This window comes from Xenopus laevis, chromosome 1L (assembly GCF_017654675.1).
Source record: "Xenopus laevis strain J_2021 chromosome 1L, Xenopus_laevis_v10.1, whole genome shotgun sequence".
Classification (NCBI taxonomy): domain Eukaryota; kingdom Metazoa; phylum Chordata; class Amphibia; order Anura; family Pipidae; genus Xenopus; species Xenopus laevis.
In genome coordinates this window covers 34,618,049-34,690,137 of record NC_054371.1, presented here as the reverse complement: position 1 = coordinate 34,690,137, position 72,089 = coordinate 34,618,049, and the positions used below count along the sequence as shown (strand labels likewise).

The 72,089-nt window shown below is 36.4% G+C and overlaps 1 long non-coding RNA gene across 1 annotated transcript; it reads right to left on the bottom strand.

Moving 5' to 3' along the window:
- Positions 1-14,133: 14,133 nt before the first annotated feature.
- Positions 14,134-26,377, bottom strand: LOC108696386. Its single transcript, XR_001932254.2, has 3 exons — positions 26,318-26,377; positions 22,150-22,232; positions 14,134-14,428 (listed from the first exon to the last, which is right to left on the bottom strand). It is a non-coding gene; the product is annotated as an uncharacterized LOC108696386 (long non-coding RNA).
- Between the last annotated feature and the right edge of the window lie 45,712 nt (positions 26,378-72,089).

Here is a 72,089-nt window from a genome sequence, read left to right as displayed (position 1 = left end):
TTTTTAAAGCTCAGCTTGAAGGTAAGATATTTGTTTGGGTGCAAAGTAACTAGTGATGAGCAAAATTGTTTGCCAGCTATTTGTTATCAACTTATACTTTCATGAAACTAGCATAACATTTTACTGAGAAAGCACTCATAGACCCCTAAACTATTTTGTGCAAAAGAAAGACACCACAAAAATGCTCATCAAATGATATGCTTATCACACATTTTTCACGACACAGGACAGATTGCTTCATTGCTAAATTGAATTTATTTTTTCTATAAGACATTTTATTACTTACACTGTACACAGGCACAAATGACTAATTGTCCAATCATTTTTCCATTGGTGGTTCAGTTGCTTTGTTTATGAAAATATATACTTACTTACTTACTTTCATGGGTTTGCAAAAGCTATATTCAATTCTCAGAATAGAGTCATCTTTCACATTGCACACGTTTCCCCTTTTTTATTTATTACCTTCCCTCAACAGTTTCAGTTATGAATAACAGTGCCAAAGCAGCAAAAGAACAATAAAAAAGTCATGGCAACAACAATTGTTATGATACAAACCTTCCAATTGTCACTTCACCTTGCTTTTCACACTTAGAAAAGATTGACGTGGTAACTTTTCACAAATAAAAGTCTACTTGAACTGAATATGGTAAGACACAAGAAGTAACTCTTCTTATGTTGCAAGTCCCCTACATTTAATGCGATCAACCATTTTTAAAGTTTTATTGTGAGTTAGATTCTAGTTCTGACTGTCATTGAGCTCATTTAGCTGTAATTGTTCTTAAGAGAGTAATACAAGTGTCTTTCAGTTGAGGACCTTTGGTTGGTAATTCATCTGGTGTTAGATAATAAATTAAGGCCTAAATGGCAGTGTGTAGGGAGTTTCCTTAAATGAGAAGGATCTAGGGGTCTTTGTAGATAACAAGTTGTCTAATTCTGGCCAGTGTCATTTTGTGGCTACTAAAGCAAATAAAGTTCTGTCTTGCATAAAAAAGGGCATTAACTCAAGGGATGAAAACATAATTATGCCTCTTTATAGGTCCCTGGTGAGGCCTCATCTGGAGTATGGGGGGCAGTTTTGGACTCCAGTCCTTAAGAGGGATATAAATGAGCCGGAGAGAGTGCAGAGACTAAGTGCAACTAAATTGGTTAGAGGGATGGAAGACTTAAATTATGAGGGTAGACTGTCAAGGTTGGGGTTGATTTCTCTGGAAAAAATATGCTCGCAAGTGGACATGATTACACTTTTCCCATAAAGAGAATCAGCACACCAGAGGTCACCCCTTCAGACTAGAAGAAAAGAACTTTCATTTGAAGCAACGTAGGTGTTTCTTCACAGTGAGGGCAGTAAGGATGTGAACACCTGACGAAGGGTCATCCTGATCCGAAACATGTAGTGCAATTCAATAAAGGATCATGTGTTTGAAAAGCATTGGTTCTCCAGAGTGATATATTGTGATAGGTTGTGGAATGCACTGCCAGATGATGTTGAATACAGAGTGTGGTTATTTATAAAGTCCTTGCTGCACATATTTATTTGCATATCGTTGGTTTGTGCATGTTCTCCCCTAAACAGCTGAATTTTGCACTGCTTTGCCCTTCTTTTCTTTGAAACACAGTAAAATGTGTATTGCACACAAATATGTGCAAATATTATGGGTGTTTGCGTGGGAATGGTCACTGTTAGCAATAAGAGATTTATTCACCAAGTATGGATTCGCAGCAAAATTTCACATTTTGCTATCTGCAAATTTTTTCACAAACTATTGCTTGTCAAAAGCTGCTCAGAGCCCACTGAGCATGTGAGTGTCACAGACACTTTCCAAGATGGTGACCCCCTGTGACAAGTTTGAACTCCTGGATCATTGCTGCTATTGAGATGCTGAAACTTTAAACTTTAGGCTGGTGCAATTAGTTCAGTATATTAAATATGTCATATTTAGCCATATTCATTTTTAGGGTTTAGTTCTCCTTTAATGCATTTGGAGTGAGAGAAAAAGTTGTGAGCGCAAAAAAATTTTGTGCATCGCCTATTAAGTCAAGGCCAAATGGGGCAGATTTCCACATAGTCACTGTGAGTGTCTGTTGTGCGTGAATATAGTGTTAATGGAAATTTTGCGAATATGAATTTGCAATTTGTGAAATCTATTTAGTTGCGATTATGCTTGCACATTAATGGGATTCTGTCATGATTTTTATGGTGTAGTTTTTATTTCTAAATTACACTGTTTGCACTGCAAACAATTCACTCTACAATGCAAAATGTAATTCCTAATCCAACTTGTATATTACTTTTTAGTTGTAATATTGGTGTGTAGGCTGCCATTTCAGGTAATTTTGCCTGGTCATGTGCTTTTAGAAAGAGCCAGAGATGCACTATCGCACCACTTTCTGACAGATTATGGTTTCTTCTACTTAGGGGCAGATTTATCAAGGGTCGAATTTTGAAGTACAAAAATACTACGAAATTTTACCATCGCATAGAATAATCCAACATTCGAAGTCGGAGGATTTTATTCATCCGATCATACTTCGATGATCGTACGATTTTCCTTCGATAATGAAAAACTTAGAAAATTGCTCTGGATGGTCCCCATATGCTAACATAGCACTTCGGCAGGTTTAAGTTGGTGAAGTATTGAAGTCGAAGTTTTTTTAAAGAGACAGTACTTCAATTAGTCAAACGATTTTTACATTGAAGTCAAAGTAAATTCAAAGTCATAGTATCCTATTCGATGATCAAAGTATTCAAAAAATTACTTTGAAATTCAAACTTTTTTTACTTCAAAAATTCACTTCAACCTTAGTAAATTTGCCACTTAATGTAACTGAAGGAGTTGCAGTGAGACATGGATTTTTATTATTGAATGCTGTTCTTGTATGTACCAGGGAGCTGGTATGTAGTTACCTTCCCATTGTTCTGCTGATGGGCCGCAGGGGGGGAGGGGGTGACACAGGCCCGGCAAATGTTAGAGGGGCTGCTATAAGGTCCCATAGAAAGTCCGTATTTAGTGGGCTGGTGGGAGCTGTTTGGGCCTCTATGTGGGCAGATTGGGCCTCTGTGTACCTGAAATGCCAGGGCCTATTTTAATTCTCAGTCCGGACCTGGTGACATAACTCCAGCAGTAAAGAGTGACTGAAGTTTATCAGAGCACAAGTCACATGATTGGGGGCAGCTGGGAAACTGACAATGTGTCTAGCCTCATGTCAGATTTCAAAACTAAATATAAAAAAAATCTGTTTGTTCTTTTGAGCAATGAATTCCAGTGCAGAATAATTACAGTCCAATTAAGGGGATTAGGTAGAGGCACTGGCCTAGCCACTCGCCAGCAATGTGCAATCAGAAAAACGAACACCAATGCCTTGCCTGCTACAAATGGGTATTCCCAAACTTTATTCCATGGTGCTCAAAACACTTTGCAACGATCAAACGTTCCGGGACCACGTGGCCCTTCTTCATGCGGTCCAGAAACGTTTGATCATTGCAAAGTGTTTTTAGCACCATGGAATAAAGTTTGGGAATCACCCATTTGTAGCAGACAAGGTATTGGCATTCATTTTTTTGATTTCAGTGCAGAAGTCTGCTGGAGCAGCACTATTAACTAATGCATGTTGAAAATAAACATGTTTTTCCATGGCAGTATCCCTTTAAATACACCAATCTTGCCCAGCTTCATACATATAAACATAGGCAGTGCTAATTTGTTTTCTGTGCCAATGATTTAGCCCTGCACTATGTTTATAAATTACCCACTTTGAGAGCAAATTAGAAGGCCACACTCCATGTACTGCTGTATGGAAATAAAACAATTTTTTATTTAATGTACAGTTAAATCTTGCCGGCCTAGCACCACTGCCAGAATTGCTTTCGTCTGTGGTTTGGTATGCAGTAACATAGTTCATTTTTATGTCCACAGTTTGTTAAGTCTAAAATCCAGGCAGTTATTGTAGAAGATTCTCATGTGAATGTTTTTTTTTTTTCTTTTACCCAGGAGACATTGTTTAGCTTATACACAAGATCCATCTCTCTGGCTGAATTCGATTTAAAGGATTGAAACAGTGAGCCTGGTGTAAGGTGTAATGGGTCCAGGGAAATGGCCAGCAATAGTTCTACAATTCTGTTACATTAATAGGATTATAGATAGAAGAAGGTGGCAAATTTACTAACCTCTGAAAATTCGCCAGAGACGGCTTCGTTCACAGCGCAACACTTCGCCAGCCATAGATTCGCCTGGACAACGCTAATTCACTAAAATTCAAAGTTGCATCCAGGGTGCCGAATGTTGGCGAAGTTGTGCTAGTGTTACTGCGCCAAGCAAAGCGAAATTGCGCTAGTGTTGCCTAATTTGCATACGCGGGAAGTTAAAGTTCAATGGACGTATATGTTGCAGCAAATACATTACACTACACAAGCCCGGGAAACCTTAATTAAAGAAAATAGAGTTGTTATATTGCCCAGTGTATAGTTTATGTGCCATATGTTAGGAAATGTAGGGGGGAAGCAGGTTACCCCAAAAAAGCTTTACATTCTTTTGCAGCCTATCAGCCTGAAAAAAGAAAAAGACAACAGCATTTTTTGGGACAGAAAATTTTTCAACTAAATTTTGAGGAAGTCCTATCTACTCTATTGCACTTCGCCTGGTCTGAGGTGGTGAAGGCAAGTCTGGCGCAAGAGGTAACTTTCAGTAAAATCTGCATCTTAGTGAATTTGCATAGTTACGTCCATTTGCCAAGCGTTAGGGAGCAAAGTACCGCTAGTGTCTATCTCCTTCGCTAGCAAAGTTACGCCAGTGATCGTTAGTAAATCGGCAAAGTACAGAAATGACGAAGTACCGAATTTTCGCGAGTATTAGTCACTTCAGCCTTTAGTAATTTGCCCCAAGGAGCATCACACACACTAAAGAGTGATATTTGGGTTAGTGTCTCCACCAATACAGATACCCAAAGGGTCCAGACTCCAGGGCTTATGGTTGAAAGTTTTTCACCTGGGAGTGAGTTGGCCAAGAGCTAAATACAATAAAACCCCACTTTTACATTGTCCTGGGGACCTCAGAAAATCAACATAAATTCTGCTAAAACATAAAATGCATGAAAAAATGGTGTAGTTTACAGGCAAACCTAATGTCTAGGCAAGTAAAAGTGGGGTTCTACTGTATGGTATATAGTGCATCATTGATCTGGGCTAAATGTGTTATATGCTATGAAGCTATTGATTCTACTTTGTCCTCAAATGTTCTTAATACACTTCTTTCAAAGAAATGCATACACCTATGTATAACAGATACCTACGATATGTTGTGAGTAGCTTTAATGTAGCACTGAAGCTAGAACCTCTACAGTTGTTTTTGCACAGATCTCTTTACAGTCAGTTGCGCATAGAACCCCTTTCATTGAAAGTACTTGGGTCAAAAAGCCCTCCTTACACTTCCGTATTTGTTCTTGCAGTAGCTGTCAGCCTCCTGTTCCAAATCAAGTGCTGCTGCTTATTGAATCAGAGAAATCCTGGGGCGAAATTACTGAGCGTGTGTCTGGGGGGCTGCTCTGCCTGCACCCGGACCCCGGAGGTGATTGCTCTATTGCTGGCTACTGTAAAGTCTTCACCCACACACACACAAAGAAGGCTTTGGTTGTAGAATGTATTTAACAAGCTATAAAGCTGCAAATGTTTGGAGTATGTGCTGCTGTTCAATTTTTGAGAAGTACTATACTGGATGTATGCATTTTGGGAAATCGTAGTTTGTCCCTTATACTATTTTTAGTGGTAACATAATTTTTATAAACATATTATGTTATCATGAGCAATATCATTTTACTTATATGATAATTAGATAATTTACTATATATATATAATTATTTTTACACTTTTCAGATAACCTTTAAAATAACATTCTTACAAAGAATAGAGCTTTGAGTTGCAGTTATATGATATTTTCAGCAACCCAATTCATTACACTACATTCAACAGTGAAACCTTGCATCAATTATAGGAAATAATTGTTTCAATTAATTAATTTATGTTGGGCAAGTACCTATGGTATTTACAGTACACGTGGCGCCATTGAAGCATACACTCTGTTAATGGCTGACATGTTTATCAAGGTGCTAACACAGTGTAAATATTTTTAGTGCATACCAGTCTAACATAATTGCTATTTTCGTTGGTTGTTGTTGTTTTCCCCCCCCAACATTTATAAATGCCTGCTTAAAAATAACTAAATTCTAATAGAAGGGAAATTACAAAAACATAATTAATCATGCTTGTTAACAATCACTGTGTATGAAAACAACTTTGTTCAACTGCATATTTAATCTTTGAGACTCAATAGAAACGTATTTTCAGTTGTGAAACAAATAAATATTTTTCTTCCATGCACAAGAAACTTAGATAGAATCTTCAGCCTAAAGTTATTAGCTCAAAATAATTCTCCCATGATTAATGTTTTTTGTAGCTTCCAGACTTAAAATTGAATACAAACTGCTAGGCTTGCACTTTTCCAACCTAGTTTATTGTGTTTTGAATCCACAATGCATTATGTATGAATCTACCAAATTCGTGTTATAACTTTAAAGGAAAACTAACACTGAAATATGTTACTATTCTATGCAAAAGTCACAAATGCATTATATTTACAAATTAAGCATGCACAGAATACTATTTTTGAAATGTAACTGAATATTGTATTCTCGTGAAAAGATGCCGCTGAATACTGAACCAAATTCAACTCTCCTATATATCAAAGTTGCATGACTTTGGTTTGGATTCAGCTAGGCTAAGTGCTAAAGATTCAGCCAAATCCTACAAATGGGATGTAATATCATGGCTTTATGCATAGTGGATCATGTATAATGGTATTAAGCAGGACAAATCTGAGGCAGTAACTATGACATGTTGTGGTGCAATTTTCCCCAGTAAAAGCACTTTGCAGTCATAGTTACTGCCTCGGATTTGACCTGCTTTCTACCATTATACATGATCGACTAATCGTGTCATTTTGGGGTGTGGACACAGGACACCCCTGCAGGAGAATCCACCTAGAATCGATAATGGTCAGCTACAGTATACTCTAATTTATGCATAGTGGATCCTGACAGGCTAAAGTAATTACCTTGTTGTGGTGTTTATACAAATGGCCTGTAGATGTCCCCGTGCTCAAGACTTACACTCTGCATACTTTCTATACAGCTTGTGGTGTTAGAGTTGATTATTGCTGATGGCTGCTAATAAAGCACTGTTTATACTCAAACATAACACTTGAATGAGCATGTAAGCAGAAATCTATAGATCGGGGTAGCAGTGAATGTGATCTAAAGCATTGTACCGACTCTATTTTTGCTGATGATGATACTAAATTGTGCAAGTCCCATGCAAAATATTGCCACTTTGCAGAGAGATTTGGAAAATTGAATCAATTGAACCAAATACCCCTTACTTGCTTAAAAATTTAACCAAATACCCTTTACTTGCTTAAAAGGGCACTAACTCAAAGGGATGAAAACACAATTTTGCTTATGTTTAAATGGTAAGACCCAGTGCAGTCTTACCATTTAAACACAGTCCCAGCCCTTAAAAAGGATAAGAATGAGCTGGTAACAGTGCAGAAACATGCAGCTACTCTGGTAAAAGGAATGGAAGAATTTAACTATGAGGAAATACTATTACGACTGGGGTTGTATCCCCTGGAGAAAAGGTGCTTTTGAGGGAACATGATTCCTCTTTACAAGAACATTAGAAGATTTTTTTAGATAGCAAATAGAAAAAACAATAGGCTACACTTTTAGACGCAAGGAACTGAAATGTTATTTGAAGCAAAAAAAAATGGTTCCTTAAGTCAAGGGCAGTGAGGATATGGAATACATCACCAGATGGTATGAAGACATATTCTATTATTGCATTTAGCATTGGCTTAACTGACTTCCTGGACGAGCATAACAACCAATATTTACAGTTAGTTTAGTATTGGTATGTGTATATATTTTATTTGTGTATAGTATGTCATTTGAGTGTATCAATAGGACTGTATGGGTATCAGCAAATATACAGTATGTTGGTCATTTGATGTTGAACTTGGACTATTATAATTTTTCATAAATAACTGTTACTAAGTAAAGAGTCAGTATACCCCTTTCAAGTTTAGGGATTTTGCACAGATTAGAGGGACCACTGAATCGAGAAATATATAATGAATCTGCTTTTTTGCATCAAAGCCCAATAGAATTTATTTTGTTGACAGGTTACATTTGTTGAGTAATTTTTATTCTCACATTCTCACAAACATCAGTCCGAACATATCACATATATGTATTTTATGTGAATTCAATATAATATATGCAGTTGTGCACAATATGAAAATATTAGAAGAACAAGTTGTAACTTGATATTACTTACCTGAGACACTTTTTTACATTCCAATTGCAGCTTTATCTGTGCTTCTGGAACTCACTGGAGAGATGAAGTCCACTGGTCCCCAGTATGCTGGTAATGACCATACGATCTAGTGAAAATTCCAGCCCACTTACTGCTGAACACTTAATTCTGACAGCCAATCATGGAAACATGTTTAAGATGAAATTCTCTAGAGTTTGAAATAGTTGGATAAAAAAAATCATGTTGATTCAAATACACTTCACATTTTTATAATGTAATAGTTTAATGTATACATGTTCTTAAACAGAGGCTTGTCTCTAGGGGGCAGATTTATCAAGGGTTGAAGTGAATTCGAGGAAATTTTAGAAGTAAAAAAATTCTAAATTCGAAGTAATTTTTTGGATATCGAATAGGATACTACGACTTCGAATTTACTTCGAATTCGATTCAAAGTAAAAATATTCTGAATATTCGACCATTCGAAAATCGAAGACCTGTCTCTTTAAAAAAAATTGACTTCAATATTTTGCCAAATTCTAGACCATTTTTCTAAGTCTTTACACATTGAAGTAAAATCGTTCGATCATACGCTAAAATCGTTTGATCGAATGCTTTTACTTCGATCGTTCAATGGCCAAATTCGGTGAAAAATCCTTTGACTTTGATATTCAAAGTCCAAGTATTTTAATTCGACCCTTGATAAATCTGCCCCTATGTGTAGTGTGCAATAATAACTTCTCAATTTGAAATTCAATAATATTCCAAGTTTACTTCTGGTGCACACAGCAACACAACTTACATGAGTACATAATGGTTTTATTACATTATATAGATTGGGAAGCACACACAGAAGCAGAATTACTGTGAATTAAGCTTTTCTTGTGCGTCCACACAACATGTTTTTGGCATCAAGGGCCCTTTTTCAAGTGTGTCATAACACACATAGGCACATTGCATGGATGCCTTACCACTGGAATAATACAAAAAAAGCTACTACTTTGTTCTCTACTCTACCATTTAAAAATTTTGACTGGAAAGTTGAATGCTTTAAGATGGGCAGACAATTAAGACGTATGGAATATTTTAATTAATTAATACTTAAATGGAAAACTAAAATTACATTTTATCCTTTCTCCACAAATCCTATTGTAAAAGCATTTTTGCAAACTGTGACACGGGATAAATGCACTGTGGAATCTGTTTTATTCTCACCTTAACATTTGAAGAGAGATCAACATTAAGGGGCACATTTACTTAGTTCGAGTGAAGGAATAGAATAAAAAAAACTTTGAATTTCAAATGATTTTTTTGTCTACTTCAACCATTGAATTGGCTACTTCGACCTTCGTCTTCGAATCGAACGATTCAAACTAAAAATCATTCGACTATTCGACCATTTGATGGTCGAAGTACTGTCTCTTTAAAAAAAACATCGACCCCCTACTTTGGCAAGTAAAACCTACCGAGGTGCAATGTTGGCCTATGGGGAAGGTCCCCATAGGCTTCCTAACAATTTTCTGATCGAAGGAGAATCCTTCGATCGATGGATTAAAATCCTTCGATCGATGGATTAAAATCCTTCGAATCGTTCGATCGTAGCAAATGCTGTAAATCCTTCGACTTTGATATTCGAAGTCGAAGGATTTTGCTTTGACGGTCGAATATCGAGGGTTAATTAACCCTCGATATTCGACCCTAAGTAAATGTGCCCCTGAGGGGCAGATTTATAAAACTATACCTTCCCTGTTATATTGAAAAGTTAATAAAAATAGTACCTGTTTAAGAAAAAAAAAAGTATGAAATACAATAATAGAAGTGCCTATATTTAGCATTTCTTTAAAAATGTAAAGTATCCACTTGTTTATCATTGCTGCAACAGAAAATGTAGATTAGGAATGAATCCCTTGTTACATGTAATATTTGAATTCAACCAATGGAATAAAATATGCATGGTATGATTTCACAAGTCTCACGTTTTCTCCCTTATGGTCGTTTTAAGGTGAGTATCGTTTTGTTTTCAATAATGAACGATCAGCTCTTTTCCTAACATGTACTGCTATTTTAACTGATGGAACTTCAATCCGCTTATGGGTCTGCGATCAGCAGTTTTGAAGTCAGTGAATGGGACTGCTACAGCTGGCTGGGATTGAGTTTATCTCTTCTGTAAATTCCCTTCTTTGCTGTGAAGACGTAAACTGGTGAATGCTGGGTTGGTAAATTGCTGCAGAGAAGTGCTTGGAGCTTAAAGATTTGGAAGTTTAATGATGTGGGAGAACATATTAATGCTGATACTGAATTTCACTGAAAAGGATATTTATCTTTAGTAATTTATTTCTGTAAAAAAAAAAGATATGAATCAGCTTACATAAACCTCAATTTTTGTTATACCTAAAACTCATTTGAATCTACTGGCTGCTGCATTTGTTAACCGCAAATACAATTTAAAAAAAAAACCCATATTAGGTTAGAATTGAAATGAGGCAGCAAAGAGTAAAAGGTGTGTTTTTATAATGAAGGCTAGATTGCATTTTTGGATGATCAGCTTTTGCTTGGCTGGGCGGAATTTGTCAAAGCAATATTATTATTATGATGATTACTTACTAGGTCTCTTAGCTGCACCAATTAAACCTGGTATAAAAAGTGTCCAATGTATGCATTCTCAGATAGCAACAACAGGACAACAGCTTTTTTAAATACAGATAAAGCAAGGCTTGACTTAAATGCTGTTTGTCAGTAATAATGGGAGCTAACTAATGTCTACAAAAGTATTACCAATTGTAGTGATGGAAATGCCAAACCAAGACAGGGGGTTTGGGGCAGCAACAACTGAATCCGGCAGAAATATTTAATTTGGATTTACAACCTAGGATGAATATTGATAGAGCACAAGGCTTTGGACATATACATATGGACCATGAGTATGTGAGTTCCAACAATAGAAAATGTTATCTAGATATGGAGACACACTTAGGGGCCATTTAGGTCTGCAAGCATAGGTCTTGTTCAACGTCAGTCGTGCATAAAACCCCTTTCTTTAAAAGTATTTGCATCACAGGGTGCTCTTCATGCTTCCAAATAAGCAGATTCAGTTGTTAGCTGCCTATAATGCATTAGTAGATAGCTTTTGCTAGAACAAATGGATGAACTTAATAGGTGTCTTGGATTTTTTTCAGCCATACGGTACAAACCCCCCAAATCATTTTACTGAAGAGCACAACCCTGCAAATGCTGGGGACCCAGGGACTATAGAGTGCCAGTGTTTCCATATTTATGGAAAATGACTTATTCTGAAAAGGGCACGATGATCTTGCTGTGGGACACTGGTGTAACTATAGAGGAAGCAACAACATCACCAAAAGTAGACCTCACATTAGAAAAGTATGGCCACTCCTGCCCTACACTCCTGTCTGCTCCTGTCATGTTGCTTTGCAATGTCATGTGGAAGTTTCTAAGTTAGTTATTTCATTAGGGAATCAGTGGATTTTTTTAAATTTATTGGGGGGGGGTGAGCGGAGTTTGCCCTAACTGTAAATTGTACTCTCTTGCCTGCCCCTTTCATACTGCTCAGGTGATATATTGGCAGGTCATTGAAGTCTAAAGTTAGTACAATTGCATTTGTACAATTTATGTTACTTTCACTATGCAGCAGGGGATTTCTTCCAACCAGAATATGACTGGGCTCAGGACAACAGTCCCCCCTCTTCCCCCGCCCTGTGATTGCGGCCCTGCTGGTAGGAGCTGCAGTTGCTGATGTATTATATATATATATATATATATAGGAAACTATAAACATAATTTCACACTCATAATGTTAATGCACAGGTGCTATATTACAGAAAAAAAAATCTGTGGAAAAACAACAATTCCTTAGATAAATACACCTTCTCTCTGTTCTGGACAGGTAGATTAATGAGTATAGGATGCAGGGCAAAATATTTTCATAAGTCTAGGTATGTTTCTATGGTGAAGACTTCTGTCAGCTCTTCTTAGTAATGGGATGCCTTTATTTGGCATGTGTAGCACTTGGGTGTCTTTTCCAACTGCTCTCAAGGGTAAAACACAGCTACAGGTACATGTGATTCCTTACCTCAATTGGGCTCGTGCAGAAGTATTGGTGGTAGAGTCTCCATACTGCACTTAAAATGTCACCACATTCGGCGGTAGAGGTTCTTAATCAGGAACAGTAGTTTTATGGCAGATGTCTTCTGGGGAATCACCCTAAACTATCACTTTGGTAGAGCTATTACCAGTTCCCACTATTGCTGTCTCTCTCCTTATACAGAGTAAGGATTTCAGGAACTGTGTAGGTTTTTAGAGTTATGGGACCTGTTATACAGAATGTTCGGGACCTGGGGTTTTCCGTATAAGTGATCTTTCCATAACTTGGACCTCCATACCTAAAGCCAGCCAGAAAATCAATTAAACATTAATAAAAACCAAAAAGCTGGTTTTGCCTCCTATAAGGATTAATTATATCCTTGTTGGGAATATTAATTATTACAGAGAACAAAGAAATCATTTTTGAATTTTTAATAATTTTATCGAAATAGTGTCAAAGGGGCAGGTTTACTAAAAGGTCGAAGTGGCTAACGCTATTGACAATTCAATGCGTTACCGCCCGCAGGGAGATCGCTGATTTACTAACGGGTGCAGGTGCCAATTCCCTAGTGAAAGAGATTGGCGCTAGCAATCATTTGCAATCTATCACTGGGCGACATTTCGATTTGTAACAGTCGTTACGCTGGATTTTACTGAACGTTACCTCTTTCGCCAGAGTTGCCTTCGCCACCTCAGACCTGGTGAAGTACATTAAAGCAGCTAGATCTTCCTCAATCTTCTGTCACTTTCATTATATTCTGTGAGTCGAAAATGCATCAAAGTCCAAAAAACACTGGCATCTTTTCCTTTTTTTCCTGCAAAAGACTTAACTTGAACTTTTTTTGGGTAACCGGTTTTCCCCATACATTTGCAAACATATGGAACATTAATTTTACAGTGGGCTCACGTGTAGGGCATTAGAATAACTCTGTTGTCTTTATTAAGGTTCCCTGGACATGTGTTTTAAAAAGTGTACTTTGTAAGTATATGCACCAACATTTAACATAAAGACGTCCAACTTTAAATTTCCCGCCCTATGCAAATTGACCTGAGCGTAAGATCACTAGCGAAGTAGGCAGAAATGAACGCTAGCGCATCTTCACTATCAAATGCTTGCATTGCCAAGTAACGATAGCGAAAAGTCACCAGCGTTCGGCGCCCATGACGAAACTCCGCATTTTAGTGATTAACGTAGTCTGAGCGCATTTGCCCCTGGCAAAGTATAGCGATGGGTGCGAAGTGGTCGCTGGCGACAATTCGCCCGTTAATAAATCTGCCCCTATGTGAGATGGCCTTCCTATAGTTTGGAGCTTTCTGGCTAATGGCATTACTTGTACTAAAATAAAACAGTAGAGCTGCTTATTTTAGATTATAAAAATGGCTGTATATATCTCAAATGGATCCTGTGTTAAATAAAATATCATTACAAGTTGTTTTTTGCTTTTTTGTTGTAAAATAAGGGGACAAGCCTCATTAGTGCGTGTGCCAATATGCCCAATTTTCATTGATTGTTCGTACTATTTGATCTTCACTCTTGACCTGTGAAATTCCACTAGATATTTCAAAAGTTGTTTTGCATTCCCGTGTTTACTTTCAGAGAGTTTTATTGCAGGTATTTTATCTTTATATGTCAGTTGCACAAAAGTAGCCAAAAAAAAAAATCAGGTCGAAGTCATATACCAGTTTAACTTATATTCTGAAATCCACCTTGCATAAGGCTTGTGGGAGAAAAAAACAATTTTATTCACTGTCCAGTATATTGCACTTAAGATATATGGTCCAATTTTGAGTCCTGCAGATGCTTGAACAGTTTCTAGAACCTTATCCACACATTCAGTCTGGTTTTCATTACTGATTGACTGACAGCCTTCTCTGATTGAATCATGCATCACATTTTGACATTTCTCCAGATAGGGCAGACTTGTTTCCAATGCTTGTACAGCGTGTTCCTCATTTTTGTCAAGACTAAAAAAAAAAATTCAATAGAATAGTTCTATCATCTATAAGATATGCTGTAAAACTACCACCAAGTATTCTCAGAAACAGTGTGACTGATTTGCTTTCAGATACAGAGGAATGTTTTTTTACATTTGAGATGTTCACATACTGTAAATGCAGATTTTCAGTTAAAGAACTTGAAACTTTTCCAGCGTTATAAATGCAAACAATATTGTATAGCAGATCACTGCATGAGGACTACTTGCACCTACCTCTTTCCTACATTTACACAAATACATGGACTATTAATATAATTGGAATGATAATTACTAAGAACACTTAAATAGATATAAGTGAAATGTGTTGGAATCGAGGGGGCATGTTTTAATTTTTTATTGAAAAAAATGCATTGCTGTCAATAGTGGTTTATTCTAGAGTATATTCTCACATCTTTTGTTTCTTACTCTTATATGAAAAAAAAAACCCTTTTTTTTCCTGGTGAAAAAGCAAATCTGTATCAGGTGAAAAAATGTGCTCAACCAATAAATTAAGTTTGTCCACTTTAAAAAAAGAAAAAATAATTAGGCACCCAAAAGCCAAACCACTTGCTACAAAAATAATAGCATATCACATGTGATGCAGTCAGTTTGAAAGACCAATAAGGTAAACAAAGTAAGCAGAAACACATGGGAAAATGTTTGTTAGATGCATTATCTAGTATCGAATATTGGAGAATTCATTTTAAACTTTTGGGGGAAGTTTTGACTGCCAAATGTTAGTGACAAGTGTCCTGGTTGGTGCATACAAAGCTGTTACAGGTGGACCTCAATGCCCAAAAGCAGGTGTATTTACTTTTTTGACGCCCATTTACTTCAATTCGTTTTTGCAAATTTTTTGCAGTTTCATGACATTTTTTGGCGAATCGAAATGCCTCAGATTCGCCCATCAATACAAACGACTCATCTTCGTAGTACAAATTATGTACATCTTCTCTTTCCTTAAAGTGTAGATTGTTTTGTCCATGTTGAGTATTTTTTTTACTGACGTCAAACCATTTATTGCTAGAGTAAATATAGATGTCCCACAGTACCAGTTATTCCAGTAGATTGTCTACTATAAATAATCCAGAATAGTAAATAAATCCATTTAAAAAGCACTCTGTCAACAGTCCATCATCATCCTCAATTATATATCTAAAATAAAAGGCAAAATATCAGTCATGAAGCACTGTCACCAGATAAGTGTCTGGTGCTGAGACATTTATACTCAATTGGCCTTCATTTTTATTTTTATGATTTTTAGCCTTCATATTCTGCCTCTTTACAGTCTGCAAATAAAAATGTTAGCTGATCTTTAGAATCAATAATGCCAGCCAACAAAAACTGACTTTTTAATGATTTATTTTATTATTAATCTTATTTAATATATTTCTTTTCAGGACTTCTCCTTTACACCTTTCATTCTTACTACCAATGTACTGCCTGGTTGAACTGGGAAAGACCTACCATTGTAGTAACCAGACAGATAATTGCAGATACATTCTATACCAGGGCTCCCCAACCATATTAAAATGTTTCAAAAAAGTTGGGGAGAAACACAAACATAAAAAAGTTCCTAGGGGTGCTCAATATGCACTGTAAATGTTTATTTGTAGCACATATGGGGACTGGAAAAATACAGGTCTGTTTGGCAGTACACATGGTCATTATGCCTCAAAAATGAGCACCTTCTTTGAGGACACTGGGAGCCTTGGTGAGCAACATGTTGCTTGTGAGACACTGGGTGGAGATCACTGGCCTATACTATACTTAAAGGTCATTTTGAGCTGATCCCCCCTTTAAAAACCTGGAATTATGGTAAGATTGTAATAAATTAAGGGGATCTGTTTGGGAAAATTATGGTTTGCTACAACTGGTATGTGGTTGTAAAAAATAATGGTTTGCTACACTACAAATAGTAGCATAAGCTGCAAAATATGAACTAGGGACTCAAGAGCTTACTACTCTCAAGATCACCTTTACTGTATCAAAACAAATCAATGGTCAATTAATTGACTATTTAGAAGAATCAAATATAAATCTTTCCTATAGGCCATGTCCTATAGATTTGAAACATGCCTAAAAAACAATGAGCATTATGTGAAGTGCAGGTAAAATAAATCTTCCTTGGCACTATTAGTTTTTAATAATGCAGAAATGGTTTTTTACCTATTCAAAAATGATTTTTATCAGGAATAGTATAACTTGTAAAAAAATAACAAAGAGCAGAAGTTCATAAATATTTTAACACTTGGGGGCCGATTCATCAAGGGTCGAATATCGAGGGTTAATTAACCCTCGATATTCGACTAGGAACTAAAATCCTTCGACTTCGAATATCGAAGTCGAAGGATTTAGCGCAGATAGTACGATCGTACGATCGAAGGATAATTCCTTCGATCGAACGATTAAATCCTTCTAATCGAACGATTCGAAGGATTTAAATCCAACGATCGAAGGAATATCCTTCGATCAAAAAAATTTAGGAAAGCCTATGGGGACCTTCCCCATAGGCTAACATTGACTTCGGTAGCTTTTAGCTGCCGAACTAGGGGGTCGAATTTTTTTTTAAAGAGACAGTACTTCGACTATCGAATGGTCGAATAGTCGAACGATTTTTACTTCGAATCCTTCGATAGTCGTAGTCGAAGGTCGAAGTAGCCCATTCGATGGTCGAAGTAGCCCAAAAAAACTTCGAAATTCGAAGCTTTTTACCTTCGAATCCTTCACTCGAAGTTAATGAATCGGCCCCTTGATATTTATTTTGAGAGAGTTGAAATTGTAAGTGGCAGATTTATCAAGTGTCGATGTGAAATCGAGGAAATTTTCAACGTTAAAAAATTTTAAATAATTTTTGGATACTTCGACCATCAAATAGGCTACTACTACTTCGACCTTCGATTTGAAGTAAAATCGTTCAACTATTCGAACATTTGATAATCGAAGTACTGTCGCTTTAAAAAAACTTCGACTTCAATACTTTGCCAACTTAAACCTGCCGAAGTGCTATGTAAGCCTATGGGGACCTTCCAGAGCATAATTTTAAGTTTTTTGTATTCAAAGGAAAATCTTATGATCGTACGATAAAAAAATCCTACGAATTCGACTTTGAATTTCGTAGTATTCAATTAGATGGTCGAAATTAGAAGTATTTTCCACTTTGAAATTCGACCCTTGATAAATCTGCCCCAAAAGTTATTTCATTACTGGAACGTGTTACTGATTTTAACATGTGGATGCCTATTTATGAGAATTTCAATTTGTGAAATTTAGAGTTCTAAAGAATGCACTCTTATTTATTAAAAAACTTGAATCTCTAAAACTCGAATTGCCGAGTTTTTACATTTGAGTTTTTTGCGCATAATAAATCTTGAAACCCTAATTTGAATTGTGAGTTTTGGCTAAAAAAAATTTGAATACTGGAAAAAAATCATTGAATGATATAAATCAGGCCCACAATGCATAGTTAATCAAACTATACATACTGTGGTAATTATTGCTTTTAGTAGCTGTTTCCTATTGTTTTTGTATAATATTAGTTACTGAATCAAAACTATTACATTGAAAGTATATCAATATGTTGTGTGCATTGAAACCCAACATCTACCATATGCCTATAAATCAATGCTTTTGGCCATTGTTTTCCATCCTGAGCTCTACAAACTTTGGACAAAAATATGTTACCTCCAAAGCATCCTTGTAAATGTATACTTATGTAAACATTATTCTTACTCAACTACACAACTAGAGTGCAAAATATTAGGATTCATTTACAATGCAGTGAGCAAAGTGCAAAAAAAAGCTACAATCTTCCTTTCTTTGCACTTTGGCCACTGCATGGAGCATTATGTAAATAGTCAAAGGCCTATGAGCTTTATAATCAATTGCTCGCTAGATTCAAAATGGGGGTTTAGCATGAAGGTTTTCTTCTTGTGCCCCTTAGTGCTCTTGCACTTTATTATTTGATAGGCCAACAATTAAGCAAAATACATTTGTACAGGTATGGCATCTTATCCAGAATCGATTGCTCCAGAAAGCTTTGAATTAGGGATTGTCCCATAGACTCCATTTTATTAAATTAATTCAATTGTTTAAAAATGATTTATTTCTGTAACAATAAACCAGTACCTGGTACTTGATCCAAACTAAGATATAATTAATCCTTATTGGAAGCAGAACCAGCCTATTGGGATTATTTAATGTTTAAATGATTGTTAGTACAGTTAAGGTATAGATTCAAATTATGGAAATATTCGTTATCCAGAAAACCCCAGGTCCCTGGATTACAGCTCCCATACCTGTATATTTAATTATTAGGGTAATGGAATGGGTTTTTGTTTCTCTTCAAAGCTCAATATCTAATATTTAATTATTATGCCAGGGGCCACCTCTATCAGGACCATGCTGTGATACTAATTTCATATCCTACAAAGCAAACTAAAGATATGATATGCAATTTCCTTACATAATCTTAGCTTTTAAAAGAAAATATTAAAAATGTAAAAATATACATAATATACGCCTCAAACACTCCCTTGCCCAGACCATATCATTCCCCCGTGTACTCTCTAAAGATTGCTTCTGGAAACTGAGCTGGCATTTATGCATGCAAGATTTTTTATATGCATTTTTTTTCTTGAAAGGAAGATTCTTTCCATTTTATTATTATCAAAGCACTCCAGGTTACCATCCTAATCATTTAAATTTTCATAGCTACATGCTTGTGCACTGCAATATCCACTTTTTTTTTATATCTGTCTAAAAAGAGTAGCCGGCACACTGTGTGATTTCCCCCTCCACTTGTCAAGTTCAGAACAATTACCATAAAATAATAATACTCTGGGTGATCAATTGTTTGCATCTTAATATATAAAAGAATGTAGCATATCAAACAAAATAAAGAATGTCCCAATTCCCTCAAGAATCATGCACCCATACCAAAACTATAATACAGGCATGGGATCCATTATCCAGAAAGCTGTTATCCAGAAAGCTCCAAATTACAGGAAAGCAATCTCCCATGGGCTCCTGTAACTCAGGGTATCCCAAAACTCAGAACAAGCTCCAAGGACGTAGTCACGGCTCACCCTTTTGCCTATAACAGCCTCCTTTGGCTTTGGGACAAGCCCTCCGCTACTTGGATGCCGCCAGGTCTTAATATGAGAGGCCCAAGGAGAGAGTTCTGAGTGAGTTAGGTAACCATGCGTGAATTAGTAGAACAAGAAGCGTAGTCAAAAGCCAGGCCAGGTCGGTACTGGTCAGACAATGTGGTACAAATTCAGGAGCCGTGAGGCTGTACAGGAGCCGCAATACAGGAACAGATTGCAAAAGAATAGTCGGATAACAGGCAAAGGTCAGGACAGGCAGCTTACAGGACAAGATCAGGGACAGGCAGAATCAATGATCAGTGAAACAGACTTGGAAAATGCCCAAAGGAACTATAAATAGACCTTTACGTTGAGCAAGGTACAAATGACGCCTGTGCCCTTAAATATTTGAATTTCACGCCAGCGAAGGCGCCAAATAAAGCCGAAGACCACTGCGCGATGTACAAACCCGGTGCACACAAAGAAGGAGCAGAGGTGAGCGACCAGCGTCCCCTCAAACAAGATGTCGGGCGTCCCCGCTGCCTAGGTGACCTTACAGCTCAATTGTAATCAAATCATTCAGATCTTTAGAAATGATTTTCCTTTTTCTCTGCAATAATAAAACAGTACCTTGTACTTAATCCCGACTAAGATATACATCATCTATATTTGTGCCAAAACAATATTGTTGGGTTTCAATAATTTTTTAGTAGGTTTAAGGTATTGAGATTCAAATTGCGGAAAAGAACCCTTATCCAGAAACCAGCCAGTCCTGAGCATTCTGAATAATGTATCTGTCCCATATCTGTACTGCCATTTGTGTTTTTTCCTGTGCAAAATTTTTGCATCTGCGAAAATGCAAATCCAAAAAATTGATCAGGTGAAACATTTGCCCACCCCTATTGTCTACATACTGTTTTTTTCTGCTCAGTGCTGTACAGGTATAGGATCTATTTTCCAGAATGCTGAGGACCTGGAGGTTTCTGGAAAAGGTACTTTCTGTAATTTGGATCACCACACCTGAAGTCTTCTAAAAATGATATAAACATGAAATAGGATTGCTTTGCCACCAATATGGATTCATGTAGCTTAGCTACCATGAAGTTTAAGGTACTGTTTTATTATTACAGAGAAAACAGAAATATTTTTTAAAAATTCAAATTATTTGTTTCAAATGTGGGAAATGACCTTCCTATAATTTACAGCTCTCTGGAGAACAGGTCATCCAGTTATGGATCCCATACCTGTACTATCTTGTTTGGCTAATGGCTAAAGGGTCCCTTCTCTTTGGACAGGTACTATAGAAAGCCATTCAAGGGGGAGGAAAGAACCTTTAGCAGCTACAAAATAAATAGTTGAGAATGAAGATTTTGTAATATCTTTAATGCAGTTGGTTTGTGAATATTAAATTGCAAATGCTAAAAAGCAAGGCTGTTTAAATTACATATGTAGTGCAACTTTAATGACTTCATACCATGATAATTCTTCATTGGATTTGGTGCATCTCTTATTCCTGTTAAAGGTGAACTCAGTCATTGTTAAAGACAAGTTCAATTTTTAATACAGATCTTTCTTACATCCCATCTTACATTCCATCTAACATTCCATCCCTTACACTGCAGTGACCTTTATAGAAAACATCCTGAAAAGAATAGATATGAAATCCTATATTGTGAAATGTTCCCGGCAAGCTTCGTTGCTTTCCTTTTATTTTCTCATCAAACTTTTAAATACGCAGAGAAAAATTGGAATTAAAGCTCCAGCTCTCAATGTAAATAGCAAAGAGCAATGTCAACAAGTTTACCAATTGAAAACAAACCTATTGAAGGCAATAATGCTAAAACTCGGTTTACTTTATTACTCAAAAACCTGATTCATAGCTCTTATACGAGATTTAGTAAACATTTTAGAAATATCACATATTGTAACTATAGAGCAGGTACATTCACTAAATGAAGCTGTTCTTTTGTGGTTTATGAAAGAAACCTTATCAAGGGATCATGGAGTTTCATATTTTACCATTCATCTTTTTTAGAAAGTTTGTGAAATTACTTTAGAAAGGGAGACAGGTCAAAAAATGGAAACAAATATGTCAATATTAGAATTCTCTTCTAGAAGTATTTTGATTGGCTTAAAGTTGTTTGTCATATGGGAATAAGTTCACATAAGTTCTGATCCAAAGATGTATCAGTAGAATGGTATTAGACTTGTAAGGGAGTGATCAGGTAATTGCAGTTTATGTCCAAACTTTTAAACTCATTCCCCGCAAAGACTTGTTTTGTGTGAACAAAAACTTTATAACTCACTGGAGGTGCTCCACTTAGGCCCTGCTGCAAACAAAAAGACTTCTTAGATTCCAAACAAAATAGAACATGGGCACACTCCACATACTGCTTCTGCAAACATTCTTTTGAAAAAAGCTTCTTTTATTAATGAGATCCCAGCAAACGTTTCGGGGACGTGCCCCTTCATCCAGTACTACTTACAAACTGTGCAAACAAAGACTTTTAAAGGGAGGTGAACTACAAGCCCCCCCTTCCTTAACCACACAATTGACATCATCAAGTTAATTAACATAGTGAATTTTTTTTTAAAAAACATTATAAAAAAGGATCCATAATACCTTAATAAGGTGATTTCTCAATACTATTGATAGTCCCTTGGTGCTCATAGTCCATATAATCACGTGATCCCTTTGTGTTAAGACTGTAGATAAGAATATACAAAATTTTAAAAGTCAAAAATGCAATAAAATCTCTATTTTACAAAATAAGGCACAACACATATTCCCCCATTAATAGAAACAGGAATAACTTAAATCCTCATTTAGTCCCATGGGAGCTAGTGTATTCAGTTTCTCTATCCACAGAACCCTTTGGCTGTAGCAATATTTTGTCTTGGTTACCGCCCCTCATGGGGAATTTAACTACCTGGAGTACGAACCATCTTAGTTGTTTACTATTATGTCCATGGGTTTTAAAGTGTCTACTAACTGGCGTGACATATTTCATTCTATATATAAATAAATTGCAGTTTATGTCACTGTAAACTCAATGTGTGAACTTGTTGTGGTGTGAACATGCTAATTTTACATATGTTGGGTAAAATAAGTTATGGGGAATATGCAGTGCAGCTTTGGACACCAGTCCTTAAGAGGGATATAAATGAGCTGGAGAGAGAGCAGAGACTAAGTGCAACTAAATTGGTTAGAGGGACGGAAGACTTAAATTATGAGGGTAGACTGTCAAGGTTGGGGTTGTTTTCTCTGGAAAAATGGCGCTTGCGAGGGGACATGATTACACTTTACAAGTACATTAGAGGACATTATAGACAAATAGCAGGGGACCTTTTTACCCATAAAGTGGATCACCGTACCAGAGGCCACCCCTTCAGACTAGAAGAAAAGAACTTTCATTTGAAGCAATGTAGGTGGTTCTTCACAGTGAGGACAGTGAGGTTGTGGAATGCACTGCCGGGTGATGTTGTGATGCTGATTTAGTTATTTCCTTTAAGAATGGCTTGGATGATTTCTTGGACAGACATAATATCAAAGGCTATTGTGATACTAAACTCTATAGTTAGTATAGGTATGGGTATATAGAATTTAAGTAGGGAGGGGTATGTGTATGGATGCTGGTTTTTCATTTGGAGGGGTAGAACTTGATGTACTTTGTCTTTTTTCAAACCAATTTAACTATGTAACTATGAATAGGTGTTATGTTGTAGGTTGGCCACTAGATGATGATAAAGTTATGTAAGTGTAGCTGTAGTTTAGACCTCAGCCACTAGAAGGGGATAGTGTTCACAGAGTATTTAACGGAAGGACACACCCAGGGTGGGGTTCTTCTTCTTCCTGACATCGGTTGGACAGAATCAGGTAGAAAGAGGGTCTCCTAGTAAAAAGTACTTCAATTAGACAGGGTACTAGTTAGTATGTGTTGGTCAGACCCCAAGAAGGAGGTTGTGGCCTAGAAAATTCCTACCTGTAGTAGGGCAAAGGGCTGTATTTTTGCTAGTGGAATGTTTTGCCTGTCAGTAAGTTTGCCTGAACCGTGGATGTGTATCAAAACTGTGTATGACAACGATAATGGAAGACTGTCTGGATGTGAGTACAAATTTGCCCTGCTAAAAAAATGCATGTTTCATTTACTGGTGTCAGAATCCTATTATTTTAAGTGTAAGCTCTTAGGGCTATGTCTTATACACTTCTTAACAATGTGATTTTTCATATGGAATTTTCCGAGAGACAATTATGCAGAAGGTAAAGATGTATTTTTGTAGCTATTTTTTTTTAAATTAGACCGGTGTAAATACCATATAGCGGACCCCACGAACTCAGGGAGGCCCAAGGGAGAAGGGTCTTGGACAGTTGCGTGGTCTGCCTTATGAGTTAGCCCATCCCTATGCAGTCTACAGCAACCCACAGGTGGGCTAACAGTGAGCATGCATGGGGGATACATCATTGTTGCGGCTGAGGACAAGCAGTTGGAAAAGCAGGTAAGACCTTGGGGTGGGGCCTATTAATTTTAAAAATTAAAAAAAATATAATGCATTACCTGAGCATTATTAAAGAAATTAAGGGATGTATTATTATTATTAGGATTTGCAATGCGTATGGTATTTTATACATTAAGCAAACATTCTTATTGGTTTATGTATTTATTGAGATAAGCTTTTTAGGTAAGATTTAAATTCTCTCTATTTAACAAAAATATTATGTATAGGAAGATTATTAACCTTCTTCTCCTGTACTAAACTGGAGGGAATATATCAATAAATTATTTAAAGTTATGTAACAACCTGGTCAAATTTACCCTACTGCAGTGACTCACAGAGATGGGTCAGCAGTTATCTTTAATTGGTCTGTAGCAGTTAGAATAATGAAAGCATATATCCCCTGTGCTAATGGAGAAGGAGTTGACCACCATGGGGCCTTGATTTTTGCAATGTATGTATAAAAAATTATTGTTTATATGATTTTTCCCCTGCTGTACTCTTTCTGCTGTCCATATACTATTAGTAAGTTGCTTCTGGTCCTACTTCTTTTGTTTTCTCCCATTAATAACAGTTATATTTTATGTTAGCTGCTTGATCCCTGTCTATATGACCTTTCATTCCCGATAGGGCTCAGTTATTAATACAGGTGCTAAACTGGTGCTACTCTTCCAGTTTCCTACAGCAGCCAATCAATGTAATATCTACAGTCAGTAGATTACTCTACTGCAGTTTAGAAAGTAAAAACAATTAATCCAAATAAGCCCCAGGAAGAGCATTTGTTTTGTATATCTAAGCCTTTTACTAGGATGTAGACATTTTGAAGGGGTGGTTCACCTTTAAGTTAACTTTTAGAAATTGGCCAATTCTAAACAACTTTTCAATTGGTCATCATTTATTTTATATCATTTTTATTTTATTTGCCTTTCAAATGGGGGTCACTGACCCCCTCTCTAAAAACAAATGCTCTGTAAGGCTACACATTTATTGTTATTGCTACTTACTGTATTACTCATCTTTCTATTTAGGCCTCTCCTATTCATATTCTAGTCTCTTGTTCAAATCAATGCATGGTTGCTATTGGTTGCTATGGTAATTTGGACCCTAGCAACCAGATAGTTACATAGTTAAATCGGGTTAAAAAAAGCCAAGTCCATCAAGTTCATCAGATGGCGGAAATTCTGTAACTAACTAAAGAGTTGCTGAATAAAAAGCTAAATAACGCAAAAAACATAAATAATAAAAAATGAAACCCAATTGCAAATTATCGAAGACTATCACTCTCTATATCATACTAAAAGTTAACACAAAATCTAACAACCTTTAATTAAATAATTTTGGAAATTGGTCTTTGTCTTTTAATTAATATGAGGGGTGGGTGAGTTGTTAGAAGGAATTGTGACTCCAATTGTTTTAAAGTAATATAATATCATGTAGAGTTGCCATGCACTGGTGAAAATGATCTGTCTGCTTCATAAACACTAGTGATGGGCAAATTTGTCCCGTTTTTTTTTTGCGAATTTCCTGCAACATTTGCAAAACAGTGAAAAATTGAAACGCATTGATGTCAATGGACGTCAACATTATTTTGATGCAGCGGATTTTCCCCCGACAGATTTTCTCCGCAGTTTCGCAAATTTATTCACCGTCGGCAAAATGCGGAAATTCACAGCGAATTCGCGCATGGCAATTTTATTCGCCCATCATTAATAAACACTACTAAAGTTTATATAAACAAGCTGCTGTGTAGATATGGCGGAAATTGTAATGAGGCTAAATAGCACATGTTAAATAGTGGATAACAAAAAAGCTCTTCAGAACACCATTAGATTTACAGAGATGATCTGCTATCTGCTATGTAACCTGAGCCATACCTCCTTTGAATGTCTGCCCCCCACAGCACAGTAGCTTATTTATATACTATAGGTATAGGACCTGTTATCCTGAATGCTTGGGACCTGTTTCATTGTTTCATTTTAAAAAAAAATGTAATTATTAGGATAAAATGGAGTTTATGGGAGACGGCCTTCCCATAACTCGAAGCTTTCTGGATAATAGTTTTTCAAATAACGGATCCTATACCTGAACTATAGTGTTTCTGAACCAAAGACACCATCACACCAGTGCAGGGCAACACTACATTATATTTTAATTACACTTTTCCGTCTTATTGTTCATTTACGTTTTCATTCTGCAGCTGTCCATATTGATATTAAAATATATGCTAGCATGCCAACTAACAGACTATAAAGTGTATATGGGGTCTAAATAGATAGTAGATAATAAAAACAAATTACCTCGCAGTTAAAATGTTTCCTGGTTGCCAAATGTATCCGATCCCAGCATTCAATATTCTGTTTAGAGAGAGAGAGACTGAAATTCAGGCAATTTCTGTACGGTTATTGGCATTGGATTTTTGATGGAATAAACAGATGGTACTACTTCTTTGCAAGAACTTTAAATGAAGAGACAGTCACCTCGAGAACATCTGGTTGATTACTGCAGGCCTTTTTAAATGATAACTGGAGTATATTTGGCTGTTTTTGTAGACCAGTGTACCCTGAAACAACCATACCTACAAACACAATAAGTGAGAAATGTTTTTATTTTATTGATATCAAAATCCAAGTTTTTTATTATGCTACAATCGTCCACTTTTTCAGGTTTTCTCTGACTGACTACAAGGGTTCAGTGGCATGGCTGAGGGTGAAGGGTCAATTGAGGAGTAACCTTAAAATCCTGAAATAGATCTTTCTATTTCATGATTTTAAGGGGACTCCTCAATTGACACTTCACCCTCAGCCATGCCACTGAACCCCATTGTTACATACTAGTGATGGGTGAATTTATCCCGTTAAATTCGCAAAACAGGAGAAAAATTTGTAAAACACAGATTTTGTCGCCGGCGATAATTCGGCAGCAAATTGGGCACTGGCGTGAAAGTTGACGCCAGCACCCATTAGGCAATGGGCGTCCGTTAATTGTTGCTGCCGTCTGAATTGTCGCCGGCATCAAAAAAACTTTCATGGCAAATTCGCAAATGTATTCGCCGGCGGCGAAACGCGGAACATACCTTAATGTAACACCAGGAGCCAGAAATTGGGTGAAATGGCCACAGTATTTATTCTCATTCCATCAAATAATAGGACCTTGCAGGTGTAACCCAAGGCAATAGTCTAAAGCCAGAATTCCATAAGGGAGCGCTACTATGCTATGCCATTCCTCACTGAAGACTTTAGATCAGCACTCATTACTGTATATCCACCACTGAGTATTAGGCTGCCTCTACCTACAGAGAGGATGGCCCCAAACTCTGCTACAAGCAGGAGCTGCATATCCAACCATGAGAAAAGTTCAGCACCCCTGCTGTCACTCCTGAATCTGCAGTGTCTCCATGATAGGAAATCTAAGCAGGCTGTCACCAAGCACAAGCAGTAGTAGCATCTGCATCAATCAACCCACCGTGCAGTCACAGGAGAGAACCTCCTTTCTCCCTCTACTAAAATTTCCTGTGAAGTACGCTGGCAAGGTCCTACCACTGCTGCGATAAATAAAACTTAAAAAACATTCGGGGGAATGTAATAAAAGTCGGTAACGGAAAAACTATTCGCAATGCAAAAAAGTTATGCCTTTGTGCAAATAAATTTTGCTTTACGCAAATTTAATATAGCTTTTGCGAAGCCGCAAACTGTTTAGCGACCACTTCCGACAGTGGAAGACCATTTGCGAATCTTATCCAATGTAATAAAACTTCTTACTGAAAAGGTCATTATGTTTGCTCCAAAAGATTACGACACCTTTAAGCACTTCTTAAGAAGTGCAATTAAAATTCGCAATGCCATAACAGTTTAAGGAACAGTATTGCATCGCGAGATGTGGATTTTTAGTCTTATTGGTGCAAATTGTTTTGCTCTTTGCGACTAATTACATTCCCCTGAATATCATATATCCACTGTTTTGATCCAGAGGAAGGAAAAAACTTAACCTGAAGCCAGTGCCAATTATGCCCCAAGTGGGAAAACATTCCTTCCTGACCCCAATGGCAATTGGAAACATTCCATGGATCAAGCATTTGGAGTTAACATGAATAAATACAATGGTGACTAACGTTTATACTTTATAAAGGTATAGAAACCCCAATATAACAGTGCATTCAGGAAAACATCCACATTCAGTTATTAATAAATAATATGAGAACATAAAGATATAGAAAACTACTGACATTTCACAAAATATGCAAAATAAGAGGGTGGGTGAGATGTTTTTACCTGCTCAGAAGATAAAGAAGTGAACTGCTTCTTCCTTTGACATCACTACCCTCTCTTTCTCCACCCCCAGCCCAGCTTTTTTCTGCCTTAACTCATTGTTTCTCAACCAATCACAACTGCACCTGATTCTGCCAATCTTTAAACATAAACCAGTGTAATCTGACTGCTGGTCATTCAGATCCCTTGTCATGCAGCCTCTGCTGTTTCCTTTCTCACAAATACACAGCTGTATTTGTACAGGTACTAAGGCTTTTATAAATAACAGCTTGCAAAGGTACTATACGGTTTTCTATAAAAAAAGTATTTTTACATTTTTGTAGGGTAAAGGCTACAGGTTTTTTAAAGGCTACTTAGTTTTCCCTTGCAAAATATGTAAGGCTTTTTGTATTGGTCAACAAACAAACAAATTAAATATTCAGATGGTGTCTAACAAAGGAGCAAATTTTCAAGATTTTGGAAATACAGGTATGGGATTTGGGGTTTTCTGGATAACATAGCTTTCTGTAATTTGGATCTTCATACCTTAAATCAATGTAAACATTTAAATAAATCCAATAGTCAGTTTTTGCTTCCAATAAGGATATATTATATCATAGTTGGGATCAAGTACAAAGTACTGTTTTATTATTACAGGGAAAAATTTATGAAAAAAAATGTGTAAGAGATGTGCTTGAAATTATCCTTGTTGCGTGTATTGTTGTGTTGAACCAGGTATACAGTTAACTCCAGGGAAAAGGTAAAGTGTTGCAATAAGTAAGGCTGTGTGTTTGTTTGACGGCTCAGGAAAAGCTGGATGAATGGATTTCTGGAGTGAATGGAGGAGAGTATGGTGGGATATCTATTCCATATTCAATTTAGTGTTTTCAGCTGCTCAGCTATAGGTAGCTGTCTGATTATGGTGCAGGTGAGCAGCAAATAAAAGGTGTGGGATTACACCTCGGGCCTCCCTGGATACCTCCTTGTGTTGGAGGGGGGGGGGGGGTGAAGGAACTAAGTCCATAACAAGCCCTGGTGATTAGCAGAGAAGTAGCTAATTACACTGAAAGCTGAGAATGTAGAAATAACCTACTTACATTAGGGGGCACATTTACTAAGAGTCGAATATCGAGGGTTAATTAACCCTCGATATTCGACCATCGAAGTAAAATCCTTCGACTTCGAATATCGAAGTCGAAGGATTTACCGCAAATACTTCGATCGAACGATTCGAAGGATTTTAATCCATCGATCGAAGGATTTTCCTTCGATCAAAAAAGCTTAGAAAGCTTATGGGGAAGGTTCCCATAGGCTTACATTGATGCTTCGTAGGTTTAAAGTGCCGAAGTAGGTAGTCAAAGTTTTTCTTAAAGAGACAGTACTTCGACTATCGAATGGTCGAATAGTCGAATGATTTTTAGTTCGAAACGTTCGATTCAAAGTCGTAGTCGAAGGTCGAAGTAGCCTATTCGATGGTCGAAGTACCCAAAAAAAAAAACTTTGAAATTCGAAGTTTTTTTCATTCTAATCTTTCACTCGAGTTTAGTAAATGTACCCCTAGGAATTAGAAAATTAGGATTAGAAAATTAAAACAAAAACAAGGTTGGGACATATAAAAAGAGATAATATAAATTCTGTATTAAGCGATTATTCAGACACCAGCCAAAAGTAGAATTGTTTACTACATTACTGGAACACCCTAAGATTTGCAGACATAATTTCAAAAGACCAGTTCACCAACCCTGTTTGCTCAAGCAATGAACCAACAAGGGAAGTTAATTAATCTCTACCCTTAGTTATAAACTATAAAGAAATTGGGTTACTATAGGGACCCATTGGTATAGTAAGTCCCTATGGCTTTAAATCCCTACACTTCCTTAACTCTCTAAATGTTGGGCAGATGTATCTTATTGCTTAATTTCTTTTATTTAGCTTGGAATCAGCAAGGCCCCAGTAAAGTGAGCAGACCACAGTTTGAAGAGGAATTCAGGCAAAGTCTTCTCCTGATCCATTTGACTGCATGGTTCCTGACCGCAAAGAGGCAAGGTATCCCCCCCCCCAAAAAAAATTAGCACATTCCACCATTTTTTTTCAACATGCACATTGTCACAGGTCTCTGCAGTTTGATTGCAGAGACCTGTGGCTGCGCCCATAAATATAATGCTACCTGCATTTGGCTGCACTGTGTTCATGAAGTGCTGGCCCTTTGTACCCTTACCACCTCCTAACTTGTGCTTCACTCAGACTTATAAATTATGGATTAGTGGAAGATGGAGTCACAACAGGGCCCTATAATTACCACCTGCTCTATGGCATACTACTTACATAATACACGTGTGGGTATAATTTGTATTTATATTTTACATGGCTTAAATATGTTCAGAATTGTGTGTGAAGGTTGTTCACAGGATGAAGCCTAAACAAATGGTTAACAGCATTAAGAAAAACATGTTTAGCCCCTGGAAGTAAAAATTGCAGAACCTCAACTTCACATGTACTGTAAATGTCATTTAAAGCAGATAGCATTATCAAAGGTGATAAACTCAGAGCAGGATATATAAAAGAAGAGAAGAAAGGGAAGGTACAGGTATGGGACCTGTTATACGGAATGCTCATGACCTGGGGCTTTCTACATAAGGGATCTATACATAATTTGGATCACTGTGCCTTAAGACTGCTGAAACACATATAAACATTAAATAAGGTTTTCAACAGCAGTAACCCCAATAAACCTTACCCCAGAAGCGCCGTCTGCCTGTTGAGTTTTGTCGTATCTACAGTGGGGACACTGTTGACAGAGCACCTGGATTAAGGGAAGAACGTTGAGCTGTAGCGGTCTTTTTTGTGTTTTATCTATAAACATTTAATAAACCCAATAGGCTGGTTTTGCTTCCAATAAGGATTAATTATGTCTTAGTTTTGATCAAGTACAAGGTACTATTTTATTTTGAAAGAGAAAAGGGAAATCATTTTCAGAAAAGAAGAATTATTTAATTAAAATGTAGTCTACGGGAGCTTGCCTTCCTGTAATTCAGAGCTTTCTGGATAATTTACTCAACCCTTCAATGTGAAATTTGGACTAGGAAATGAGAGATTTTGCAAGTCAATTTTGACTTTTGCTGAGGCTTACTTTTAACATTTCTTTACAATTTACTGTAGCACCATGGTCTCTCATTCCTAGGCATAGCAGGTACAATCTATTAATATTATAAGAAGCAATACACAATATATAGGTGTCACGGCCGGCACCCAACACCAGAACAAGTGCTCGAATCCTGGGTCTGAGCTAAGCTTCACCAGTGGTGTGACCACCTTTGAGCTTCGGGAGGAGCCCTCAGCCTAATCGGGTGCCACCTGGTCTTACGAGAGGTTCAAGCAAGTGTTCTGGCAGGCAATGGGGCACGGCTGGTAGCTAGAGTCTTTGGGACCGAGGATCACGGTAACAGACAAGGATAAGGCAGAAGGATCGTCAGACAGGCTGGGTCGTGGCAGGCAGAAAGCAAGGGTCGTCAGGCAGGCAAAGGTCAAAACCGGGTATCAAGCAGGAAGGGTACAAGCAGAAGAGTAGTCGGATATCAGGCACTGGTCAGGATACAGAATTCGGGATGGTCAAGGTACAGGCTGGGTCAAACACGGATAATCAGATTCAAAACAGACAAAATAGCACAAGGCTTCCGAACAGAGCACCAGAAACAAGTTCTATCACGGGCAGTTTGCTGGGAGTGGAAGTGGCCTATTTATACCCTGTTTGGACGCCAAGGTTTTCGCGCCAAAATCGGCACACACACGCGTCAGGATCGACGCGCGCGCGTCCGCATCAATAAAGGAAACGAGACGCGGGCACGCGCGTCCTAAGGAGGCAAGATGGTGGAACCACGAGGCGGGCGTCCCCGCGGCCGATTTACAGCACCCCCAATCCCAGGTAAAACAGATTTCCTTACAATAGGATAGCATTAAAGGATATAGTTTGTTTATGATGAATGCCAGTTCTCTATAAGAGTATTCTAAATTCACTTAACATTGTAAATGATAGCATAATTTGGTTTGGAATAATGTATTTTTAACTTTAGAATATAAAGTGAAATTAATTGATCATATTACTTGATGAATTAGATTGATACCATATGTTCAAGAATTTAACGAAGGGCCTCATTTCTTAAAAGTGCAAGGTGCTAAATGCAAAAAAAGCAGCATATTTTACTAAAATTCTGCAGTAACCTACAATACCTTAGCCAAGACGCACAAGTCGTTAGAAAAACGTGTTTGCTGTAAGTCAATGCCTTTAAGAATATACTTTTTTACAGTAGATCCAGTATAGTATTTGAACACAATTGTTTTAAAAATGGTATATCTTATACAATATTTACTGAAATAGTGTTCTGTTAACTTCACAGGAGTCCCAGTGTAGTCTTTCTTGGTAGTGGTCAGCTTTTTATCAACCTATTAAGTTTATTTATGCTTGCTCTTGATTTTTCTTAAGCATCAAAATAACCGATTTGGGCAGTTGGGACTTCTTTTAGTCTTGTATTGGCTTTTATTATTCTCACAGCGAAAATAATGTGATCAAAACAGCAGTATGTCATAATTTCTTGATTTCTGTATATTGGATATCGGTGGCCTCCTGACAACTAATAAATCTGTTGCCTGCAAATTTTTCTCCCAAGATATTGAGATTATGTAATGAGCTAGCACTTGTAAGAGTTTATTCTTCCCATGGCCTCTTATAGTAAATAGTCTTACATTTTGAATAAAATGAGTATTTTTTTAAAAAAAATTATGTGGAAAAAATTATGTGAACCATCATTTTTATACCAAAATATCACTCAAAAAAATCATAATGTTATTAAACAGTTACATAGTTAAGTTGGGTTGCAAAAAGAACAAAGCTCATCAAAGTTCAACCCCTCCAAATGAATTCAAGCACATATACCTACACACACCCACTGAAACTATATATAATGCTTCAAATGAAAGTTCTTTTCCTCTAGTCTAAAGGGATGGCCTCTAGTCTGATGATCCATTTCATGAAAAAATAGATCTCCTGTTAGAGGTCTATAATGTCTTCTAATAATGTCTTCTAAAGAGTAATCATGTACCCTCACAAGCATCTTTTCTCCAGAGAAAACAAATCCACCCTTGATAATCTATCCTCATAGTTTAAACCTTCCATCCCCTTAAACAGTTTAGTTGCACATCTCTGTACTCGCTCCTGCTTATTTATATGCTTTTTAAGGCACCTCCTCACAAAAGGCCCTTAAATGTGTTTGGCAAGATCGATTACTGGTGATGGGCGAATAAATTCGCGTGGCACGAATTCGCTGCAAACTCCCGCTTTTCACCGCCGGCAAATAAATTCGTGAATCTCTGCAAAAATTTTCCGGTGAAAATTTGCCAGCGTCAATTTTCACGATATTTCCGTGAAAACGTTAGAATTGCTCAATTTTTTCGTGAAAACATTCGAATTGCTAGATTTTTTTCATGTAAATGTTCGAATTGCTTGATTTTTTTTTTAGTGAAAACGTTGGAATTGCTCTATTTTTTCGTGAAAACGTTCGAATTTCAAAATTTTTTGTGAGAACTGTAGAATTGCATGAACTTTCCATTTTCACGATTTCTCACAAATTTTTTGCAGTTTTGGAGAAATTAGCCCATCACTATCGGTTACACATAAAACCATGCTGGCACAATGATTTGCAATGAAGTCAACTATTTTATCCCTTAGTACCCCTTTAAAAATCTTTCATACAACTGATGTCAGACTGACAGGCCTATAGTTTTGAGGCTGAGAAAAGGACCACATTAGCAATTCGCCAGTCTCTCAGCACCATGTCAGACCTCAATGAATCATGAAAAATGAGGTAAAGTGGTTGGCAATCACAGAGCTAAGGTCATATAGTACCCTGGATGAATGCCATCTGGTTCTGGACCTTTATTAATCTTTACATGCTCTAGTCTGAATTTTCCCTTCCATGAACCATGCATTTGTTAAATTAATAGAATTGGAACTATTTAGAAGGAAACCTTCATTACTTGGTTTCTCATTTGTGTAGACAGATGAGAAATAACAGTTCGGACTCTCTACATTCTCATCAATGTTCAACGTTCCCTTCAACTGACCCCCCCCCCCTGACAATAATGGTCCCGCCAAATCCTGCTCAATTTTTTAACTATTTACATATTTTAAAAATAATAATTTTGGGTTCATTTTACTCCTTGCTGCAATGCATTTTTCGATATAAATTTTAGCTGTCTAAAATTTATATCGAAATGTTTAACTTTCTTGCATGATTTATTTGTCTCCTTAAACCTGACAAATGTTTCAGCTGTCCCGGCTAACTTGAAAGCCTTAAAAGCACATAATTTCTTACCAACCTTAACACCAACAATTCGGTAAAACCACAGAGGTTTTGCTTTGCAACAATGTTCCTTTCTTACAAGGGGAATATACTGACATGTACGTATAATTATTAAGCAGCATTTTAAAGACATCCCATTTATCTTCTGTGTTTAACCCTGTTAAAGACTTTCTCAGTTAATACAGTATGTTGCAGAGATGCCATTATACTGGCAAAGGTTGCATGTCTAAAGTTTCGTGTTTTAGTTTCTCCCTTATAGAGTTGTTTCTGCAACATAATCTCAAAGGCCATGTTATGATCACAATTCCCTAAAGGCTTATCCACGCAAATGCTAGCCTCCATCTGAAATAGTATTTGGGCCTCAATCTTGTCACTTATTCAAGGTGGTTTGTAGCATACACCAATGATAATTTTCTTTTGTAAGGGGATTCCACACCCACCCCAGTGCCATTCATTATTATTTCTTTAGAGCACGGCTTTAATTCAGGTTTTACATAAAGACAAACTCCTCCACCCTTTTTAATCCCTCTGTCCCTCATAAAAAGGATGTAGACATAAACATCATTTTTAGCACTTCCATTTTACCTCACAGCCTCTGTGCATTTGCCAGGATACAACAGAAGTTATTACTTTTCCCTCTGATATTCACATTATATAATGGAGAATTAGATTCAAATGTACTATTAGTCCTCCCCCTAATCCCTTACTAATCCGACTGCCCAGTCTACCCCAGATTCCCCATAATACTCAGGCTCCCCCTCCCCCCCATGTCCGATTTAAACACTCTTTAAGCCATTCTTTCCCCTAGCAGAGTGGACACCCTTCCATTGAGGTGCAATCCATCATGACGATATAGATTCTACCCCAAGGAAAAACAGGCCAATGCTCTAGGAATCCAAACCCTTCCTTCCTACACCAAGACTTTAGTCGTGCTGTCTTCCTAAACTTTCACATGGCACAGGCAAAATTCAGAAAAAATGACATTGGAAGACATTCCCTTAATCTTCTAGCCTAGATCCGTAAACATATTCTTTAAGGTTCTCCAGCTACCATTTTTGTCATAAGTACCAATATGTACTAAGACAGTTGATTCATGCCCATCTCCACCCAATAATTTGTCAACCTGATCAACTACATGTTGAACCCTGGCACCAGGAAGAGAGCAAACTGTTCAGTTGTGGCCATCCAAATGGCAAATGACCCTATCCACTTTCCTAATAATTGAATCCCATATAATCATAATCAGTTTGGCCTAGTTCTTCTCTCCTCACCACCACTACTAGAGAAACTGTTGACAAATACAAGATTCCTCTGCACTCACCATTATCAATATATTTAAGACAGAGACATTTTGTGCATACTGCTACTGAAAAATGCCTTACCCTTTAAACAAAACAGGGATTGTTTGTCCATATATTGCAATATATTTAAGCTGGCCAACTACGTCAAAGTCATCCCATATCTGGCCAGTCCTATCCTATGCTCAATTTTCATTTGATTCATTAAGAATTCTATGGTTTCATTATACATTTTATAAAAGGGACGAATAAGTTTTACCTGCAACTTACTAGCTGCTTTCAAAGTAAAACTCCCAAACTTGGCTGCCCTTTTATTAGACACCAGTGGGATCACCTGACTATAGTTGGAGGGGGTGGGAGCTACAACATGGAGCTGGTCACTGCTCTTGTAGAACTACAACAAACAAAGGAAAGTTGTGCTCACCACTAGTTTTTAAAATCATTAGGCGGGGGTGCAATGAGGGTGTGACCACAAAATACATATAGACAAATACAAGATTCCTCTGCACTCACCATTATCAATATATTTAAGACAGAGACATTTTGTGCATACTGCTACTGAAAAATGCCTTACCCTTTAAACAAAACAGGGATTGTTTGTCCATATATTGCAATATATTTAAGCTGGCCAACTACGTCAAAGTCATCCCATATCTGGCCAGTCCTATCCTATGCTCAATTTTCATTTGATTCATTAAGAATTCTATGGTTTCATTATACATTTTATAAAAGGGACGAATAAGTTTTACCTGCAACTTACTAGCTGCTTTCAAAGTAAAACTCCCAAACTTGGCTGCCCTTTTATTAGACACCAGTGGGATCACCTGACTATAGTTGGAGGGGGTGGGAGCTACAACATGGAGCTGGTCACTGCTCTTGTAGAACTACAACAAACAAAGGAAAGTTGTGCTCACCACTAGTTTTTAAAATCATTAGGCGGGGGTGCAATGAGGGTGTGACCACAAAATACATATAGACAAATACAAGATTCCTCTGCACTCACCATTATCAATATATTTAAGACAGAGACATTTTGTGCATACTGCTACTGAAAAATGCCTTACCCTTTAAACAAAACAGGGATTGTTTAGAGAAACTGGTCTCCTAGCTGTTAGAGAGATCAGACCCATCTAGAACTGCAAATCCAGAGTTCACACTCCCATCTTCTTCACACAATCTGGCAAATCTGTTGGGATGTATAAATAGGGATGTAGCGAACTGTTCGCCGGCGAACTTCGGCCGTTCGCGTCCGCCGAATGTTCGCGAACGTCGCGCGACGTTCGCATTTTGAGTTCGCGTTCGATTCGAATACAAATCGTTCGACCATTCGACCATTCGAATTCCTTCGACCGCTAAAAATCGAACGATTTCCAATGCTTCGATCGTTCGATTCGAATGAAAATCGTTCGATCGAACGATTAAAATCCTTCGATCGTTCGATTCGAACGGTTTTAGCGGGTGTTCGAAGTTCGCGAACTGTTCGCGAACTGTTCGCGAACTGTTCGTGAACGTTCGCATTTTTTGCCGGTGTTCGCGAACACCAAATCGGCAGTTCGCTACATCCCTATGTATAAATCCTGGAGCAGTCTCCCTTCCTTTTGCTCACACTAACTGTAACCCGGCTAACTGCCTCATCATTCTGCTGCTGTTCTGTTCCCCCCAAACAATCTGACCCCGCTAGGTCCTGCTCAGTGAGAAAGAGACTCTTCCCAAGATTATCAATTGACTGCAGTGTTGCAATTTGTTGCTCTATTGCTCTAACACAAGCCTCTAAAGTGGCAATTTGCTCACAATTGCCACAGAGGTAAGCAGTTATTTGCTATTATAAATATTGTGTAGTTTTGTATCTTTACTGGTAGGAAAAGGCAATATGAAAACCTTGTAACTAACCCAATCCTTAAACAAGATGAGTAAACTAAACGCACATTTTTGGCCTGATACAGTTTTGTGGTGATATTACAGTATCTTATTCACCAGTTGCTAAAAGGACATCAGCATTGTTAGAATTTTTTTAAATTGGCTAAACAGAATAAGTCCTAATGTATTCCTTAAATGACCAAAAGGCTTCAAGGCTTCCAATGCTTGTTCAAAATATTGTTCAATTAAGTGCCCAATGATATTAGAGGAGTTAGGCGACATATTTTAAAATCCATGCCGTATAGTATATACGTATAGTATATCAATTAAATGAGATGTTCTAAACCAAACTTACAATCAATTATCCTTGATTATTCATTGATCAAACATTAGAGAGACATCTACCTTCTTCTTTCAGTGAAGAAAATTGCTAGTGAGCTAAAGAACACGCTCATTTTTTGTCCCTTTTACCCAAACCCTTGCTCTAAAATTTATAAACCAGCACCACACATTGCTCATTGTCAAACCCTATCTTTAGCTCCATACCTTAAGTCTACTAGAAAAATATTTAAAAATTAAATAAACCCAATAGGATTGTTTTAGCTTTAGTAAGGATTAATTATACCTTAGTACAAAATACTTTTTTATTGTTAAAAAGAAAATATTTTTTTTTAAATGTCAATGGTTTGATTAAAATGGAGTATATTTATCAAAAATGTAAGTAATATATCGCCACAGTCTTCTAGAGTGAAATTCCACCACATTCATTTCAATGGGATTTTTAAAAGAGTATTTATCAATGGGTGAAAAGTGAAAGTACATCATTTGATAAATACACATTTCAAAATCCAATAGAAATTAATGGAGAGTGGCGGAATTTCACTCTAGAGGACTGTGGCGTCTTTAACTTCACTTTTTGATAAATATATGGGCTTTCCTAATTCGGAACTAATTCGGAACTTTCTGAATAACGAGTTTCCAGATAATGGATCCCATACCTGTACAGTGTTCTTGGTTTTGCCATAACTTACCTACTTTATTGAATCAGAATGAAGGCAGCAATGCTTTTTTACTTGTTTAGCATCTATGTAATTTTGGGGCAATGGACACATGAAAAACACTGTTCCCTTGTTGGGTTTTCCCATTGGATATATCAAAATGTGCTAGTGCAAGGATATTCATTTTGCTCTTCATTTATCTATTAGTAATTCTGTGATGGTATGACTCACCTGATGATGGGTCAGGCCCATGGAATGAAGTGTGCAGTTTGATTTGACACAATAAAACACAGGGATTTGTCCCCTGTTGTTCAGTTGTTCGTTTCTGTTTTCTTATGAAGGCACTTGGGCATGGCCAGCCAAACTACAGCATATTTGACTCCATGCCTAGTAGGGACAGCTCACTACATCACATGCCATAAAAACATGCCATGAATCAATAACTGCAAAGGTATTCCCCATACTAACTGTACTTTAATCATGTTTTCCAAGTTATTAATACACTTGGGACCTTTGGTAACGTTTTCAGACAGAAAGGTGATTTCATGAACTGATACATTTATCAAAGAAGATGTCTTTTCTGCAGAATGTGTATGACTGCTGTGATCAGTTGAACATCATTCTGCATTTTGAGGTGTTAGAAAATATATTATATATTACCTATTCTTCATTTCTAATATCATGGAAGCTAATGCAGTAAAGTAATATTTCCACTTACAAAGTCTTAAAATTATGATTTTATTACTTAAACCTAAATAAAACCACGTGTGTTTTTAAAATGCATGAAATAGACCCCAGAGGTAAGACATGATAAAAAAAAAATTCTGCACTGAAAGCCTTTTATAGTTGTATTGTAATGTAGGACAGCAGAATTCATTTGTTCGCTTGTATTGCAACATGGAGTCTGCAAAAATAAATAAGTGTTTTGGAAATGTTTGGTGCTCAGACAAAGGCTTTTCATTTCTTTTCCCCTGTGTCAGTTCTGCATGAATGACCATAACAGATCTTGATAATAAAAGAGTCCTGTCATGTTAACCTTGCTTGACTGGGCCAGGTTCACAGGGTGCCTAAGTTTGCTGCAATTCAAGCTGAAAGAAGGTCCCTCATTAGACAGATAAAAGGAAGCAACCTCAGTTCTTCCTCAGTTCACCTTAAAGACTATGCAAGAAAGTCAAAGAAACAAAATAAACTGTATGATACTGACATTTGAAATAAATAAATAAATAAACATCTTTACTGTTTGTTACAGCTTAATGGAGTCATATGTGTACAGAAATAGCAATTCTCCAAAAACACATTTGTCAGGGGGAAAATAGCTCGGTGTTTGACTTCTAACTATTGAGAGATGTTACATTTGCCAAAGGGAACATCTGTAATGCTTTTAAGACTCTGTAGAAATGATTTATAACACATATCCTTTGGAAACTCTGTAAAATATTCAGTAAGTTAGAGAATGTCCATTTTACGGGGGGTCGCTGCTGGCTAAAAAATTCATATTTTATCATATCAGCGGGAATCTGACAATGTATCTTGTTTGATGGGCATCAAGCATACCCAGGTCTGCCATCTTCAGTTTCAGCTGAAAAGTTTCCTGGAGACACTCCTGTTGTGACGACTGTGTCATGTGATGCATCTCTTTCATGTCAAATTGTCACATGCAAGAACATTTTTTGATGCACTTGGCAAAATGAGCCGCGGTGAAAATTTTTGACGTGCTTTCACGAAAAATGTTTGCCTCAAATCTAACGATGGAAATTTTTTACACTCATCACTAATGATGGACAATAATTTCAGTTCAGATTGTTTTATTCTATTCCCCTTAGCCTTTATATAATGTTGAGGAAGGTGCTACCTTCAAAAAAAAAAATAACTTTTAAGAATTGTATGAAACATACAGTATGGAAAAGGCATTGATAATAGCAAGGGGAATTGTATTTTTTTTTTTAAATCACTTTTCACTTTGTGACGCTTGATATAATACTGTGTAGAAGAGCCAGAATATAATGTTTACTTATTCCATTTTATTTGTGTAGGGAACCAAAGGATTAAGTTCTCATGGTTGGAAATCCCCTGCTGTGGCCAGCTAAGTGTTGGACCTAAATTGGTTAAGGGAGGGGGAGTGAGTCTGTTGTCCCTTAACAGTGTGCCCTGGCAGATTCCTGATTTGGCCAGAAGGTGCCACTGTTGAGTCATTTCTTTATAAAGCTGAGCCATGAGCTCAGGCTCAGTCTACTTCCTTTTTCACTCTTGGATGGAGTAATGTTTTTTTTGGCTGGGGCTCTTGTAGCTGAGGCTCAGGGCTACGGAGAGAAGCCACAAGGGTGGTGAGGCCCTTGGTGAGCTCATGGTTAACCTGACCCTGATCATCATTTGGAGCTCAGAGGTAGAAGATAGATTAAAGGAACTGCCTGGTAAGAATTTCTATGAAAGAGGCTTTGGTGTGCTCACACTCTGGATGAGTGTTGGAACCGGCTTGAAGATTTCTGTTAGATGTAGTGGATGCCTGTACCAGCTAAGTGTGAGCCCTCCACTAGTGTTCTGCCTTAGGTATTGGAATGGCTACAGCTTGTGTCCTCTGTGTGAGGACAGTTGTTGATCGTGTGCTTGCTATGTGGGAGCTACTGCCTCTATCCAAATGAGATATGGTAAGATATTAATGATGTACATCTTATAATATAAGTGGTAGCCAAGATAGGGTTACATTTGTATAGCTATAGCAAGCCAATCATTAGCATTAATCAGTTTTTAATTTAATTTAATTTAAATATCTTAACTTGCTAAAGAAAGTCAAAGTAAGTTTTTGTATGCATGGATCTGCAATTACTAAAGTGGCATATTACCATTATTTAACACTTGTGCAATTACCCACAATCAGGCCAAACAGCAATGGGCAAGAATAAAAGTACCAAAAACCTCACCAACAAGATATATCACCTGAAACTGTCAAAGCAGAGTAATGGTACCCAGGCATTCCCTTCGGCATCCAGCCACAGGACTCACTAAAAATACTATTACCAGAAACCAACTAGATTGAGCTACCCCACACAATTCTTTTCAATAAACTTAAATTAATTTATGATTTCATCTGGGGGATAACCAACATAGACTGCAACTTTATTGGAAATCATAAAATAAAAAAACAAAATAAATACAACTAGAACTACCATAGTAATAAACCCCCTAGCTAAGATGCCATGGCTAATAGTACATAAAAGACTATCCCACTCAGCCTTACCAATTATAATATTGTTATAATAATATTATAATAATCAATAGTGATGAGTGAAACTGTCCAGTTTAGCTTCACCAAAAATGTTTGCAAAAAAAATTTGTGAAACACATTGAAGTCAATGAGTGTCAAAAATGTTTTACTCGCAACAATTATTACTCACACAACTTTTTTTGCTGCAGAAAATGTTTCCATGGCAAATTATTGCTGCAGTTTTGCAAGAAAAATTGCAGGCGTCGAAGTGCGGAAATTCGCCACAAATCCATGCCTGGTGAAAAATTTCGCCCATCACTAATAATCAATGACACAGGTAACGATGCTCTAAAATATATAACAGGCCCAGTTATCCCTATAAAAAGCCTGTACTTTATAGCTCAGCCAAAACAAATGAAAGCATAAGCAGGGATGATAATGTCATAAATATCAATAGCAGATGTTCTAAAGAAAATCAGTAAAAATATTTGAATAAAATGAGGATACTTTGGGTCTGTAGCTAGTCCAAAAAAGTAAGGAATTTAATATCCTAATATTGACCCAGCTATTTGGCACATGAATACAGAAACTTAAAAAATGAATAGTTTGCATTGTGGTGAATACAGTGACAGAATGCAAATTTTCTTGCCTAACATTTTGTCATTAGGACTACACCACTTGCCAAATAAATATCCCTGCCAGGATCGATTTTTAGACCATTGATTTTGAAGTTGCTTACCTAAGGAAATGAAGAAACTATCGAAAGAGGTTGCAATGTCAACTTGGCATCCTATGTTGGACTAAGCTGATGGCATGACAATTAGTGGCTCATTCATATTATAAGCTAAACTTAACCATTTAAAATGATTATACTGTAAAAGGGTAGGCATTCCAAATGAAGCTTCAATTTTGTTTCTGTTATTTTGACTCATTTGCTGAAGTACTGTTTGGGGCAGATTTATCGAAGTGTGAAATTAAAACACACCACAGTAATATTTCACTTCTCTCTATTCATCGTGATAGGATTTTTAAAGGCATGTTTATCAAATGGTGAACTTTATTTTTCACTCATTGATAGATATGCTCCTAAAACTTATATAGGAATGAATAGAAAGTGGGTGAGTTTTTCTGTAGTGAGCTCTAATTTCACACTTTCACCCATAGGGGTAAATTTATCAACATTCAAATTTTACTTATTCATGCAATTTAAGGGGCCGATTCACTAACTTCGTGTGAAGGATTCGAAGGTAAAAAACTTCGAATTTCGAAGTTTTTTTTGGGCTACTTCGACCATCGAATGGGCTACTTCAACCTTCGACTACGACTACACCTTCGAATTGAAGGATTCGAACTAAAAATCGTTTGACTATTCAACCATTCGATAGTCGAAGTACTGTCTCTTTAAAAAAAACTTCGACCCCTTAGTTCGCCATCTAAAAGCTACCGAAGTCAATGTTAGCCTATGGGGAAGGTCCCTATAGGCTTGGCTAACTTTTTTTAATCGAAGGATATTCCTTCGATCGTTGGATTAAAATCCTTCGAATCGTTCGATTTGAAGGATTTTATCGTTCGATAGAAGGAATTATCCTTCGATCGTTCGATCAAACTATCTGCGCTAAATCCTTCGAATTCGATATTCGAAGTCGAAGGATTTTAATTCCTAGTCGAATATCGAGGGTTAATTAACCCTCGATATTCGACCCTTAGTGAATCGGCCCCTAAGTCTTTTTGAAAAAATCTCAAATTTAGATTTTTTCCCCCAACATTTTGAAAAACTTTGAATATAAAATGTTTTCATCTAAAATCTGGTGAGGTGGGAGTTGAATTACCAAAATTCAAGATATTTTTTAATTTGAGCTTTTGAGATTAATTTAAAATTTGGCAAGTTCATTTTTAAAAACTTTAAATAAATGTATATAACATTTTGCAATCTTTAAGCTGTCAAGTTCATGTAAAAGCTTTTGAGATAAATTAAAAATTTGGCAGACTCATTGAACATGATTTCGAATTGTGTTTTTTATATTTTGATATGATTGAGTTTTTGGAATCCAAGATTTTTTTAATAAATAAGCACACATTCAAGATTCTGAGTTATTTTTAATTTAAATTTTTGATAAATTGTGCTCCCCAAGACAAGTTGAAAAAGGGGAAAAAGGAGCAGGGCCATTTTTGAGAGGGCGTATTACCTCCACATAACAATTTACAGAGGTTTAAATACTGCATATACTGTAAATAGGGAGGCATTCCAAATGGAGCTACATTTTCTTTAATGTTGATGTTACTGTTATTATCTCAATATTTTGTATCTATACGTCTATTTACTTATCACTCCTGTTCTCTTCCCTTTTATGTTACGTTTAAGATTTTACTAACCTAAATGATAAAAAAGAAATTCATTTATAAATAAAAATATAAGCAGAGCAAGCTTTCTGAACATTTAAGTTCTTTTATAATGAAGTTATTGTGTACAGAATTCTGAGCGTAGATGGAAATATATAAAAGTAAATTAGAGTACAAGTAGAGACATACAAAATCGGAAGGGGCTAAGTAGGGAAAACACAGACATTGGGTAAATTATTTAGTAGCTGAAAACAATTAGAGCTAAGGTGTAAAACAGATAGACAATCATCTGACATGGACTGGGTAGTCTCCACACATGTTTGCATTCCTAAATTGGTACAGAGGATTCTTAATATAGGTAATTGCAAAACACAAATCCAATGTTGTTGAGTTAATAGCTTTCTACATTAGATTAAAACAAGGAGAGTTACATCTTTAGAAAATAAAGTAGCAATAGATAACAGTTACCAGTGCTTACTTGAATCAAACACAAAGCCACAGTACAGCCACTTCTGAAATATGTTATGGTGCCAAATGCTATTAAAAACAGGATAAAAAACAAATTGATATAAAAAAATTAGTGTTAGTGTTGTACTAGTCGGTTCATAGAAACTTTCATTTCTGATTTAGTAATACAGAAAAGGAATGCCAATTAAATCCCTTGAAATGAGTGTTTCATGGTTCCCTGCTATATACAATACCATATTGGAATTTAATTTAATATACTGCATACAGTATACACACATTTTAATAGCTGCAACAAGACATACAGGTATAAGGGGGAATGTAATTAAAATTGCAAGCATTGTTTAAAATTACATTTTTGCAAATGCTTAGCGCTGCTAGCAATGTAAAATAATTTGATGGCGGAACTGCATTGTTCATTATCGCTAAGCAAAGGTTAGCCTTAACACCTGCTCTTGAGTTTCTCTAAAAATTTTGTTTGCAAAAGCCATTTGTTCGCTAACTTTGCAAGGAAGTCATTGAGGTCTGAAATCTGTCAAAAAGGATGCAGACTATGAAAATATTGGTCGCTAATGTTTTTTGTGCTAGCGAAACACATCACATTCCTCCATTGATATATTATTATAGTTGATATGGTTTATCAGAAATGTATACTAAGGGGCACATTTACTTAGCTTGAGTGAAGGATTCGAATGAAAAATACTTCAAATTTCGAAGTGTTTTTTTGGCTACTTCGACCTTCGACTTTGAATCGAACGGTTCTAACTAAAAATCGTTTGATTATTCAACCATTTGATAGTCGAAGTACTGTCTATTTAAAAAAAACTTCGACCTCCTACTTCGCCATCTAAAACCTACCGAACATCAATGTTAGCCTATGGGGAAGGTCCCCATAGGCTTTCTAGCAAATTTTTGATCGAAGGAATTTCGTTCGATCGATGGATTAAAATCCTTCGAATTGTTCAATTCAAATGATTTAATCGTTCGATCGGCCAATTATTCCTTTGATCGTTCGATCGAATGAATAGCGGTAAATCCTTTGACTTTGATATTCTAAGTCGAAGGATTTAACTTCGATAGTCAAATATCGAGGGTTAATTAACGAATTGAAAATACTTCGAAATTCGAATTCAAAAAGACCAACTGAAGTGAAGTCGAAGGTTTTTTTGGGTCGAAGAGGTCTGTGTTCGGCCGTATTCTAATCCCACAATCGAAGGAATATCGTATTTGTGTACTTTTTATGTGTACTTCGACTAGGGAATAGTCCAAATTCGATTCGAATTTGAAAAAAATTCGAACATTTGAATATCGAATGTACTGTTTGTTTAAAAATGTATCTTCGACCATTCGCCATCTAAAACCTGCCGAATTGCTGTTTTAGCCTATGGGGGACCTCCTAGAACCTATTTGGAGTCAATTGGTGGACTTTGAAAAATCTAATTTTTTTTTGGGAAAAACTTTGAATCGAATTTGATCGAATTTGCTATTCCTTCAATTCGAATTCGGCCAAATACAGATCTATTAGATGGAAAACAGACCTAAAAAAAACCCCTTCAAATTAATTTTGGTTGGTCTTTTTGAATTCGAATTTTGAAGTTTTTTCAATTCGAAATTCGACCCTTGATAAATATGCCCCAAATAGGTTCTAGGAGGTCCCCCATAGGCGAAAACAGCACTTAAGCAGGTTTTAAATGGCAAATTTCAAATTGAATTTGAACTATTCCCTAGTCGAAGTACACAAAAAATAGCTGGAAATTCAGGCAGACTTTGATCATGAAAAAAGGGGGTTATCACTGAAATTTTATAAGGGTACAAAATGGAGATAAAAGCTCAAATAAAAAAAATATAGAAATAAAGTTGCAAGAATTTTAATAATCTATTATTTGGTGGTGTAGTGAATAATTTATGCAAAAACTTTTGAATAGGTGTTATGTTGTTATAAAGTACATCTGCTATTTTGCTAAGTTTAGCACATTGAAACACGAGCATGTCAGCTATTTTAAAATTCCTTTTCTTCTTTATCTCATTTATGCACAGTAGCACACTCTGTAACCTTTTGCTCCTGACATTGAAGTCTATTTAGATCATAAACTATTGAGTCTGATTTTTTTTTTTCTTTATCAAAATCATGTTAACAAAATTTTGGCTGGATGAAATATTGTTGCATCAAAAAGAAATTGGCTTGGACTGTATCCAACATATTTTCCATATTTTTGTTACTTTAACAGCTACAGGTAGATGGCTGATGTTTCAGTGTTAATCATAAGATCACACCTTTTGCAGTCTACTTTCCAAACTGGATTTTAAACAGCAGATTGAAATGTAAAAATCTGTATAATTTTTTTATAGCAAAACTGTCAGAATATAACACTATGTTTTAGTTTATAATTCTTTAGGAATTAATGATAAGTGTTTGCTAATCGGTATGCTGTTTATTCTGGGATTACAAGTATTGGGAACAATATTCATCATTATTTTTTTTTGTTATTCTTCAAGTGCATCCCACATTGCGTCACCATTTTAGCGATTCTTTTGAGCTGCTATATTAAATACTTGATGAAAGTTTCAGCATGTCTCATCACCAAATATCTCACTGTGTTTGAAAAACATGAGAAATGTTTGTTAACTGCAGTAGGTTGTATTATTTTAAGATCGACAGATGATGTGTGAAGTCCCCAGGGCCTGTCAGTTTCTGGTGGAGTTCACAATCCTACAGAATCCATACTTTAGATCAGGGGGCAGATGTACTAAGCTCGTATAATTCGGATAAATAAATATTCGTAAGTAATTTTTTGGGTACTTTGACCATCGAATTGGTCAAATTCGATCAAATTCGATCGAATTGAATGATTCTAACGATTCGAAGTAAAAATCGTTCGACTATTCGATAATCGAAGTACTGTCTCTTTAAAAAAAAACTTCAATTTCATACTTCGCCACTTTAAACCTACTGAAGTGCAATGTTAGCCTATGGGGACCTTCCAGAGCACATTTCTAAGTTTTTTTTATCGAATAAAAATCATTCGATCGATCGCTAAAAATCATTCGAATCGTTCAATTCGAAGGATTTAATCGTTTTTATTAGATCGTTCGATCAAACATTTTGCACTAAAATCCTTCGAATTCGATATTCGAGGGTTTTTACTTCGAAATCCGACCCTTGATAAATCTGCCCCTTACTGTACTTCTATAAATAATACAATTTCTTGGCCTCAGACAATACTGAATATATTATTTTGCCATGATTTCTGCTGAAATTTGACAGGAGTCTATTTTATAGGTTTTTAAATATTTAAAATGATATTGTTGAATTGCTGCCAGTTTTACATGTATATTGCTGGTTTATTTATGCTAAGACAACATTGATGAGAGAAACTTCTCTGTTTCTCTTGTTTTCACAGTAGAATTCATGAAACTGTAAAAAAAAAATTGCAAAATTTCACCAACTGCATTGGAGTTAATGGGTGTTTTTTGCCGAAAGCATTGGCGTCAATGGGATTTTTTTTTCTTGTGCCAAATGCATTTGAAGTCAACAGGCTATTTTCCACTGCAGAACAAACCACACAAGAAAACTGTGACTGTGAATCTGTGCCAGGCAAAAAATTACTTAGGGCACCTTGAATAGAGGTAAAGTTAGAGGGATCCCCTTAGTGCCCACCTTCAACCCCTACACGTTCACACACACACACACACACATATACTGAATTTACTAGTGATAGGCGAATTTATTCGCCAGGCGCGAATTCGCTGCGAATTCCCGCTATTCACCGCCGGCAAATAAATTTGCGAAACATCCGTGTAAATTCACCGTTTTTTTTGGACGCCAGCGTCCGTTTTTTTGCTCGCCAGCGCAGTTTAAAAATTTTTTTGCCGTTTCGTGAATTCCGCTGGAAATTCACTAATTTTTGGCCGAGGTGAAACGCCCCAAATCCGCCCATCACTAGTATTTACATGAACACACATTCAATGGTCAAGAAAGAGGAGAAAAACACTCAATTTCAAACATTTGCCAATGGAATTTTTTCATAAGCATAAACAAACAAATCATACTACATCATCTCATGCTTGATCAAGGCAAGTGCGATAGATGTACATTATATAATATAATATGTAAGGTATAGAGGACATTAATTGCACTTCTTAAAAAATACTAAACTAAAATTTGGTATATATTTTATATGATCCCTGCATATATACTCTCTTATTTTTCAATATTCAATGCTTTAAGTTGGATATTTTATTTTCTCCTTGCTATGCCTGATAAACAGGTTATACAGGATGATATTGATTGACAGAAAGGGACATGATTTTTCTTTATTGTTTTAACTTTCCTTATAAAGAGAGGAAACCCTTTTATATTTCTGCAGAAGCAGAACATTTAATACTTGCTTTTGAGTTATTCCATATTTATTTATTGCATTCTTTGCTTTATAAACTCTAATGCAGATGGAAGGGAGACAAAATGGCAGTTACTCTTCTGCATAGAACATTGTGCTCCATGTAAACCATTCTTCATGTAAAAACAGCTTTTAAAGATCTGACAAACTGCTAATAAATTTATTGAAGCTAATATTTGCTAGAAAATTACTAGTGAGAAGTAGGTATATCAGACAACTGTGGTGGTACTTCAAAATGGTTTAAATATCAGCCCTGTATATTTTGATGCACCTATTTATAAGGCATTGGTGCAAAATCTAGAAAATAACTCACAAATCTCTTATGTAAAGCTTCCCTTTCTATATGTAGAAAAGCGAATTCCAAAATAATTCAAAGGTTAGTTAAAACAGTTTTCTAACAGTTCTAGAGTCTGTGTAAATTTTTCTGTTTTAGTAAATGTTTTTTCACATAAAAAATAAAGCTGTTAGAGAATATTTATGAGCCTTAATAGATGTGTGACAGACATTTGACTCTGATAATGTACATCATGCATAGTTTACAATAAAATGTTCAAACAATGCAAACAATAAAAAAAAAAAGAAACAAGGACAAGGGGGAAAAAAAGAAAAAAGGAAAAAAAAAGAATAATTGTAATGAACTGTTCCCTTTCAAGATTACAATATAACTACTTTCTATACTACAAAGATCTCAAATGCTACAATGGGTATTGCCAGAAAAGGAAAAGCAAGCAATTAGGCAGGGCACCCTGAAATCAATATTTGATCCATAATTGCCTTATTTAGTGGAAAATGTATATTTATCTAGAGAAATGGTAGTCGGCTTCTTGTTGCAAAATATTGAATCCATTTTGACTTTCAAAAGCTCAACATTTTTAGATCTTGGTGCCAAAGTGAGATGTGTAATTTCCGGAAAAAGTATAAAAGTTCCTAGAATAAACTAATTCCCCTCCACCTCCATCCATGAGATATTATATTTCCCTCAATCCTTCAAAAGTTTACCTAATTTGTGATATAATAGGTTACTGGTTCATAGTGGTTGGTCAGTTAGAGCAAGTAACTTATCTGTTTCATAGGTCAATCCACTATTAAAGAGGACCTGTCACCCAGACATGTATAATAAAAGTAATTTTTTAAATTAAACATGAAATCCAAATAATTGTTTTTAGGGATGCACCGAATCCAATATTTTGGATTCGGCCGAACCCTCGAATCCTTTGCGAAGATTCATCCAAATACTGAAGCGAAGCCGAATCCTAATTTGCAAATGCAAATTAGGGGTGGGAAGGGGAAAACATTTTTTACTTCCTTGTTTTGTGACACAAAGTCATGCGATTTCCCTCCCTGCCCCTAATTTGCATATTCAAATTAGGATTTGGTTCGGCCTCGCAGAAGGATTTGACTGAATCTGAATCCTGCTGAAAAAGGCTGAAACCTGCCTGAATCCCAAACCGAATCCTGGATTCCGTGCATCCCTAATTGTTTTATTAAAACATCCATATCTGTTAACTTAAGTCTCAGCTGTTAATCATACTGTATATTGCCTGACACTCCTCTATGCCTTAGGCATAGAGGAAGTGGACAGGCAATTACATTAACTTTCCATTCAGAACTTCCTAGATGTCACTGCTATTCACAAATCCCCCCGTTCTCTTCACCGTTTAATTGTGTAGCCAGTGCATGGACATGGGCAACAGGTGCCACATTCTGGCACACAAACCATATTTTGGCAAGATGCATAACTTGCCTTAATAACAGTGTTCCCAAAATGGCACCTGCTTGCTGTGATTGTGAATTCCAAGACTAAAAAAACTAAATGTAAATATTTTTTCTGGTGTAAGTGAAGTTTATTTTACTTGGATTTGGAATTATTTCTCAAGAGCTGCCTTTAAGAGCTTCTGTTTAATGACTTACCTTGAGATTTGGTCAAAGGTGCTTAATAAGCTATGCAAGTTCGAGAGGGATTTTAAATGTCTCATTAAAAATAGGGTGGCATCATCAGCAAAGAGACTGCATTCTGTGTGAATGTTTACCTTTTTTAACTCATTGCTACAACGTAGAAAGTGTTCACAGTTAATAAATATAAAATGTAAAGCTTTATAAATAGGCCCCTTCATGTTATTCAGACTTCAGAACAGCTACAGATTGTTGTACATATACATCTTGGGAATAAGAAACACAGAAAGGATTCATTTAAAAAAAATATGTTGGTATATAGTGATGGGTGAATTTATACGCCAGGCACAAATTTGCAAAACCAGCAAAAATTCACCGGCGTAAAAAAAAAAAGGACGCCGGCATCAAAAACGAGACGCCGACGCCGTTTCAAAATTTTTTTGCCATTTCACGGGAAATTCACAAATTCACAAGCGCCCCAAATTCGCCCATCACTATTGGTATATACTACAAAGATAACCTTTGAAAGACAATAATAATTAAAATATCAGTTGATATTAATATTTTATTGCTTGAGAATTGAAAAGTTATAGTTTGACTTAAATTATTTAGAACAACTACAAACAGTAAGTAAAACTACAGACATCAGGAAATACCCAGTGCATTTAGACATGCACACAGTTATTGCTCATAGTTTCAAGAATTATAAACATTAGGGTTAAAATAACTTTAATAAGTTATCATTAATATTATAACATAATATTAATATTGTAATGAGAAATAGCATGTGATATTGTTCTTTTGCAACATGCTTAAAATCTCTATCTTAGGCTTCCTTGGAAAAGGTATTTTTGAATGTTTTGAATGGATTCAGTGTTATGAATTATAACTTTCAGCTTTTCTGCATCACTGATTACCACAAGTTTAAGTCCTTGTCAAGAAAAAGAAACCGAAAGATAAGATAGTTTTGAATGGAAACCAACTCAAGTCAGCAAATAATCCTGAGCTTGGGAGAATTTAGACATGAAAATTGGTTTTTCAAAGAAGTTACAAAAGTACTGTGCACTCCCAGATCTATTATATGTATTTATTTTGGGGGAAAACAAATATTAAAAATGTTTATCAGTATTTTTTAAATATTTCTAGGTACCAAGATTTCTTTGTGCAATGGCTTTATTATTGTTTTAATGCAATCACCATTACAAAACAAAATTTAAAATGTTCATATTATTTTGTTTTAACAAACAATGTGCATAATCATGGATAACTTGTTTTTATTAATTATTATTAATAATTTACTGTCAGAGCTGTTACCTTGTCATAATTCAGAGAACATAAAAGTAAAGAAGCAATGTAGCAAATTGTATTGGAAGTGGTGACCGCATAAGCAGTAGAAAGAGGCTCTAAAGATCTACAGAAAAACATCAGCTTTATTATTATGCTGACCTTAGTAAAAAAAAAAATCTCTTTACAAAATAACATTAAAATTATATATGGTGTACATTTTAAAGCAGACCAGGATGGAGCTTGAGGTCTTAACACATATAGCTGAGAATAGAGGAGGGAAGAGAGATATATACAATATATTACAATATATTACAATTCAGAACAATAGCATTTTCTCGAAAGGGGCACAATCTTAATCTGTAAATTTCAAAATTGAAGAGAAACAAAAGTATTTTTCATTATTTTTACAGGCTTGATGAGGAACACAAAAATAATTACAAAAAAGTCTGATTCACAGTGTCTGAAGGGTTAAGAGAGTTCATGTTGATTTACAGGCAAAAGATCAGGGCAGGCAGTAACAAGTTTACAGTCGAACCAGGAGGTCAAGATGAAGTCAAATTAGCAATTAAGAACACCCAGGAACTCTTAGCAAGAAGGGCCTATATTTGGGAGTTGAACCTGGGTCCTTGGCATCCTTTTATTTTTTCAATGCAGTGCAATGACATCACGAGATGCCTTGCATTGTGTGGAGCACTCCTCAACAGAATGCTCCTAACATAGAGTAAACCAGTGATATAAATATAAACAAGACAACATGGAGAAAAAATGCTTTAGAAATGTAACACTTGTTTCAGGGAATTGTGGGTTAAATGTTTAGATAATGATTTGTGCCAATGCTATTTTGTCTTAAAGTTATACTGGAACTAAAAAACTAAGAATATTAATTCACATTAAGGGGGTTAATTACTAAAACTCAACTATATCTCATATCATCATTAAACCCAACTCGACCAAACTCAACCAAACCATGATTTTATCTTATTTATCAATAAAATAACTCGAAAAAAGTTGAGCGAAAATTTTCAGACTTGACAAAACCGAACTGCACAATTTTTCTGAGTTATCGCCTGAAAATCCCACATTTTTCAGATTATCAGACAAAACCCAGCGCAGATCAAGATATGTTCATATAGTAAAAGGGACCTCCACCATTGACTTCTACATCACCTCAACAGGTTTGAGATAATGGATTTTTGTATTTGGACTTTAAGCAGCTTTCGGGTATAATAAATCTCAAAGTCTGAGTTTTTTTCCTCTAAAAATTGTGTTTTTGGCCAAAGAACCTTGCCCAGAAAAAAATATAGGTGTAGTAAATAACCCCCTAAAAGTTACCTATTGGTCATGCTGATTGTTCTTTGCTGATAGGTCTGCTTTTGAAAGTAATTATTACTAGAAGTTCTTAAACCTGACTGTTCTGAAAACCTGACTGTCCATTTTCAACAAGTCAATTAGAATTTCTAACATTAACTTACTATGGCAGCCTCCTCAAAGAGGAACACAGTCTTGGATAGGCATTGTAAAAGCATTGGTTAAATACTTTTATGGTTAGTTTCTAAAGCTCATGCAAAGACAATATTATTATAGCTATAAAAAAGTTTTTAATTTTAATGGCTAAAGCCAACAACCATTTCTCACTACTAATACTGCCTGGTCTCTCTGCTGCATTTGATACTGTGGCTCCTCCTCCAGTCCCTCCATTTGCTTGGGTGATACAACCATTTCCTGGTTCTCTTATTACCTCACTAATTGTTCCTTTAGTGTCTCCTACAATGGAATAGCATCCTCTCCCCTACCTCTTTCTTTTGGGAGTCCTCAAGACTCTGTCCTGAGCCCCTTATTATTTTCCCTCTACACTTCCTCCTTCTGCAAACTAATCAACTTGTATGGTTTCCAATACCATTTCTATGCTGACAATACTCAGATCTATCTCTTCTCTCCTGATCGCAACCCAGAACTCCTAGCTTGGGTCTCCTCCTGCCTGTCCGCTATCTTTACTTGGATGTCGCAACACTACCTTAAATTAAACCTCTCTAAAACAGAAATGGTTCTCTTTCCTCCAACTAACACCCATAACATCCTGGAAGTATCTATCGTAGTTAACAGTTCCTCTATCACCCTGTCTCACCAGGCCCGGTGCTTTGGTGTTATCCTAGATTCTGCCCTGTCCTTCACTCCTACATTCACTTATTAAATCATGTAACTTCCACCTAAGGAACATATACAAGATACAATCATTTATCACCCAAGATGCCACCAAAATTCTTATCCACTCTCTCTCATATCATGTCTAGACTACTGTAATGCTCTATTAATTGGCCTTCCCCTTCAGAGACTGTCACCTCTCCAATCCATAATGAACACTGCCACCAGGCTTATACACCTCAGCAACCACTCCTCCTCTGCCATGCCACTCTGCCAATCCCTGCACTGGCTTCTGCTACCTTGCAGAAAAAAATTCAAGTTAATGACTTCAGGGGCCCATTTACTTAGCTCGAGTAAAGGAATAGAGGGAAAAAAAGTCAAATTCCGAAGTGTTTTTTTGGCTACTTCGACCATCGAATGGGCTACTTTGACCTTCGACTACGACTTCAACTTCGAAACGAAGGATTCAAACTAAAAATCGTTCGACTATTCGACCCCCTAGTTCGCCACCTAAAAGCTACCAAAGTCAATGTTAGCCTATGGGGAAGGTCCCCATAGGCTTTGCAATGTTTTTTTGGTCGAACAAAAATCGTTCGATCGATGGATTAAAATAGAACGGTCGAATTTATAGCGCTAAATCCTTCGACTTCGATATTCGAAGACAAAGGATTTAACTTCGACAGTCGAATATCGAGGGTTAATTAACCATCGATACTCGACCTTAAGTAAATTTGCCCCATAAAGTACTTCATAACTCTGCCCCTCAAAGTACTTCATAACTCTGCCCCTCGCTACATCTCTGAACTCATCTCTATATACTCAACCAACCTCTGACTATGCTCCTCTACTGACCTGATACTCAACTCTTCTCTCATTATCTCCTTACATGCTCGCATTCAAGACTTTGCAAGGGCTGCACCCCTCCTCTGGAACTCTCTCACGCGGTCTGTCTGACTTTCTCCCAACCTTTCTGCTTTCAAGAAATCTCTTAAAATGCACATATTCAGAAAAGCCTTCCCTTACTCTGCTTAACTACCAAATGCAAAACCACATACAGTACCACATCTCTCACCCACTTAATTCAGAGCTTGCCCACTCCCATATCTTATTCCCTTCCCTTTAGATTCTAAACCCTTTTGCACAGGACCATCCTCAACTTTTGTACTTGTATTGGTTGTGATGTATGTAACTCCATATGTTCTACCTATGTAATTCATGTGTTTAGTTGTATAAACACAAATTCCAATACAAATTCCAGCAGCACTCCAGTATAGTGAAAAATAATTTATTTGTGCAAATGAAGCAACGTTTCGGGCGTAATAACCAGCCCTTTAACAAGCTTGTTAATAATAATAATAAATTCTGTGTGTCAGGCACTAATTGTCCCTTCTGCTTATGCACCAAAATAAAGATGGTAATCTCTACAAACCAGGTACTCATTGTACATGAATGATATGTACACGGTGGCATACAATTATAGTTACAGTATAGCAATAGTAACTGTTTAAATGTAAAGTATTAAAACCTAAACATCTAATGATTATAACAGAGCTTGTTAAATAGTTGCAAGTTTTAAATCAAACCTGTTTTTTTTAATTAAACAAATTAATTTTTATGTTTACAGAGTACCAGCTGTGTTTCTAACTACAATTAGAGCATACATTTAATCACCAGGAGAGCAAGAATGTTAGTTATAAACAATAGGTAATTGTGTTGAGGCTTCCATAATTTATTTTTTGTTTATTGTTGTTAACATACCTTGCAATGCTAGGCAGTATCAGTATTGTCTACCAAATATCTTTTCGATTCCTGTAAGACCTCACCTTGTGAATAGCATAACAATTTTGCAGTTCAGGAATGAAACAATTAAACTATTAGGAAAGACTATTGAAGCTGGGCCTGTTTTCTCTTGAGAAAAGGTGCTTGCAAGGAGACATGATTACATGATAGGACATTACAGACAGATTGAAGGGTGTCCTTTTTTTCCATATAAAAAGAAAGGAAAAGAGGCTATAGGCTTGAGGACACAATGCAAAAAGTTGAAGCATTTAATAGAATTTCTTCTTTGACAGCCAAAACATCCGGGCCTATAATAATCTCAAAAGCTGCAGTTTTGTCTGTGTAGACCAATGTTTATGTATGTACATATTTGTGTGGAGGTGTGTGCGTGTATATCTATGCATACTGATATAGGCTATTTTATCCAGCATGCTCGGGACCTGGGGTTTTTCGAAGAGGTGTATTTTTGTAAGTTGGATCTCCAGATCTTAAGTCTGGTAAAAGTCATTTAAGTAAATAACCCAGTAGGATTGTTTTGCCTCCAATACGGAGTAGTTATATCTCAGAGAAAAATCATGTTTAAAGAAAATAATTTGATTAAAATAGAGTCTATGGGAGATGGCCTTTCCATAATTCAGAGCTTTTTGGATAACAGGTTTCTGGATTACAGATCCCATACCTGTATACACAAATTGTGCAGGTTAGCATGGTAGCATGTTTTAACTTTTCTAATATGGGTCAGTAATGCTGTGGAATCACACATTGGGGTTGACATTCTTTTTTCTCAGTTGTTTGCTTTTTTACTGTTGACCATTAAATTTTACTTGCTTGAATTGTTGTTGTGGGTTTAGCTCATAATGCTTCTACCATTAATACATGTTAAATAAGTGTATCCTAATTTAGTTTCTTGCAGTCTTTTTTTGAAAAAAAGAAAGAACCAAAATGTATGCACATTTTTGTTCCTCGTATTAAAAATAATATATGGCGATTTTCATAAACAAATACAGAGTTTTATTGCATTATCACAAAACTAGGCTACATGTTATATTGACTTTCACTGTATCTCTGAACACTAAGCTGTTTCTTTTTGTAATATAGATAAAATATGAGTTTTGCTTTGAAAAAGATATTACTAATAACCAACAGAGCTACTGTTGTTTGTGCCCCCCCAAAAATTAGCATAAACAGGAAAATGTATATTTATTTTGCCTACGGAAATATTGTAGCAATGAGAGCGCATTCCCTGTTTGCATTTCTTATTTCAAGACTTTTAGATGATTTGAAAGCTCAGGGATATCTAAGAAGATATGAAGAATTCACAAATTAAGCACATCCTGCCTTAATGTCTTTAACCTATCATTTTAGCATATGGTTTATAAATTGTAGCAGGTGTGAGAGAACAGGAGGTCATCAAGAAACAGGGGTTTTGTTGAATGTATTATGAGCAATGTACAGTACAGAATAAAGCAGCAATAGGTACTAGTTAGTCAATCTTTAATTTCAATTTAGAAGAAAAACTGCTATCAAAATGTACAGCTGTAGGGGGTTATTTACTAAACTCCAAATGCAAAAATCATGAGAAATGCGTGATTTTTTTTATATAAAATCAGACTTTAATAAAATCTCAAATTTTTCAGAACGTATTAAACCCTGAGGATGGAAAAGTCCAAATCAGAAAATCCAGAATCTCAGAGCTGTCGAGGTTGCATATAAGTCAATGGGAGAAGTCCCAATGATTTTTTGATTTGTGCTGGGTTTCATGCAATACCCCTAAGTTTTAAAAGTGAAAAATCCGAAAAACTCATGAAAATCGGATGAAAAATCCAAAAAAAACTGTGAAAATCAGTTAAAAAAAACCCAAGCGGATCAGAGTTTGTGGCAGAAAATATTGAGATACATTTGGACTTTGACAAATAACCCCCTAGGTGTATATATGAAACAAACAAAAAAATTTACAATATTAGGAAACCCATATATTTAACCAACAAGAACTTTAATGTGAAAAAGACTGGTGACTGAGTGATTGTAATTTTGGAACGTTTTACATTTTGTATTCCAATTTTTGCTTGTTTTAATTATTATGTGTAATAAGTATGGTTGTATTTGTTTGTATACACTGTACACTTTGCTACTTTATATAGACATTTTGCCCCTGTTCAACAGCCCATTATAACCAATCTGCTTGTACTAGTTTTACAAAATAAAACCTTTGATTGGTGTACCTGGAAAAAAAAGATGAAATTTTACTTGCCGTAATTTCTTTTTCCTTGATATCCATACAGCAGCACATATGGGATTTAGCAAGTAACAGGGTGGGATCACTGCTTATGAAACACTGACTGGAGAATCGTTCTACCGAAAGCTGACTCCTGGGAAGCCTCGATGTCCAATCTGTAGTTTCAAGCAAATGTATGGAGACTAGTCCAAGTGGCTGCTCTGCAGATTTGGTCAGATGAGACCAACAATCTTTTTGCCCAGGATCTATTGCACTGGTTGAATGCGATTTTAGAAGAGGCACAGGTATCCGGTTGACAGATATATAGCATGTCTGAATTGTGTCTTTTATCCATCTAGCTAAGGTAAGTCTAGCTGCTGCTTTCCCTTTGTTCCTCCCAGAAAAAGTCAAAAAAAGATTTTCAGGTCTTCTAAACTCTTCATTTCTTGATAGATACTCTTTAAGAACACGGCACAAATCCAGGGAATGGTATCTCTTCTCCTCTTCAGACTACAGATCTGGACACAAAGTAGGTAGAATAATCTCCTGATTAATATTAACTTTAGACATTACTTTAGGTGTGGAATTCGTCAGGGTTCTTAAGATAGCCTGATTTGGAAAGAAACGCAAATAAGGTTCCCGGCAGGCCAAAGCTTGAATCTCGCTGACCCTCTTTGCAGAAGTAATGGCAACAAGAAACATTGCTTTGAAGGATAGATGCTTAATATCCACATCCTGAAGTGGTTCAAAGCGAGGATCACATAAGCCTTCCAACACCAAATTAAGATCCCATTGAGGTACTGAGTTCACCACAGGAGGGTTAAGTACTTGCGCAGCCTTCACAAACCTTTGAATAAGCTGGACAGAGGATAAGCTAATTCCTAAGAAGGCAGAAATAGCCGAAATCTGAACCTTACTAATACTAGGTCTTAATTTCATCTCTAGACCTTCTTGTAGAAATTCCAATATGTTTTTAATAAGGGCTCGTCAACTTCCAAACAGTGAGGCTCAAGCGTTCCAAATCTAAGCAATGAATCTGCTTCTGAGAAATTAGGTCCCTGATTTTCAGAAGAATCCAATAATTCCCCTGGCTCATCTGCATTATCTGTGAGAACCATATTCTCTTCGGCCAAAAAGGAAGAATCACTATGGCTGATGTCTGGTCTTATCGAATCTTTTTGACCACCTTGCAGATCATTGGGATTGGTGGAAATACATACACTAGATTGAAGTCCCATATTATCGACATTGCATCTAGTGTCCATGGATGATCTTTCTTGTAAAATAAACAAAATTTCGGAAGCTTGGCATTGCTCCTCGTCGCAAAATTAAATCTATTTCCCCATTCTGAACCAGTGCCTGGAATATAGATTCCTTCAGAGACCATTCTTTGGGATCTATGCTGGATCTGCTCAAGTGATCTGCTAATACGTTGTCCAGACCTTTGATATGGACTGCAGATATGGCCAACAGATTCCTCTCGTTACATGTCAATATTCTCTGAACTTCTTTGAGAAGGACTCGTGATCTTGTTCCTCCCTGTCGGTTTAAATATGACACAACTGTGACATTGTCCTACTGGATTTTCACTGCATTCCCTCTGACATGTGTCTGAAATGCCAATAAGGCATTCAACACCACTCACATTTCCCTGAAATTGGATGACAGGGATTTTTCCATAGCACTCCATAGGCCTTGAGCCATCTGATCTTCGCAATGTGCCCCCCATCCGGTGGAGGCATCTGTCGTGACCAAAAGCCAATGTGGCTCCAGAATTGTTAAGCTGTCCCTCCGTCTGTCTGGTTGTAACCACCAATGCAGGGTCGACTTTGTTTTCTCTGAAATGATCCCTGTCACGTCCAGTGATTCCGTTCTTCTGTCCCACAAGGACAGGATTTCCTGCTGCAGGGGACGCATATGAAACCTCGAGCATGGAAGGGCTTCTATGCAGGAGACCATTATCCCCAAGATTTTCATCATCTGTCTCAGGGAGGCAGGTAATGGATCCATCAAGTGACTTACTTGATTCTGAAGGTTGTTTCTCCTCTCTGGTTTTAATGAAACTGACATCTGTACTGTGTCGAAGCACATCGCTAGGAATTGCTTCCTTCTGCAAGGCTGAAGAGATGATTTCTCCATGTTGACAATCCAACCGAGATACTGAAGTACTTCCAAGGTCCTCAGAAGATCTTTCTGAAGAAGAGAGGCTAACACAACTCTCAGTAACCAGTCGTCCAAATACGGGACAACATGAATTCCTTCTGGTCTCAGGACAGCCGTGACCGATGCCACTATTTTTGTAAAAACCCTGGGAGCAGAGGTTATCCCAAATGGTAATACTCTGAACTGAAGATGAGTTAGCTCTCCCCGAATAAAGACTGTAATTCTTAGGTATTTGCTCTGTGCTCTGAACATTGGTACATGCAGGTACGCATCTTTTAGATCGATGGTCGCTAGATAATCTCCTGGTTCCAGAAGATGAATTACTGAATTGATCGTTTCCATACGAAAACTTTTTTTTTTTTGATATACTGATTCACAAATCTTAGGTCTATTATATAGGAAAGTACCAATTAGCTTCGGTGCCAGAAAAATTATGGAATAGGTACCTTTTCCTTCCTCTGATTCTGGAACCTTTTCTAGCACCTTCCTTTTGCAAAAAGATTTTATTGACTCTTCCAGAGCCGCTTGTTTCCAGAAAGAAGAATTAACTGGCGTAAAACGAAACCTTGGAGGAGAAAAACTTTTACATTCTATGCAGTATCCATCCTGTATCAGTTGTAGGATCCACCTGTCTGATATTAGCTCTTGCCAGTGGTCTAGAAAAAAAGAGTCTTCCTCCCACTGGCAGACTTCTGGCATCAGAAATCCCACTTATGGGCAGAAGTGGAGCCCATAAATCTTCTACTTTTGGATCTCTGGAATCTTCCTTGAGTCCTAGTGGGCTGATTTCTCTTTTTCTCTTTGTCCCTCTCACCAAATCTGGTTTGTGGAGTTCTAGCTGGTGATTTTCTCTGCTGGCCTCTCCACCTCAGCCTCTGCCTATCTTGAGGCAGGTTCGTACCCTTTTCATTAGACATGTTCTCCATTAACATGTCTAACTTAGAACCAAAAAGATGTCCCGGTTCATATATTATGGCATATTACATAAATTAGCTTCAGAGGCGGTGTCTGCCGACCATGGTTTGAGCCAGATTGCTCTTCTGGCTGTATTTGATAGTGCCATATTCTTTGAGGCTAGTTTTAATGACTCTATAGATGAGTCACACAGAAATTCTGTAACAGACTTCAGCATATTCAATGATTTTCTGAGCTGGTCTCTGGGAGTCTTGGCTTCAATATCTTCCTCTAATTGGGTTATCCAATTTCTTAATGCCCTTGACACCGCCGAAGCTGACACTAGTGGCTTGCACTGGGCTGATGCTGTTGAATATACTCGTTTCAATGAATTTTCAGCCCTGCGATCCATAGGGTCTCTTAATCCCGACCCATCTTCTACAGGGATTGTTGTTCCTTTGGAAAGACGAGCGACAGCCACGTCCACCTCTTGTTAATTCCCGGAGCTCTATCTGGATTTTTCCACTCGACCTGTATCAGATCAGTATAACTGGATGTAGTGGAAAAGATCTACAGCTATTCTGTTTCTCTCCTTTTTTTGGATCATCTTTCCCTTCATGTGCCTTAATTTCTCCTCTTGGGGGTATTAACCCCCATGTGTGCTGCTGTTTAGGACATCAAAGAAACATTTTTCAATGTTGCTATATAATCCAAAACCCATCTGAACAAGATGTTTTGCAATACAAATCATCAGGATAGAGTTTAAATAATGTGGCATAAAATGTATTATACTATAACTCTGTTGGAAGTATGTAACATTAGATTCCAATTGTTCAATTTGGTTGAGATGAGACCATTCGTCATTGTAGTTACATAGTGGCCTATTTATTAAAAGTCAAATTTCAGTGGTTTTAGAGGTTTTTGAAACCATTACTAAACTCGCTCACTCTAAAGGCATGAATGTCATGAATTTTGTGAAAAGATCAGTACAAAAAAAGAACAGAAAATAAAAAATTAAACGTATGCATATACTATGTTATTGTGTTTCCCTTTTGTAAATTCCCAAATAAAAAAAAAGAATAACTCCGGTTTATGCAAACATTGGACAGATTCAATTTAGTGAGAAAAAGGTTTATCACATGAAAAATCATGGGTGAGATTCAATTTGAAATGCATATCAATTCAGAAAAACGTATCTCATGGTTTATCACGTGAAAAGTTTATTGAAGTCTATGGGAATTAGGAGAATTTTTGTTTTTTAATTGAATCTCAACCATGAGTTTTCACGTGATAAACCATGTGATAACTATTGCTCACTAAATTGAATCTAGCCCATTATGTTGCTAACACTATTTGATGTTCAGAAATAATCTACTATTTAACGTTAACAATAGCAATGGAATAATTAATAAACCATTAAATGATCATTTTTTATTACAAACCACATGGGGTCAGATTTATTAGGGGAATGCTAATGATTGTTTGTCTTTGAGAAAGGGGAACAACCTATATAAAATAGCTATTCATAGAAATAATAAAATATTAGGGGTAGGTGCAACCATTATAGTCCCATATGAAGCCACATATAAAGCACCTGTGCTTTGCATCCCCTACCACTCAAGACACATAGAAGAAACAAAGTGCATACAGAGCCAGGCTCACTTTTTTGAGAGGGGTGGTGCATTATGAGCAAAAAATGGCTCACTTAATGTTAATTCTGTCAATTTAATTCTATTTTTGCTAGGGCCTACTTAAAATCTTTTTTTCGTTTTCTGATGGTAGGAGTACTTTCTCTATTACATTTTGTTTTATAATGCATTATATAAGATATGAAACCATATTTATTGCAAAGCCACTTACTACTTTAACCAGCTGCATATATTTTGCTACAACGGGGGTGCATTTATCAATGTTTTCAAATTTATGAATTTATGAAAAATGTATATTTGGAATTGTAACAGTTTTTTAAATATGGAATACTAATTGTTTTTATAATTATATTGTAATTTAGTGTTTCAACGTATTTAAACAATATAAAAAATCTTCAAATTTAAGTGAAACAACATAACATTATTCTCTGTATTTTGTTGCTTACCTGTTCTACTTTATGATATTTTACTCATCATGTTGTAGTTAGTTTAAGTTGTTTTTTCCAGCTGATGTAATTTATATAAAACATACATGATTAATATTCCATATAGAGTTCCTTCACTGCTATATTTCTAATGACATAATTCATTTCTTTGAGCAATTCAACACCTTCATTTTATGCTCTGTTTTAGCAACTAATCATGCTGAGGGAAGGTTAACATAATTTCTTTAAAACAGGCTTCATTTTTCTGTTCTGTACTATGGGAAATGTCCTTTAAAAAAGAAGAATATATTTATTTTGTAAGCAAGTGATTTATTGTATTCTATGTTCCCTACTGATCTGTGTATGCAGTATACTAGCCAAGAAGTCAAGTAGTTTGATAACATTTTTATCTTTTTTGAATTTTTCTTCTTTGTTCATGTAGCATATACAACTTCATTTTTTTCAGAGAAGCAAAGGACTGAAATGTATTCATTTTGTTCATACAAAAAGTGTTGATTATTTTCTAATCATCTAGACGAAAGATGACTTCATAGATAGTCCCATAATGATCTGTCTAATGCTGCTGTATATAACACCCACTTATTGATTTATGTTTCACTTTGTACCATATTAAAAATATTTATGTTCAGCTGACTAAACAACTAACTTGTGGAATGTAACCCATGGCACCTATAAATTAATTCACCATTGAGGCAACCTCAGAGTCAACATAAGGAACTATTTGTTTGCTAACTGCTAACATTTTCCAAGTAAGGGGTAGTTGATGGTGACATTTGATCTGCTTGTGCTAGTTATAAGACATTTCACAACATCATGTGGTCTTGCATTTGAGAGAGGGAAAGACGGAAAGTCAAAACAAACACATTTTGTATGAGACAAGAAGCAAAAAAAATGTAACCTGTTAAGCTACTTATACAAGTGCCAAATGATGGGTCATCAGACCCGTAGTTGCAAGACTTGTAAGAGTGATAGGGTGAGTCAAGAAAAGACTACATTGGAGAACCCTGTTTGCATGAAGGTGTCCCCTGAAACCTCTGACAACCCCAATAGATCTGAAAGACTGGGTCTGGGTAAGCGCAGGTCTCCAGGTAAGGCCGATGTTAGGGTTTCAGGTAACAGCCCCAGAGGACATCTGGGAAAAAGAATAGGATCCATGAAGACCAACAGTATATATATAAGCATGAACCTCGGCAATAGAATAACTCACCAAATGGAGTGGGTGGCCCAGGTGCTCCTACCCCAGGCCCTCAGCTCAAGGGAGTGGACAAACCGTATGCGAAATATTGGAGCAAGGCACTCAAAGGTCACACATGGATTTGACTAGTATTAAATTAAAATGAAAAATCTTTCTTTGTATATATTTTGTAAATTTGCATGATTAGTTTATACAAATAAAGATTTTTAATTTTAATTTAATACTAGTCTGATCCATGTGTGACCTTTGAGTGCCTTGCTCAAATATTTCGCTTTCTAAATAAGGATCCAGGAAGAGCTTGGGTTTGGAGCCAAATGCAAGGGGTAGGCCAGGAGAACTTAATTAAGCTACTGCTGCATCACTCGATCAGAACCAGTGTATGTAATATGGCCTTCCCATAACTCAGCACTTTCTGGATTACAGGGTTCCAGATAACAAATCCCATACTTGTATAGGATCTGGGAGTCTTTTCACCCTTAAATAAATTTGTCTTGTATGGTTTGGTGAAATATTTTCAGGAAGAATTTATAGCTAGGAATTGTACTCATTTATTATATAGTGTTGTTATTACTAATATGTAGGAGAGGTGTGCACTGACTTGACAATTATACAATATGGTGTTGACATTATGAATAACAATAAGATGCTGCAGAGAACAATTTTTAGGGTTATTTCTTGATGCTTTCATTAGGATTTCTTTTCTGGTCAATAGCACTTAATGGGCTAGTAACACCAAAAAGCAAAAGAGTTAAGTATGCATTTTAACATCATGTTCAGCTAGTCTGCACTTTTAAAATGGTGTTTAGTGATGGGCGAATTTGCGCCGTTTCGCTTCGCCGAAAAATTTGCGAATTTCGTGCGAAATTCTCGAAACGGCGAAAAATTCGCGAAACGGCGCCGGCGTCTCGTTTTCTACGCCGGCGCCCGTTTTTGGCGCCGGCGTCCGTTTTTCGAAAAAAACATTTTTGACGCCGGCTAATTTTTACCGCGAATTTTCACAGGTGTTTCGCGAATTTATTCGCTCGGCGCGAATCGCGCAAATTCGCCGCGAATTCGCGCCTGCCGAATAAATTCGCCCATCACTAATGGTGTTTTGTAAATTCAACTATAATATATCAATATGCTACTCCAATAGGACTGTATGGCCCATAACTGCATAGCAGATAAAAGATAAGTTTAGTATTTAAGTGAAGAAAAAACAGATGTTAGGTGTAATCCATTGCTTCATTCACACCCAGCAAAAAATTGAACACCACTGTCATATATTACAGGAACTTTGCTGCCAATAAATATTTCATATGTGGGTGTGGGTGTTTGACAAATAGATATAACCTTTACAAGAAAATACAAATATATTTAATAACCAATCTTACTTTTTCTATTGTGTGATTTTTTAAAAAGAAATATATATAGAGAGAGAGAGAGAGAGAGAGAGAGAGAGAGAGAGAGAGAGAGAGAGAGAGAGAGAGAGAGAGATAGAGATATATGTGATGCACAAGTAAGATCCGCACTCACAGGACTTATGAAAATGATGAAAAATTTATTGCAAGAGTCTTACGTTTCGGCCTCCTCCGAGGCCTTTTTCAAAGTATCAAATACATTAATACAAATGCTTTAAATACCTAGAAAATTTGGCCAATTGAAGATGATGTATCCGCCCCATCACTGAAATGCGACTATTGTAAAAACCTCATATATTAAACTATTATCCCATAAAGACTATACAAGAATACATTTACAATACAAAAAAGTTAAAAACAGGTTAAAATCAAGAAACTTTGCAACATTGTAGTTTACTTCCCAATATATTACCGTAGCTATTTGCACTGTTGCTATATGTTGCACAAAGTATCAATGGTTTGAACTCAGGTGGAAGGTCCGCACTGGGGCTTACTCTAAATAGGTTACATCGTTATTCTTATTCTAATATCTGAATCTGGTTAACCTCTCCTTGGATCTTTTATAAAAACCTTCAGACCACAACCGCTGGTGATTAATTAACTCTCTCTTTGCCACCTAATATCGTGGTAACCCGATACTTCACCTGCACTCCGTCACTAACTAATATACCAATTAATATCCCCTGAAGACTCTTCAGGGGATATTAATTGGTATATTAGTTAGTGAGGAAGGGCATGAATTTACATCTTATTGCTCCAGTGACATATGTCTATAACCACCTCTTTAATAAAGTGCATCACTCTATAAATGCATGTGCATGCCCACCCATGTACAATAACGATGTAACCTATTTAGAGCCCCAGTGCGGACCTTCCATCTGAGTTCAAACCATTATAAGGAAGCATTTGACAGATTTCTGCAAGGAGTTACCAGGAGAAACTACTCAAGCAACAACTCAGGAGGGCCTTGACATACTCTCAGGCTGACCTGCTGATGGGTAAACCAAAAGATGACCAGATGCCCACCCAACTGATTTTTACTACCAAATACATATCTCCAAAAAACTCAGGAAATGTGTACAAAAGAACTAGCCAATCATCTCTATGGGAGCTGTGCTCTCTGCCACTACTCACAACATGCTGCTTTGGTTGCTAAGTAATGAGTCTTAGGTTAGGTTTGTTTGTATACTCCTGACAAAGATCCCTGTGGGTGATGAAAACGTTGAGCCTAAATATAAATTCCTTATTTTTGAACATTCTTAAAAACCTGTGAGTGCCGCTACTCTTTACTTTTGCATCTACTATACACTGGTGAGCACCCAGGTACTTTCCTGTGTAAACAGTATGCACCTTGGGACTGTATGGTGCCAGTGTTGTGATTGACCCTGCTGCAGAGCTGCCTGTAATCTCTAGTATGATTGCCTCTGAGGGTACCCCAGTTAGTAAGCCAGCCACGGGGGGATATTTGCAAGGCTACAAGTGTAGGGCCCCTGTGTGAGGACAGGTCTTATTCATGTATCTGCTATGTGGGAGCGGCTACTAATTGTCCACAGGGAGAGGTACTTTGGGAAAGGTAATGCTACCTAGGCATATAAGAGCTCTTGGGAAGGGTCATGACATTTGAACTGAACTGTTCCTGATTTAACCCCCTTCCAGAGTTTAGTTGGGACTGTGTTATCAAAAGACCTGTGTAGTTACACAGTCAGTGGGAGAACTTATAGTGAAATAAGTAGGTCCCTGTGTCCCCAATGCAGTAGTGTTATATGTCTTAGACTGCCGGTATTTTCCTTTACTCTATATAAAGTTATAGTTGGTTTACTGCAAACTGTGTGGCTTGTTTGTCCAAGTGGAATTCCCTTGAAGTATAAGAGGTTCAGGTCTGCCTGATTTGCCATAAACTGCATTAACAGCTGTTCATATATTTGTAGAATACAGTCAGAGCCTGCAATAAGCTAACCACTTAAAAAAACCCTCTTGCTTGTGAACAGTAAAGCACTTCTCATACTGTCGTACCATTCATTTTTATTGTTAATGCATGTCTATGTTCTCTATCAAGAATATCACTAGGCACAAACATAGTACCATCATGTGCATGAACAAATATAAACATATAAGTCACATTTTTCAAGCTGTACACAATCTCATTATGCATATGAAAACTCTCCACACTAAAGTTAGATGACATATTGATGAGTTTGCAATTATCTCAAAATGGTTAGGAAACGTTATAAACTGTCAGCTAGAATCCACCAAATTACCAAATCCAGAAGTTTTCCAGCATGTTCTGTAGTTAAAAAAAAGTTTATGGAACGATACAAGCTTGATGTTTGGTACAGTATAACAATTGTACAATATCAGAAAAGAGAAAACTAATTAAATTGAGTAGTTTTTGGATTTAAAGCTAATATGAAAATGATCCAATTAGCTATGTAAGGAAAGTTGTTTTCTTTCTCATGTTATGTTCCTGTGCACTTCCCTGTTATAGAAAGGACTGTATATAAAGTATTTAAAATAGCTGCAGTTTCTGTCAATAAAACTTTTATCTCAATTAAAGTGTTTTAAAGAAAACATTACTGCATATTTCTACACCTGAAGGAAGCCGTGTACCATTGCTATCAATGCTGATTTACTGTTTATTTTTCCATATTATTGCTCTTTTTGTGCTTGCTGAGCTAGCTGTCTGCAAATAACTTGCAATGTTCTTATTAAGAAAAGCTCACTGAGTTTTACATTTACTGCAATAAAAAGTGCAAAAATATTACAGTTTTTTTGTTGAATATGATGTTTTTTTCCCGGTTGAATTACACTGATTGCTTAGAAAATAGAAATAATGTATTTATATTCTTTGCAAAATGCAAAGCTATAGGAGGATACTTTAAAATAAAATAAGATGATGGCATAATGTGATGCTCTACGTTGATACCTTAACATTATTCTAAAATATGTTATTTTATCTGTCTATCTCTGTCTGTCTTGCCCAGTTTTAGACAATGTGGATAGTACTGTAAACCTATTTAATGTGTATAAATTTCATTTTTTTATGTATTTGGAAGTGGAAAGGGAGCTGAGTTTCTTCTCTTTTCACAAAAAGTATCTAACCACAAATTATTCTTCTACCATGTCATGCACAATGTGTAGGACTAATACAGGAAGTAGACCTACAATAATAATGAAGTAGCACCTTACAATAAGGCAAAATCATGTTTAAAAATATCTATGCAGAAATTATAGTCATACAGGATAAAGATTGAGGCAGCCAGTCAAATAGCATGGTGAAATTTTACAGTGGGTTAAGGTTGAGGAAGTCAAGAAACAGAGTTCAGTAAATGAAGAGTCAAAAGCAAGGACTTGGCAAAGGCTAATTATAGAGCTAAACTTGGGAAAACAACTGTATTGGTTTATTTACATCTACATAATTATTCTGGAGAGAATGTTCATTTAGGTAGAGGCACCACTGCAGGTGATGAAAAGTCTTTTCTATGTTGAACACTAGCGAGTATTGTTGAGAGAATCTGTCCCGGCAACGTATTGAAGTCAATGGGCATCAATTTTTTTTTTACAGGCAACCATTTTTTTCTCATTCCAAATGCATTCAGTCAATGGGCGTTTTTTTTTCTTGTGGCAACTTTTTTGTCCAAATGCAATGTCAATGAATGTTTTTTTCTTATGGTGACTTTTTTGTCCAAATGCATTAAAGTCAATGAACAGTTTTTCTTATGGCAACATTTTTATCTTGCTGATGGCGGAATGCGGAATTTCGCAGTGAATCCATGGCTGGCAAAAAAATTCACTCATCACTACTAACTATTTGAAGAATTAAACAAAGCAAATGAAAGGTCTTTAAATACATTTGAATATAGTGTATGTGTATCCAGTTCTCATGAAAACTGACTGTTTGGCTCAGAATTCCATGTACATAAGTATGCAGCTGTACATGCTTGCAGATAACAGATACGTTATTTAGAATCTCCACTTTTAGTACTTTAGTGGAAATAAACAAAGGGTAAACATTACACTATTACCATTTATCCTTACAAGTTGTATAATATACATATAAAGAGGTGGGTTTACAGAGTAACCATTGCTCTTAAGCAGATTAAACAATTGAAATCACAGGGCTTGCGAAAAGGATATAGGATACCATGGCACATTACTAACAGCAGACAAATACAATTTGCCAGATTTGCAATTGTACCTATATTGATACATATGTCAGTTTACTATCTCTATTCTGGCAGAATTGTACCAATTCTAATTTTTTTTTTCAATTTACAGGGATATTGTTATGATTAACCAGCTAAAAGTTTATTAAAATGCCTCTAAGTCTTTATCAGATCTCATAATCATTGGGAGAACCTTGTTTTTATTTCCCACCAATTTTATTTACGTAATAAACACCAATATTCATGTAACCCCTGTTTTTTTGGAATCCATATCCGTTACTGACTCTAGAACACAATTACCTTAATAATAATAACGTTTTAATGTGCCATTATATTACTCTTAATTAGCTAAGAAATTCTTATATAAGTATCATTATTTATTTATGTTTCCTTACCTGCACCCTCATATAACACCCCCTATAATTCACTAAGTTTGGAATTTTCATGTTTTTTCTTTGCTTTTTTCTCTATACCAAGCTAAAAAATACATTTAAAACCAGTGTTTTAGGGAAACCTACCGGCTTACAACTCCCAAGGGTTAGGGTTAAATCAATGTTATTTATCAATGGAAAAGATATCCACTCAAGCCTTATTCTCCTATTCTACACATGCATTACTCATAGCCTGACTAAGGGGCAGATTCACGAAGTGGCTAATGCTAGCGACACTTCAACAGTGTTACCATCCGCAGGGACATTGCCTATTCACTAACATCAATCCACTAGCAAAAGAGAAAGCGTCGCTTGGGACTTTTCACTCTGGCAAAAGGTTGTTACTCCGCTAATTCAGTAAAGTGGGATGTTACTGAACGTTACCATTTTTGCCAGATTTGACTTCACCACCTCAGACGAGGCAAAGTGCTTAAAGCAGCTAGGTCTTCAATCTCAATAACTTACATCATATCTTGTGTACCAAAAATGCATTAAAGTTCAAAAAACGCTAAAACGCTGACTTTTCCTTTTTTTAAGCACGATTAACTTTTTTTTGGGTAACCGGTTTTCTCCAGACATTTCCTAACATATAGAACATTCATTTCACAGTGGGCTCATGTGTAGGGCGAAACTTTGCATATTAGTGAATTGGCGTAGTCGTAGCGCATTTGTGCCTGGCAAAGCGGTTCGTGGTGTGAAGCTGACGCTGGTAAAAAATCTGCCCATTCGTTTCTATCCCTATGAAAGTAAATATACTGTATATGAAGCATGAACGACATAAGGCACAGGGCACTTGCCTCACAAAAACTAGCCACAAAAAAAGATTACAGAGAAAAAATATCCATTCACTTCAATGCATTTGGAGGTCATGTCAATAGTTTTTTGCTGATCGTTCTGCTTTTGTAAGTAATTGTCACTTGAAGTTCCTACACCTGACTGTTTTGCCAACCTGACTTGTCACATCTCAGCCGTCAGTTAGAGTTTCTAATACTAATGGACTATTGCTGCACAAATATGGCAGCCTCCTTGTAGAGGAACAGGGTAGTAAGAAAGGTAATGTAAACGCATCAGGCAAATACTTTTATGGCAAAATTATAAATAGCACTCAAAAACAATGTTATGATAGATAATACAAAAGGTTATTTTCTGATGTCAGTATGTCTTTAATGGAGTGAGAATAGTATAATTAGTATAAAAAAATTGTGCGGGGTAAAAAAAGCCAGTTGACTTCAAAAAGCTTTGTGAATTTTTCAGC